A 72,089-nucleotide genomic window follows, 5' to 3' on the forward strand; every position below is an offset into this window, starting at 1 on the left:
CTACCAACTCAACTACCTGAGATCTTAACATCCGAGATTACAGATACGATTTGCCTACACTCCGCAGTTCTAGTGTTACTTTTAATTACTGTTTGCGCATCTTCTACTGGACGACAGTACACAGCACGAGCAAAAGTGGTGTTTTGACTGGTACTCTTCTCGGCACACAATGTTTGGTACCATTCTGAGTGTCCACGATCTGGAGTTTTGGGTGTTAGAAGTATCTGCCTATGGATGAAACTGGTAGTGTAATCTTACTCTCTCCTTCGAAATACCTGGTCATGGATTAAATGTTTAGTGTGTCGTATATTTATTAAATTATACGTATATGGTGTTGCTCACTTTATACCTTTACAGTTCACAATGAGACTTCTTAGCACTTTTTCTAAGTGCTTTGTCTAAAAGGTGCAGCTGAACGTTTGACTATGCTGCTATTCCGTTAAGCCCTTTGACGCTAACTACATCAATTCTTCCTTGCCAATTATTATTCTACGACTTAGCAGTATTTTAAATAGATGTCTGCATCGCTTTAGCGAAGGCTGTTCTCTACTTCATTATGGCACATGTTACTGAAGCACTGAACTGAAATTTTCACTGCATTTCCCAGTACAAGAGCGAACACACACTGCTACTTTTTATCTATTTCAGCTATTGGAAACTGGTTAAATGTCAAAATTACGATTAGAGGTGAATCGAGTAGAGGGAGAACAGTTTAAAATAGAGATTAGGTTCTTGAATTAACTTTTTTGGGCATCAGTAACTTATTCACGATTTATGCAGAGGGGATTTTTCATTTTTGGAAGGGTTAAATATTCTCAGACGCGTTCTTCATTCTTTGGAGTAGTAATAATCTTGTAACATTCATGCTGAGAGAAATATAACTTCAAATTCATTTCAGTTTCATATGTGCGTTATCACCAACGTAACTTCCAGTGTCATACTGAGAAAACGTAGTCTGCAAAACACGAGTGTCCTGCATATTGTGGATATTATATGTGAACAGTCAAAAATGTACAGAATCATGTGCCGATCGTAGGTGGACAGATGCATCAAGTTAATCTTCAGTCTGGTCATGTCGATTAGAGGCTGGGTGTAACTACACTCCTGGAAATGGAAAAAAGAACACATTGACACCGGTGTGTCAGACCCACCATACTTGCTCCGGACACTGCGAGAGGGCTGTACAAGCAATGATCACACGCACGGCACAGCGGACACACCAGGAACCGCGGTGTTGGCCGTCGAATGGCTCTAGCTGCGCAGCATTTGTGCACCGCCGCGGTCAGTGTCAGCCAGTTTGCCGTGGCATACGGAGCTCCATCGCAGTCTTTAACACTGGTAGCATGCCGCGACAGCGTGGACGTGAACCGTATGTGCAGTTGACGGACTTTGAGCGAGGGCGTATAGTGGGCATGCGGGAGGCCGGGTGGACGTACCGCCGAATTGCTCAACACGTGGGGCGTGAGGTCTCCACAGTACATCGATGTTGTCGCCAGTGGTCGGCGGAAGGTGCACGTGCCCGTCGACCTGGAACCGGACCGCAGCGACGCACGGATGCACGCCAAGACCGTAGGATCCTACGCAGTGCCGTAGGGGACCGCACCGCCACTTCCCAGCAAATTAGGGACACTGTTGCTCCTGGGGTATCGGCGGGGACCATTCGCAACCGTCTCCATCAAGCTGGGCTACGGTCCCGCACACCGTTAGGCCGTCTTCCGCTCACGCCCCAACATCGTGCAGCCCGCCTCCAGTGGTGTCGCGACAGGCGTGAATGGAGGGACGAATGGAGACGTGTCGTCTTCAGCGATGAGAGTCGCTTCTGCCTTGGTGCCAATGATGGTCGTATGCGTGTTCGGCGCCGTGCAGGTGAGCGCCACAATCAGGACTGCATACGACCGAGGCACACAGGGCCAACACCCGGCATCATGGTGTGGGGAGCGATCTCCTACACTGGCCGTACACCACTGGTGATCGTCGAGGGGACACTGAATAGTGCACGGTACATCCAAACCGTCATCGAACGCATCGTTCTACCATTCCTAGACCGGCAAGGGAACTTGCTGTTCCAACAGGACAATGCACGTCCGCATGTATCCCGTGCCACCCAACGTGCTCTAGAAGGTGTAAGTCAACTACCCTGGCCAGCAAGATCTCCGGATCTGTCGCCCATTGAGCATGTTTGGGACTGGATGAAGCGTCGTCTCACGCGGTCTGCACGTCCAGCACGAACGCTGGTCCAACTGAGGCGCCAGGTGGAAATGGCATGGCAAGCCGTTCCACAGGACTACATCCAGCATCTCAACGATCGTCTCCATGGGAGAATAGCAGCCTGCATTGCTGCGAAAGGTGGATATACACTGTACTAGTGCCGACATTGTGCATGTTCTGTTGCCTGTGTCTATGTGCCTGTGGTTCTGTCAGTGTGATCATGTGATGTATCTGACCCCAGGAATGTGTCAATAAAGTTTCCCTTTCCTGGGACAATGAATTCACGGTGTTCTTATTTCAATTTCCAGGAGTGTATTTACATGTGTGAGACAGACTGGATGTGTGCGTGTACGATCCATGAGTTATCTTGCATACTATGTGCGTGTGCGAGTTAGGTGCACTGTACCTTTGTCCGAATTTACTTTACAGGAGTAGATTCTCTCGTTCTCTTTTAGTGAGATGTGGTAGCACAACACACACATGTAAATGTACTGTTTCTGACTGCAGGATGCTTATGTTTGCAGCTGGTATGTTAGCAATGAAATTTGAACAATATTTCTTAAAATGCTTCGAAAATACTGAGTCCTTTAAGAAATTGTGTAGCTCAGACATGTATTTCCCACTTTGTAGTAGAAGTAGAGGCATGTACATTAAGATATAAAGTCATTTACTTTGGTCCTAAAAGGTTTTCGTTATTCAAGAACATTCATTTTATATAAACTGCTACCAGCCATAAAATCTTTAGCTACTATTGAGTGCAATTTGAGAAAAGCCTACATTTACTGACAACCAACAGTTTTTATTCTATGAATGAATTACTTAGTAGGACGACTTGATGTATATACGATTTATACTACTAAATATAGTGTTACATAAAATATGACTTCTGCACATGTTTAGTGCTTCAATGCTTTCTGTGTAATGAAACATAATGTTATGTTATATACTTCAGTTATTATAAATTTAAATGTCTCTGACAAGTTTAATATTCACTTTTAAATGAAAATTTGTCTCTGGTTTTTTTACTTGCTACATCGCCTTCCAAACCATCTTATCTAGCATCTGTGGAGTAACCTTGAGCGTAAAAAACAAAAGTCTTCCAGCACTCTCCGTACCATACAAACTGTGCGTTACCTAAATAGAGAAGACTCTAGGACCTCCAGGGAAAATAACTACTTGGTAAAACGTCCATCTTCTATCCAGTAGTAAATGCTTGAAACATTTTTCCATGTTTTGACACTTGGAACAAGCCTAACAACGTACAACAGGATACTGAGATCACAACAGCACTAAAAACACGTTTTGTGAAAAAATAATGCACTTAGATCGTTTGACATTTCCAGCCGTCATATATGTTTGATGGCGAGTTTTAGATACGGCACGTGTTCAGAAATATGAAATTTATATCTGTCTGTCGTAGTAATATTCATCCCTAACTGGTCAGAGTTCAGCCAGATTTTAGGAGATCATTTCTAGCTGGCATCAACTGGTGCTGGTCATCGGATTTCCAGAATTCTCAGAGTGCTGATACCTTCTCGCTAGGCAGTATGCTACACTATCTGCTAGCGCTATGAAGGCAGTTTTGAAGCTAAAAACTACACTAAACTTCTGCCAGAAGTAAAACTGTGAGGACCGGGCGTGAGTCATGCTTCGGTAGCTCAGTTGGTAGAGCACTTGCCCGCGAAAGGCAAAGGTCCCGAGTTCGAGTCTCGGTCGGGCACACAGTTTTAATCTGCCAGGAAGTTTCAACTACTAAAATGTTTTTAAAGCTACAGCTATGGACATTGGTATTTGGCTTCTCGATCACAAGTAAAAGAATATGTATTTCTGTGTTTTTGGATATTGAACCCTTAAGGAGGTGAGATAGAGGATGAGATTTTTTATGAAAATATTTCATCATGAAAGCATTTTTGAAGCTAAATATATAAAAAATTAAATTTGGCTTCTCAGTTAAAAAGAAAAAATGTGTGTTTTACTCTTTTAGGAAATTCAACCCCTATAGGAGTGAAATTGGTGTTGAAAGTTTTTATGGAAATATTTCAATGCGCAAGCGTTTTTGAATCTAAATCTACGAAAAATTGTATTTGGCTTCTCTGTTACAAGTGAAACACACACATCACTGTTTTTAGAAATGTAACCCCTAAGGGGTCGAAAAATGGGGTGAGACGTTTTATGAAAATATTTCACTGCGAAAACATTTTCAAAGGTAAATCTTAGAAAGGTGGTGTTTGGCCTCTTGGTTACAGTACTTGTTTCACTGTTTTTGGAAATTCAACCCCTAAGGGGGTGAAATAGGGTCAGACTGATTCACTGACTCGTCATCGTCCAGCCCAAATCGCTAAGGATAGAAACTTGAAGTTTGGAAAGGGTGTGTATTTTATTTTGTGGGCACGGTTTAATGAGGGATTGTTCGAAATTCCACTCAAAGGACATGAAATAGGGGGTAAAAGGCTTTCTCAAAGTATGTCGCTATTAAGGGAATTTTGAAGCTAAAAACACTCAGTAAATAAAAAAAGATTTCACGAAAAAAATACGTGTTTAAAAATTTTGGAAGTTCAACCAATGTGGAGGTAAAATAGTGGGTGAGAGTATTCTTGAAAATAAATTTGACCTCTTAGTTAGCAATAAAAAGAAATAGTGTTTTAGCGTATCTGGAAATTCTACACCTAAGGGAGTGCAACAGGGGATGAAAAATTTGAAGAAAGTATTTCGTTACAATAAAAAATTTTAAAGTGAAATTTATGAAAACTGTTATTTCACTTCTCGGATAGATGTAAAGAAATGTTTGTTAGGGTACAAAAGTTACTATGGAAATACCTCCATAAGGACGCAAAAGGCATCACTAAGAAAAACTTTGGGCTCCAGCTACCAGAATCGCTTCTTGGTTAGAAGTGCATTCGGAAAAGACAATGCTTATGTGGCATTACTTAGCGTGAAAAGCTTAGAACGTGTTGCAATTTGCGAACAACATAAATATTGGATTAAATAAAAACAAAAACATCTCTGCAGGCCATACAGTCTACGCGAGCGAAGCAGTGGCCGCTAAGATAATGTCTTGTATATGTCGAGAGACAGTTCTCGGAGAACGCAAAATTTCTTGTGCTCTCAGTGTCCCACACTTGCCACCAATATCAACGAGTTCTTGTGAAAGGCTAATAAACCATTCCTCTCTGACAATGTTGATCGGCCGTAGATCCAACGTGCACATTTGCACACGCTTGTTCCTCACTGTCTCTTTGTTGCAGTTCGAAACTGTTGTAGATGTCGAATGTGTGATACTTTTGCACGTATGTCTTTCATGCTCGTGGTGCTTCCTTTGTATAGGATTAACACTTAGCATCTCTCTTTTCGGCGTTGAACATAATCCGTGGGATCAAAAGAATCCCTTACAGTAACTTCCTGGAATTAGCTTCTAGAATAAGCTTCTGTTCCGTCGAATACAGCTCCCAGTGATTTTTTCTCTTTAACATTATGAAGTAATAAAGTAAAGCAAAGCGAAAATTTTATGGTTATTATTCCCACAATGCTCCATCCTAAAATCCGGAGGACAGTGCCGCTAATACGTTGAAGATATCATTCAAAACTCGATGAAGTCAAAGTAACACATTTTATAATCCGTTCGCAAAAGTATTGACCATTAATTTTATTTTATTATTTTTAACGGCGACTATCGTCTGTGACTGAGATTTCCAGCTTTATGTAGAACTGAGTTAACATGAATCAGACTATGAGCGAAAGAAACGCATCAGTTTTGATGGTTGTAATGTGCACTTTGATTTGTACCTGCCGTTCGCCTGAACGTCCCGGCAACCCGTCAGACACTAGAGCATCACGGGTTTGCATATGTACAGGGCGTTGCCACCCCGGAATGCTCGATCAGAACAAGGACGACAGAAGGCAGGATAAGCGCCACCAGAGGTCCTCTGTGCCAGGGACTTATTACCTGCGTTGTGTCACGTGTGCGGAACTGGATCTACTCGAATTCCTCCTCGTCCCGGCTATATAGGTCGGCGCAAGCCAACACGGCAGCCCCCCCACGTTTTTCCTCTCCTCCCTCCTTGTTTTCCCCCTCATCTGTCCAAGTCCACCCCCCCCTCCTCCCCATCTGCCCTAGGCTATGGTGTGTCCATTTGTGCCGACATTTTAGTGCAGTGTTTACAGTGAGTGTTCAGTGTTGTGTGTCTTTTCCGAAGTGTTGCGAACGGCCATCATACTGTCGCTGGGTGTGATTTTATATCTCTTGCGAACAGAAACCAGAATGTTGCCATGTTTTTTAATTGTCTGTCTACTATGTTAACTGTCTGCATCCTGTGTATTCTTATTCGCTTTGCCAATCCTTTGCTTTCTGTTTTAACTTTCCACAATTTTCCGCCGTTTTACAGTTTAAGTCCCCGTTTTATCGCCTGCTTTTATTGTTTCTTAACTTCTCCTTACATTTTAAAAAGTCTGTAGTCTGCAGAGCAGCGTAATAAGCTGCTGCCAGCACACTCGCTTCTGGGGGAATCGAAATACAATAAAGGAAAAAAAAGAAAACCACGACAGCAGTTCGCTCCACCGGAGTTTTCGGAGAGTTCATTTGCCGACTCTTAGCAGCTCATCAGTCAGAGCCTGGTTGGAAGACACTACAGCGGGATCTACGACTTTCCAGCGATATCCCAAGACGTACCTGTTTGACAACTACGACGAATGCTCAACCTCCGTCAATAGGAATTATCATGACATAGTATTCATGTCCCACTGCTTTTGTCACTGCCTTCCAGGCGTATGCCTGTGAGCGTCTGAGAAGTTGTATTATTTTTTATTAAGAAAAGTTTTCCTTTATTATTAAATCTCTCTACTGAATCGTAATAAACACTTGTTCTTGTTTACCCGTGTCTTATGGTTTTTATCAAGAATCCCTCCGTGGGAGCTATAGCACACGTCTAACATCTTGGCTATCTGTCGTTAATCGTGTTTTCTAAAGCTTTCAGTTAAATGTCAGTGAACTTGGTATCGGGCTCGTAAAAATACAGCGCAGGTTAAAAACTGTGTCGTTTTATAGTAATAAACACACAACAGGAAACGGATCGTTGCACTACACCCCCGTATATTATTAGTCCATCAGAGTAGAAGGCACTTTAGGAAATTTAGACCTTAATAGCCAGAGACTCTGCGACAAAATTTCATTTAATGGAGCTGAGGGCTTTTCAAAAAATTGCGCATTCAGTGAAGTGCACCACTAATTAATTCTACTTAAGTGATAATTTGATAATTAAAATCATACATTCAAAATACCTAGCACAGATTAATTTATTTCTACTATTAAATACAGATCGTACCTCGCTTTGGAAGTCTTAAACATACGAAGCGAACACCTGAAGTAGGTACGAGATCAAATGAAATTTAGTTTTAATAGCTTCTGCAGATAGCAAGTGGAAGCAGCGTTTCATACGAACGTTTTAACTCGACATAGCGTCTTTGGTTCACTTCCCCACAAAACATACCTGTTACGAGCGCGCAAAGTCCACATCCGTAGTAAAATTCGCAAAAAAACTGTATGCTGCAATAATATACTACAAGCTTTAACCTGTGACTATTACGAAGTGAAACAAATAAAAAAAAAAAATCTTTAGCACTCTTGTTTGACATGGGTGTAAGAGTAAACTTAGGGAACATAGGGTAAAATTATTGTGGCACATCGTTGATCTAAGACGAAATGATGAAAATTCATAACAAAATTAAACTCGTACATTGAACTCATACCAGTAGGAATTACGCCGGCTTGTTCCCGGTTTTCACCGCGCGGGATTAGCCGAGCGGTCTGAGGCGCTGCAGTCATGGACTGTGCGGCTGCTCCGGGCGGAGGTTCGAGTCCTCCCTCGGGCATGGGTGTGTGTGTTTGTCCTTAGGTTATTAAGTAGTGTGTAAGCTTAGGGACTGATGACCTTAGCAGTTAAGTCCCATAAGATTTCGCACACATTTGAACTTTTTTTTCCGAGCAGAACGTATGTCTCTCTGCTAACATTCGCACATTCGCAGAACTTGCTCTTTCTTCGTCATACCTCTGTAAGAGAAGACACTGGAGTGTCTACGAGCCTCACGAGCGCAGTGGGAAGCCGTAGCAGACGAGCTGCGGTAGGCTCGCCCGGCCCCACTGCACCTCGTGGCTGTGAGTACGACTCACAGCGGTAGCGAGCTACGAGTGAGCCTGAAGACTGAAGTGGCCGACTCTGATGCAGGAAGTGTATTTTAGTACTGTGTATAAAAGTCAAAAAGACTAGACGCTAGTGCAAGAAATGGTTGAAAATGAGGGATGAATATACCCATGAAAATCTGCTGAAATAAATATCACACACGGAACCTTATGATTACTTCAGTTTTGTGAGAATGTACAACCTTCTAAAAACTTGTTGCAATTACTTCACGGCCTCCTACTGGAAAAGGAGACACATTTACGGAAAAGTCTACTCCAGTTGTCAATGATTACCTAAAATTTTGATAAATCCCACAATTCTCGGAACTGACGGTTAACGAAATGAACTGCCACACAGTTTCGTTTTCGATCAAAATGTGCGACGAACTATGTACATGTCATCGGCACTAGTACAGTGTATATCCACCTTTCGCAGCAATGCAGGCTGCTATTCTCCCATGGAGACGATCGTAGAGATGCTGGATGTAGTCCTGTGGAACGGCTTGCCATGCCATTTCCACCTGGCGCCTCAGTTGGACCAGCGTTCGTGCTGGACGTGCAGACCGCGTGAGACGACGCTTCATCCAGTCCCAAACATGCTCAATGGGGGACAGATCCGGAGATCTTGCTGGCCAGGGTAGTTGACTTACACCTTCTAGAGCACGTTGGGTGGCACGGGATACATGCGGACGTGCATTGTCCTGTTGGAACAGCAAGTTCCCTTGCCGGTCTAGGAATGGTAGAACGATGGGTTCGATGACGGTTTGGATGTACCGTGCACTATTCAGTGTCCCCTCGACGATCACCAGTTGGTGTACGGCCAGTGTAGGAGATCGCTCCCCACACCATGATGCCGGGTGTTGGCCCTGTGTGCCTCGGTCGTATGCAGTCCTGATTGTGGCGCTCACCTGCACGGCGCCAAACACGCATACGACCATCATTGGCACCAAGGCAGAAGCGACTCTCATCGCTGAAGACGACACGTCTCCGTTCGTCCCTCCATTCACGCCTGTCGCGACACCACTGGAGGCGGGCTGCACGATGTTGGGGCGTGAGCGGAAGACGGCCTAACGGTGTGCGGGACCGTAGCCCAGCTTCATGGAGACGGTTGCGAATGGTCCTCGCCGATACCCCAGGAGCAACAGTGTCCCTAATTTGCTGGGAAGTGGCGGTGCGGTCCCCTACGGCACTGCGTAGGATCCTACGGTCTTGGCGTGCATCCGTGCGTCGCTGCGGTCCGGTCCCAGGTCGACGGGCACGTGCACCTTCCGCCGACCACTGGCGACAACATCGATGTACTGTGGAGACCTCACGCCCCACGTGTTGAGCAATTCGGCGGTACGTCCACCCGGCCTCCCGCATGCCCACTATACGCCCTCGCTCAAAGTCCGTCAACTGCACATACGGTTCACGTCCACGCTGTCGCGGCATGCTACCAGTGTTAAAGACTGCGATGGAGCTCTGTATGCCACGGCAAACTGGCTGACACTGACGGTGGCGGTGCACAAATGCTGCGCAGCTAGCGCCATTCGACGGCCAACACCGCGGTTCCTGGTGTGTCCGCTGTGCCGTGCGTGTGATCATTGCTTGTACAGCCCTCTCGCAGTGTCCGGAGCAAGTATGGTGGGTCTGACACACCGGTGTCAATGTGTTCTTTTTTCCATTTCCAGGAGTGTATAATCATCAGTGGCTATCGGAGTGAGGCCAGTAGACGTGGCCTCACTGCCTTTCTGAAGCTCTTATTCACACATTAGTTTTATCCTTCCAAAAAACTGTCACTGCATCAGACACAAGTTATTCTTCAAAACACTTAACACCAGTCAGTTTTATTTCGAAAAGGTTGCTTGAAGCACAAGTACAGACTTCACCTGGACCACTAGTTCATAATGATATTAGTAGGGGGCAATTATTACTTCAAAAAACACTACTATTTAATCAGAATTAATTTTAGCAGTCTCTTTACACATGTCGAACCTTTCTTCTACGTAAATCTGATGACACGTTCGCCAACGATTGTATGGCTTCGTAATCTGTATGGTATATTTTCTCTAGTTCATTACTCCTAATGAAACAGCGATGAAGCTCTGATTCCTTACAGTACGGGATACTCGCCGTCACACAGACGAAAAAAAAGAAACATTTGCTCTCATTTTCATTTGCCACATTTTTGTGAAGGGCCTACCACTCATAACACATTAGCAAATCACTTTGAAAATACTGTTCCCCTTTTACAATCTACGTCTTCGATTAAAAGTAAACAGATGTACCTGCACCTGAAGCTTTCTCTTTAATTAGTTTAATGAACTCTTCATATTTCCCTGTACATATTACGCAATATTAGGAGTTCTGTCTAAAAAATCGAATAAACTGCAGCCCACATTTATTTAGATTACTGGTTTATGGCGTTGTCAGATATAAAAATCACATTGTTGTTGTCTTAAAACGGTTTCAATCTGCATTTGACCACAGAAATGTTTGAAATACAGGTGGGGAGACACAACGATGTAACACAGGAATAATAATTTATAATCTAGTACAGCATTCTACTGCATAATCATTTACTTAAAGACTTAGTTGTCCTTCATTGTATGAACCAGAAAATGGAATTAGCCGTCCATGATGTGAATGATACGGCATTTGTGTACCATGTACAGTCTTCTTTGGACTCCCAGTATTGTGTTTTCTAAAAGTCTCAAATTTAGTGATTACTGCATGGTTGTTTCACGAGAATTATCCTCTTAACTATTAAAACTAAGCCATGTTTTTCACATACGATGAACTGCTTTGTGATTTAATGCTTTTCAGGCTGTTTTGCTGTCCATCTTTTTGAAAAACTGAGACATTATCCTTCCTGACCAACTCGTGAGAGATCTAAATCTGAAGGATTGCTACAACACCTTACAAAACGGTTGTTTATAGTGTAATTAGTGGTTGCTTGTAATAGAACAGGCCCTAGAAGTTCTGCAAGTATTATCGTTCTGTATGCAAAACAGAAATTGTTCAGTCCTTAAAGCAAAGAAAAAACTGACGTGGCAGAAAAAGCTTTATCAACGCGGGAAACACGTTACTTGACACGAGTTAGCATGACAGTGGAAGAGTTAGAGGAAAAGCGCACATTCGAAGAAATCTTAATTAAAGAACAAGCTTGTGATGAATATAACAAAAATTTCGGAATATATTTTTTCAGTTTTTGGTAGACAATAAAAAAACACTTTGACGACGTGTTTCTTTTCTGATGCAGCCGTATTAAATACATACAGGTGGTCCTCAGACGAATATGAATGTGTGTTTAATGCTGGCATGTCAATTCCTTGCTATGCAACAAAGTGGATTTTAAATTAGGTGAAAGACATTTGCGTCTGTGGATCGTCTCAGCACCATACCGTCCTTGAGAAAACATCTGGCAAACCATCGAATCATCAGGAGCAGTATCATTCACATCGTCTGTATAACTAAACTCTGTGACTGTAACTATGACAGAAACTTGAATAAATGACATAAACGTGAGTAAATAATAGCCCTGTAAGTAAAAATGATGAAGTATAAACTGTAGAATGATTTTGTAAACATTTGTGTAAAGTGTGCTTTTAAAATACAGCAAGAAGATAATGACAGATTACATAATGGTAATTAATAGGCAATTAACACAAGAAAAAGAGTGTAATATAATTATCATAAAGTTATGGCAATACCGATAGTAACATATGGTGCATAAGGTTGGGCATTAAAAATCAGAAGACTTAAGATAACTTGAATCATCTGATACGAACTTTCTTCGAACAGTGAAAGGCCGCATAAGAAAAGACGGAACAAGAAATGAAGGATTAAGGAAGGAACTGGGATTGAAGCCATTAACTGAAAAAGTAATCCAAAATATCAGGATTGTGAAAAGTATGTACTACACATGTCACCTTAGAGAATCACTCGGTAAATAATGGAATACAATCCTACTAGAATAAAAAGTGTGGAAAGGTCGAGGAGGAGATGTATATACATGTTATAGGGCATCCTCCAGCCCCTCCCCCTTAATCCCCCACAATGGTAAAATCACAACTCGCATACTGCTATAACCTAAAACCCTGACATCAACTGCTAACTGAAACCTTGGCCAAACGAAAAAGCGGAAGAAGAATTTGGTCTTTCAGTTGTCTGTACTTTCCGTAGATGATGTTTCAATAAGTATCAAAAAGTCACTCTGTAACTAGGTCTGGAATCTGGACAAATGTTAGTCTTTATCTCACAAGAAAATGATTGAAACATTGGCTGAAAAGGTTTCAAAAGCCTTCCCTAGTTTGTCTAAAATACCTTGAATGACAAATTTTCAAAAAACAGTGATCAAATGATGCTGTCGTATCGTTTGCGTCAGAAACGTACATCTGATAACACAAGTTTAGTGATATTACTGTCTAGTAGGTGTGACAAGAAATTATAGAGTAAAAATACATTGAATGTGGATGTGCAACAACATAAACTCTCTTACTGATCTACAGTCTCAGAGAAATTGTTGGATTTCCTTCAATTAATAGTTCTGCAAAACAAGCATTTCATTCTCGCGCGTGCATTGGTTACCTTGAAATACTCGTATTCCTCCAAAAATCTTCTCCATCCATACAGTCAAGAAAATATCTTCACAAACAGGTTTTCATCTCTATAATAAATATTCCAGGTAATTTCTCCACGATTCACAAATATCAGATCTACTTCTCTAAAATTCCACTGCTCGCTGCTATGCCTTTAATATGAACGCCCTAAAGCTGCACAATCCACAGGCGACCAGGCGCATCACAGATTACATTAAACACAGAGTCGAATCTGTTATCCTCTTCTCATGTAGAGCGCTCATGTATCATTGTTCCATTACAGTAAAGGTGCAACATTTACAGTGGCAGAAAACATACAAAACCTTACAAACTGCGTTCACTCTCACACACAACCTGTTCACGTATGATCCGTGATCTTGCACTGTGAACGTCGTCCAAATTCCGCCATAAGGATCACTCCTACGCAGTACCCTAAATGCTGTAATTCCCTGATAGCTCTCTCCCTGCAGCTGATATGCACTCATCACTTTCACTCCTCTATACATCTGTTTTCATAAAGCAACACAATGTTGTCATATAAAAGTGCAGAGTTTATGCGATCAATTAATTTTCGTTATTTATAAAATGCAATTTTATGGATATAAAATAAACCATGGACTAACACTGAATGTTGTGATATTGTTCTTATTATGTGAAAAACCAACAACCAAAGAAAAAAGAAACAAAGACAAATGTGTGCTCCATGTTTCTCTTTTACACAGTCATTTATGTTTCTTTCCCTGTCTGTGTTTTGGTAGGGGTCAACCCTGCTCAAGTGGATAGAGCGATCCACCCGCTAATCCACATAAAGAGACTGGAAAGTAACCTGACGCGTCACATGTGACAGCATCTGCCCGCCTAAGGGCGATTTGTGACTGTGAACTTTTCGTCGTAGAGATACCAACACTCCACGGTATGCAAACCATTCTTGTTCTGTAGACTACGTATTTTCGGCATGATAATGGAAGTTATCCTGATGTTAGCCCATGTATGAAACTGAAATCAGTTTCAAGTTACACTTTCCTCAACATGAATCTGACATGTAAGGTTATTGCTGCTCCAAAGAAAGAATAACACATCTGACAATATTTAACCGTTATATGAAATGAAACAACCCATCTGCGTGCACATCTGACTACCGCAAAGATTATACATCTTTTCATGAATGTAGTATATTTTTTAAACCGCTCTCGCTGCTCGATTCACCTTCAATCGTAACTGCGGCATTCGTATCACCATCCGATAGCTGAAAAAAAAGTGTAACGGTGTGTGTATGTACTGTTACGTGTAATGAAAACTTAGTTGAAGCAGTAGTAACATGCGCCATTATGAAGCAAATGCAAGCGTTTCCTAAAAGAAAGGCATACAGCTACTTAAAACGCCTCAAAAGGGTTGGCTGATGACGTCATTACAGACTTAACGTTCTAGCAATATGTTGAAAGGTTCAGCCTCAGGTTTTAGCCGAAGCAACTTGAAAAAAAAAAGCGTCTATGTGAACTGCACGTGTAGAAAGTGACCTTCAAACATATACCATTACTTTAATAAATATACCATACAAAAAAAATTTCACCCATAAGCAGGTGATTCGAAGCAGAGACACTAAGAGTATCTCTGATACTAAGCGAGTATTCCAGAGCCCGGTTTTGGTTACTTGTTGCCTATGTAACGGCTTCGAGGGATAACAAAAATTTGATTTTCACTATTTCACCTAATTACTGACCTAATTCAAAAATTCTTCATGATATCTAATCTACTCATTAAGAGGTATAATCTTATGTTAAAAATTTAACACAATAAGAAAAGTATTACAGTTCTAAACTGCATGTTCCTCTCGAGGCAGAGTAACTGATGGCGCGGAAATCCCCCGACTTTATTCCTGCAGTGTCTGAGGATGGGAGCACATAGCGACTTCCAACAAACTCCACGCAACATGACGAAAGGAAAAAAAGTTTACTGCTTGCAATATTCTCACTGTTCATGCGTTAAAAGTTCAGCGTAATACATGACATTTTAATTTATTGCTTCGCTACTACTACCTCTGTTTGCACCACAGTTTGCATACAGTCTCCCCATTAACCACGGAATGTACCTGCAATATTATAACACTGTAAGACACATAGGTCAGGGGATATGACATAACAGACATTTAAATCCGTGAAAAACTAGTTTCTACTTAAACTGGCGCGCAGCAGAACGTCAACATCAGCCATGGCGTTTTAACTTAATACTTCTTGATTGCTAACTCAACCATCAACACACTTTTGCAAAGATATATCTTTGACTGTATTTACAAAATTATACCACTGTATGACATATAATTTTTCAGGAGATATAACGTCATAAACATTTTGAGACGTGTGGGAAACTTGCTTTTGCTTAAAATGCGGCGCAAATTACCCAATCATCCAGTGTTTCGTAATGAGATCTCTCAGCGGCTTCCTACAAACTTTAAGCATAGCTTCTAATATTTTCTAAACTTTTCTCACTCACAGGCTTAACGTCAAATATTTAACACACTAACTCATTTGTAGAGAACTCAGAGGTTTGAAAATGTTTTATATGAGGGAGTTCGATGCTTTAAAGAATCTGCAGTTTTGTGGTACAATACAGCCTGAGAATAGCGGACTAGGAGGATATATATATATATATATATATATATATATATATATATATATATATATATATAACCTGCACATGGATAAAGCAACGGTTGTTACCACTATCAACAGTGCTGTATTTAAATTTAACATTCATTTCAAGCTTCCACTCACTGTGTTTCACGCCTTTTACATCGTCAACGAACGTCTGAAACGACTTCATTATTGTGGATTGAACGAAACACAAAATCGTGTGGCTGAAATGAGTGAGTCATACTCAAAGCCTCTTTAAAATGAAACTTCTGTGGAAAAGTACTGAGCCTGTTGAGACCAGAGTTAATCTTTTGAGTGTCACTCCTTCAACTAAACACATACAAGAATAAGATAACTGCTCGCTCCCCAAACAAAATACTTTATTCGCGATCTGACTTTAGACATGTAATATGGAGATGGCAAGGGGCGAAAGTTACTCAATCTGAATAGCAGGGAACCTGTAGTGAAAAATGTTACCAAACGAACTCGAAGAAGATGTCATAGACTCACCTAGCAGTCACTTCTCACAGCCTAACAAACTGTTCCTACTGATGAAAGTTATCAAACACAAATTTGTCTTCAGAGTGACGCATCGACATCGAACTTAATTCTTTTAATCACGTACTAAAATTAAATCCTGTAAAGGTAACTGGAAGACTGTAGCTTCGATTGCTACATTTGGCTGCCAAGCTACAGAATTGCCAGATCATAATTGCTCATTCATATAGCGTGTGACACGTCGTTTGTCATATGTTATTCAGTTGCTTTCTTTGAGCGAATGAGTACATTAGTATTAAAATCTTTGAGTTCAGTTGACATCACCTGTCAGTCACAACTTTTAGTTAATTCTAAAAGGACAGGTGAGAGCTAAGGCGTTAAACAGCAAGTGTTACAAGTGATCGATATTTAATATTTACGTCTGTGTTAATTGTGAGCTTCTGCATCCAAGCTAGAGCCCATATTATGCAAAAACATAAAAAGGACAACAGCAGCGCGAGCCCGAAGTGGTGTCCGCAGAGGCGGGCGACGCGGTGCAGTGACAGCCTGGCGCCCTGCAGCCGCCGCAGTCACCCTCCGCCACACACCGCTGCCCTCCGGAGGTCGCCGCCTCCTCCAGCTCCGCCTCCCTGTGCAGCGTCGGCCGCACACTCCTCAGCAGCTGTGTACAGACGACACCCATCGGGTCTCGCACCGTTGCCGCTATAGTGAGGAACTGTACTTGCCACTGACGAGAATATGGTATGAAGAAGAAGGTAAAATTTAGTGTCAGTCCCTCAGATAACTCAGTGATACTGGATGTGGCTACACAAAGCTTTCTCATTATAACGGCAGCAAGATGAAGAGTGGACATCTTTCTCGATGTCTTGAAACTTTGCATACTAATCTTAACGTATTGACCTGCAAGTAAAGTATACAATGTTTCTAACATAACCATAAGTTCACATGTGTTTTCTGCCTAGTAACAAGACATGTGATTAGCAGTGATGTGGGCTCCAGCCACATCAAAAGACTCATGACCTTTAACGTAAAATTTGCTGCTCCAAGAGTCAATATATGCTTATGTGGCTGAAAGTGCTGTAAAGAGCCAAAGCCAACTAACTGTACCCAAGCTGAAATCGCACTGAGAACTCGTCTGCTGCCACTCGTTATCGAACTGCGGCCACAGATCTGGTCCACTACATACAGTGGTTGATCGCAGTTTTGAAAGTGTGTCTCCATTACAAGCTACGTACACTTCAGAATCAGTATGAAGAAGTTCGTCAGTTAATCAGAAAATATACGCTGCAACCTAACTGCTCAAGATGTTCATCATGTTTTTTACACACATCCAACGTTAATAAAAGACATTATTATAGTTGTAAGACGTGTAAATTTCTATTGTCAAACCTTAATTTATGAAAGATATTTATATTTTATTAATGGGATTAAGTAGGAATAATTAATATTTGTCATGTTGGAAATAATTGTGGAAGCAGGGAATGTCTGCACTAAAGTATTGTTGGCAACAGAGACCGCAAATTGATATAATTTTAAAAAGGGCGGGAGAGACCGCGTAAGGATACATTTTAAGAAAAGAGCGGGAATGACCGCGCATTGATACATTTTGTAATGGTAGAAGGGACTGTCTGCACCAGAAAGCATTGTTGGCAGGAGAGACCGCATTTTAGCGTTCGTAGGAAGTCAGTAGTAAGCGAGATGTGAAGCAAGTTGGTAGCAGGTCTGAAGCGAGAGGTTTAGCGGAGTAGTCTACCTGCCAGCCACCAGCTATGATTTGCAAGAGATTACAAACGGATGTACAGAGACATCAACTAACTATTATCATAAGAGGAACTAATATTGTTGAATTATTTTCTTTGCTAAGCTGAAGACTACTGAAGGTATGTTTGCGGAATGCTAGTTGTAAGATTATTGTAAAAAGTAAGTCCCATTTGAACGTTTGTAAAATCATTTCATTACCAACAGTAAAATTTGAAGCTTTCCCAGAATATAATTAATTTTTGCCAGCAATGTTGCATTACTGATTATAATCCATCCCAAAAACCATCAACGTAAAACTTAGCAAAAATTTTATTGTTGAGAAGAAAAAGTGTAACTATCATTTACGTAACTTCAGTCAAACTAATTAAAGAATAACGCCAGCTTTGCTATTAAAGAATAACGTCAGCTTTAGTAATAAAGACAGCCACTTATTATGACAGCCCACCAGCAGTTAATAGAGTATAGTAAACCAGAGTAAGTATATTCATGTCGTAGTTCGATGTAGCAGTCAGATAGCGATCCAGTAACAGTAAAAAAGGTAAGGAACAGTTTCGGGTTATTGCAGATAAGGACTGAGGGCCACGACGACAACACATTCAATGTTTCGTCGAAATAATCAGAAAATCACTTTTAATAAGCAGCAATTAAATTTGTATGCGAAGATTGAGAAAGAGAACAAATTTTAAAGGGAAGATTTCATTTGTTTTTATTAAGCAAGAGATAGAAATCCTATGGAAAGGTTTCATAGGTTATTGTAGAAAGGAAGGTTGCGTAAAAAAGAAGAGATATAGAGGAGATGGGAAGGTTTCACAGTGCAACGCAGTTATCTTTCTGTTCGCATTTTAGGGAGCCGCAACTCAGGTTAATATAGGCAGACTGAAATATCGTATGGAGTATTTTGAACTTCTTCAGTGTTACTGTCGTAAGTAATAGCTTCTCAATAAATTTGTCGCGACATTGTGTTATGAAACGCAGTTCGTGACCACTAAAATTAATTGCTCGTAACGATCTTTACCTCATCGATCCATCGTACTTAATTATTTGCATACATGCCTTAGATCCTGTCAAGATTGTGTGGCATTGCTAACTGTAATTTGATGTACCTATCGTGTCAAAATTGTTAGCGGGTACGGCATTGCTAACTGAAGTTAGATTTGCCTAGTGGTGCAACTGACAGCATTGAGATACACACTTGTATTAACAATTATTTATTAACGTTACTGCTCTACGTACAGCTTCTGAGAACGAATGTCCACTCAACTTGATAATAGAAGTTTGAATCCCTTACAGAGCCCCTCAGGTGCAAACTAGAATGAAGTGCGTAGCTGCTAGAGTGGTGTGGAGCAGAAAGGATAATTAACGACACAATCCCACGACAATGGGAGATCGTAGGCAGAAGTGATTTCTGGCGTTCTCCAAAGGTAGTGGGAAACCCGCAAGGTACCAGCTGACTTTAAGAACTCCACAATTGTCACCATCTTCAAGAATGGCGACAGAAGCGTCTGTGGTAACTACCGGGGAATATCTCTACTCTCTGTCACTGGCAAAATTTTTGCGAGAATCCTTTTAAATCGCCTCCAGACACTTTCATAGATTTTTCTGTGCACGACAACAACAGGAGAAGTGCAGAGAACAGCAAAAGCCTTTACTACTTGTTTTCTACGATCTAGAAAAGGCCTTTGATACAGTTCCCAGAGAAGCCATGTGGATGGTCTTAAAACGCTTCGGCTGCCCTGAACATTTTGTTGACCTGATTGAAGCTCTCCACGATGATATGACTGGACAGGTCCCCTGCCAGAATGAAACGACTGGTGAATTCCCAATAACAAATGGGCTTAAACAAGGATGCGTTCTTGCACCAACATTATTTGAATTTTATCTGGCAGCTATGCTTTACGAGACAACCGTAAACAATGCAGGAATAGAACTAAAGTACAGGTTTGATGGAGGATTATTCAACCAGTCCAGAATCCATTCAAAAAGGTTCAGCAGTACCACTCGTGTGGCAGAGCTGCAGTACGCTGATGACAACGCTTCTCCAGCTCATTCACCTGCAGAGTTGCAGCTGTCAGTTGATTCCTTCAGCAGGGCGTACGAACGATTTGGTCTCTCCATCAATATTCCAAAGACAAAGGTGATGGCGCAACCAACTCCTGGCTCCTCCGTTCCTGACTTCAGCATATCCATTTATGATACACCCTTGGAACAAGTGAACCATTTCCTCTACCTGGGAAGCATACTGTCATCTAACTGCTCATCTGGAAAAGATGTGGAGAATAGATTACGTGCTGCCCATGTAGCATTTGGACGTCTTACAAAGCGTGTCTTCCTGAGTAAAGACCTAACACTGTACACCAAACTGATGGTGTACAAAGCTGTAGTCATTTCCACCCTGCTATATGGTTGCCAAACCTGGACGTTATATCGCTGTGATCTGAAGAAACTAGAACGCTTCAACCACCGGAAGCTAAGATATATCGTGAACCTGAAATGGGATGACTTCATATCCAACACGGCTGTTCTTGAGAAAGCAAAAATGTATAGCATGGAAGCTCTTATCATCGGGCATCAACTCAGATGGGTCGGACATGTCCAGCGGATGAAAAATGACAGACTTCCACGCCAAATGCTGTACAGCGAAGTGAGCACAGGTAAAAGGCCACGAGGTGCCCCACTCAAACGTTATAAGGATCAGTACAAGAAAAATCTGAAAAACTTGAACATCGATCCGAGTAACTGGTCAACAATAGCAGAAGATCGAAGTCGCTGGCGCTCAGTTACCTCAAATGCTCTTCAAAACTTTGAGCTGGAACGTCGAAGAATGGAGAATGACAAACGCCGGAGACGTAAACTCCTCCAGGCTCAGCCACGTCCTCCACCTTCCATCAGCTGTAATGTCCGTGGCCGCCTGTTGCACGCTAGGATTGGATTGCTAAGCCATCAACGACACTTCCATGCCTGAACCGTGACAAAGGAAATCTCAGGAGAGAAATGAAAACTCGGGTACGAGTATCAGCCGCCGCCAAAGGTAGTGTTCCTTATCTACACAACTGGAGATTAAAATTGCTACACCACGAAGATGACGCGAAATTTAACCGACAGGAAGAAGATGCTGTGATATGCAAATGATTAGCTTTTCAGAGCATTCATACAAGGTTGGCGCCGGTGGCGACTCCTACAACGTGCTGACATGAGCAAAGTTTGCAACCAATTTCTCATACACCAACAGCCGTTGACCGGCGTAGCCTGGTGAAACGCTGTTGTGATGCCTCGTGTAAGGAGGAGAAATGCGTACAATCACGTTTCCGACTTTGATAAAGGTCGGATTGCAGCCTGTCGCGATTGCGGTTTATCATATCGCGACATCGCTGCTTGCGTTGGTAGAGATCCAACGACTCTTAGCTGAATTGGAATCCGTGCGTTCCGGAGGGCAATACGGAACACCGTGCTGGATCCCAACGGCCTTGTATCACTAGCAGTTGAGATGAGAGGCATCTTATCCGCATGGCTGTAACGGATCGTGCAGCCATGTCTCGATCCCTGAGTCAACAGAAGGGGACGTTTGCAAGACAACAACCATCTGCACGAACAGTTCGACGGCGTTTGCAGCTCGGAGACCATGGCTGCTGCGATTACCTTGGACGCTGCATCACAGACAGGAGCGCCTGCGATGGTGTACTCGACGACGAACCTGGGTGCACGAATGGCAAAACGTCATTTTTTCGGATGAATCCAGGTCCTGTTTACAGCATCATGATGGTCGCATCCGTGTATGGCGACATCGCAGTGAACACACAAATGAAGCGTGTATTCGTCATTGCCATACTGGCGTACCACCTGGCGTGATGGTATGGGGTGCCATTGGTTACACGTCTCGGTCACCTCTTGTTTGCATTGACGGCACTTTGAACAGTGGACGTTACATTTCAGATGTGTTACGACCCTTGGCTCTACCCTTCATTCGATCCCTGCGAAACCCTACATTTGAGCAGGATAATCCACGACCGCGTATTTCAGGTCCTGTACGGGACTTCCTGGATACAGAAAGTTTTCGGCTGCTGCCCTGGCCAGCACATTGTCCTGATCTCTCACCAACTGAAAACGTCTGGTCATTGGTGGACGAGCAACTAGCTCGTCACAATACGCCAGTCACGCCGTTGGTGGGGAGGCTTGCGTGCCTCAGCGATACAGATAGCCGTACCGTAGGTGCAACCAGAACGGAGGGGTATCTGTTGAGAGGCCAGACAAACGTGTGGTTCCTGAAGAGGGGCAGCAGCCTTTTCAGTAGTTGCGAGGGCAACAGTCTGGATGATTGACTGATCTGGCCTTGTTACACTAACCAAAACGGCCTTGCTGTGCTGGTACTGCGAACGGCTGAAAGCAAGGGGAAACTACAGCTGTAATTTTTCCCGAGGACATGCAGCTTTACTGTATGATTAAATGATGATGGCGTCCTCTTGGGTAAAATATTCCGGAGGTAAAATAGTCCCCCATTCGGATCTCCGGGCGGGGACTACTCAAGAGGACGTCGTTATCAGGAGAATGAAAACTGGCATTCTACGGATCGGAGCTTGGAATGTCAGATCCCTTAATCGGGCAGGTAGGTTAGAAAATTTTAAAAGGGAAATGGATAGGTTAAAGTTAGATATAGTGGGAATTAGTGAAGTTCGGTGGAGGGAGGAACAAGACTTCTGGTCAGGGTACTACAGAGTTATAAACACAAAATCAAATAGGGGTAATGCAGGAGTAGGTTTAATAATGAATAGGAAAATAGGAATACGGGTAAGCTATTACAAACAGCATAGTGACCGCATTATTGTGGCCAAGATAGATACGAAGCCCACGCATACTACAGTAGTACAAGTTTATATGCCGACTAGCTCTGCAGGTGACGAAGAAATTGAAGAAATGTACGATGAAATAAAAGAAATTATTCAGATTGTGAAGGGAGACGAAATTTAATAGTCATGGGTGACTGGAATTCGGCAGTAGGAAAAGGGAGAGAAGGAAACGTAGTAGGTGAATATGGATTGGGGGTAAGAAATGAAAGAGGGAACTGCCTGGTACAATTTTGCACAGAGCACAACTTAATCATAGCTAACACTTGGTTCAAGAAGGTTGTATACATGGAAGGAGCCTGGAGATACTGAAAGGTTTCAGATAGATTATATAATGGGAAGACAGAGATTTAGGAACCAGGTTTTAAATTTTAAGACATTTCCATGGGCAGATGTGGATTCTGACCACAATCTATTGGTTATGACCTGTAAATTAAAACTGAAGAAACTTCAAAAAGGTGGGAATTTAAGGAGATGGGACCTGGATAAACTGAAACAATCAGAGGTTGTACATAATACCAGGGAGAGCATAAGGGAACAATTGACAGGAATGGGGGAAAGAAATACAGTAGAAGAAGAATGGGTAGCTCTGAGGGATGAAGTAGTGAAGGCAGCAGAGGATCATGTAGGTAAAAAGACGAGGGCTGGTAGAAATCCTTGGGTGACAGAAGAAATACTGAAGTTAATTGATGAAAGGAGAAAATATAAAAATGCAGTAAATGAAGCAGGCAAAAAGGAATACAAACGTCTCAAAAATGAGATCGACAGAAAGTGCAAAATGGCTAAGCTGGCATGGCTAGAGGACAAATATAAGGATGTAGAGGCTTATCTTACTAAGGGTAAGATAGATACAGCCTACAGGAAAATTAAAGAGACCTTTGGAGAAAAGAGAATGACTTGTATGAATATCAAGAGCTCAGATGGAAACCCAGTTCTAAGCAAAGAAGGTAAAGCAGAAAGGTGGAAGGAGTATATAGAGGGTCTATACAAGGGCGATGTACTTAAGGACAATATTATGGAAATGAAAGAGGATGTAGATGAAGATGAAATGGGAGATATAATACTGCGTGAAGAGTTTGACAGAGCACTGAAAGACCTGTGTCGAAACAAGGCCCTCGGAGTGGACAACATTCCATTAGAACTACTGACGGCCTTGGGAGAGCCAGTCCTGAGAAAACTCTACCATTTGGTGAGCAAGATGTATGAGACAGGCGAAATACCCTCAGACTTCAAGAAGAATATAATAATTCCAATCCCAAAGACAGCTGGTGTTCACAAATGTGAAAATTACCGAACTATCAGTCTAATAAGTCACAGCTGCAAAATACGAGGGCAGTTCAATAAGTAATGCAACACATTTTTTTTCTCGGACAATTTTGGTTGAAAAAACCGGAAATTTCTTGTGGAATATTGTCAAACATTTCCGCTTCGTCTCGTATAGTTTCATTGACTTCCGACAGGTGGCAGCGCTGTACGGAGCTGTTAAAATGGCGTCTGTAACGGATGTGCGTTGCAAACAACGGGCAGTGATCGAGTTTCTTTTGGCGGAAAACCAGGGCATCTCAGATATTCACAGGCGCTTGCAGAATGTCTACGGTGATCTGGCAGTGGACAAAAGCACGGTGAGTCGTTGGGCAAAGCGTGTGTCATCATCGCCACAAGGTCAAGCAAGACTGTCTGATCTCCCGCGTGCGGGCCGGCCGTGCACAGCTGTGACTCCTGCAATGGCGGAGCGTGCGAACACACTCGTTCGAGATGATCGACGGATCACCATCAAACAACTCAGTGCTCAACTTGACATCTCTGTTGGTAGTGCTGTCACAATTGTTCACCAGTTGGGATATTCAAAGGTTTGTTCCCGTTGGGTCACCATAAAGAGCAAAGGAGAACCATCTGTGCGGAATTGCTTGCTCGTCATGTGGCTGAGGGTGACAATTTCTTGTCAAAGATTGTTACAGGCGATGAAACATGGGTTCATCACTTCGAACCTGAAACAAAACGGCAATCAATGGAGTGGCGCCACACCCACTCCCCTACCAAGAAAAAGTTTAAAGCCATACCCTCAGCCGGTAAAGTCATGGTTACAGTCTTCTGGGACGCTGAAGGGGTTATTCTGTTCGATGTCCTTCCCCATGGTCAAACGATCAAGTGTATTGTGCTACTCTTCAGATATTGAAGAAACGACTTCAGCGTGTTCGTAGGCACAAAAATCAGAACGAACTTCTCCTTCTTCATGACAACGCAAGACCTCACACAAGTCTTCGCACCCGAGAGGAGCTCACAAAACTTCAGTGGACTGTTCTTCCTCATGCACCCTACAGCCCCGATCTCGCACCGTCGGATTTCCATATGTTTGGCCCAATGAAGGACGCAATCCGTGGGACGCACTACGCGGATGATGAAGAAGTTAGTGATGCAGTACGACGTTAGCTCCGACATCGACCAGTGGAATGGTACCGTGCAGGCATACAGGCCCTCATTTCAAGGTGGCGTAAGGCCGTAGCATTGAATGGAGATTACGTTGAAAAATAGCGTTGTGTAGCTAAAAGATTGGGGAATAACCTGGTGTATTTCAATGCTCAATAAAACAACCCCTGTTTCAGAAAAAAAATGTGTTGCATCACTTATTGAACTGCCCTCGTATTTCCAAGAGTCTAATAGTGGCCTCACCTCCTTAGTAATTTCTAACATATTACTGTTATCCATGAACAGCCACGCTCAAGGGGCCTCACTGAAACTGCTTCACCATTACATATTTTGGGTTCCCGCGCGACTTATCTCCATGAGAGGAACACTGAAATCACCTCATTAGTAGATAGTAAGCGATGCACTGTTCCATTTTTACTGTTATCTTTGAATTGTTACACACACAATGCGTTATTGAAAATCCTTTGCCATTGCATAGTATTGGTTCCCTAGCGACGTATCTACAAGAGAGGAATACTGACAGTAAATCATTAGTAGAGAGTAACCGCTTCACTGTTCCCATTTTACTGTTATCCTTGAACAGTCCCACTCACGATACATCACTGATATTCTTCTGCCATTGCATCATATTGGTACCTAGGCAACGTATCTCCAAGAGAGGAATACTGACTGACCTCATTAGTAGACGGTAAGCGATGCACTGTTCCCATTTTACGGATATCCTTGAACAGTTACATATGCCATACCTCATTTAAATTGCTTCCCCATTGCGTATTATTCGTTCCATGACGACGTATTTCTATGAGATTAATAATGGCCTCACCTCCTTAGTAGATAGTAACCGATACACTGTACCCATTCGACGTTTATCCTTGAACAGTTACACACACAATGCATCATGGGAATTCCTTCGCCAATGCATACTATTAGTTCTCTAGCGATGTATTTCCAAGAGATTAATAGTGGGCTGACCTCCTTAGTAGTTTGTAACCGATGCATTGTTCCCATTTTACTGTTACTCTTGAACAGTAACAGTCATGGAGCTTCAGTGAAATTGCTTCGCCATTGCATAGTAGTTGTTCCCTGGCAACATATCTTCAAGAGAGGAGTACTGACATCACCTCATTAAAAGATAGTAACCGATGCACTGGTCCCATTTTACTATTAGCCTTGTACAGTAACACACGCAATGCGTCATTGAAATTCCTTCGCAACTGTATAGTATTTGTTCCCTGACGACATATTTCCAAGAGACTAATTATGGCCTCACCTCGTTAGAAATTTGTTACCGATGCATTGTTCCCATTTTACTGTTATCCTTGAACATTCACATTTACAGTGCCTCTCTGAAACTGCATCGCCATTGCATTATGTTGGTTCCCTGGCGACGTATCTCAAAGAGACGAATACTGACATCACCTCATTAGTAGATACACTACTTCCCACTAAAACTGCTACACCAAGAGGAAATGCAGATGATAAACTGGTATTCATTGGACAAATATGTTATACTAGAACTGACGTGTGATTACATTTTCACGCATTTTGGGTGCATAGATCCCGACAAATTAGTACCCAGAACAACCACCTCTGGCCGTAATAACGGCCTTGATACGCCTGGGCATTGAGTCAAACAGAGCTTGGATAGCGAGTACAGGTACAGCTCCCCATGCAGCTAAAGCACAATACCACAGTTCATCAAGAGTATTGACTGACGTATTGTGATGAGCCAGTTGCTCGGCCACCATTGACCAGACGTTTTCAGTTGGTGAGAGATCTGGAGGATATGCTGGACAGGGCAGCAGTCGAACATTTTCTGTATCCAGAGTGGCCCGTACAGGACCGGCAAAATGAGGTCGTGCATTATCCTACTGAAATGTACTGTTTCGCAGGGATCGAATGAAAGGTAGAGCCACGGGTCGTAACACATCTGAAATGTAACGTCCACTGTTCAAAGTGCCGTCAATACGAACAAGAGGTGACCGAGACGTGTAACCAATGGTACCCGTACCATTACGCCGGGTGACACGCCAGTATGGCGATGACGTATACATGCTTCCAATCTGCGTTCACCGACGTGTCGCCAAACACAGAAATTGCTTCGCCGTTGCACAGTATTGGTTCCCTGGCAATGAATCTCCAAATGAGGAATACTGACATCACCTCACTAGTAGATCGTAACCAATGCATTGTTCCCTTGTTCCCATTTTACTGTTACCCTTCAACAGTTACACACACAATTCATCATTGAAAGTCCTTAGTCATTGCATTCTACTATTTCCCTTTAGACGTATTTATACGAGACTAATAGTGGCCTCACCAACTTAGTAGCTTGTAACCGGTTCATTGTTTCCATTTTACTGTTATCCTTGATCAGTCACACTCACGGTTCCTCAGTGAAACTGCTTCCCCATTGCATAGTATACGTTCCCTGTGGACGTATCTCCAAGAGAGGAATACTGACATCACCACATTAGTAGATAGTAACCAATGGACTCTTACCATTTTACTGTTATCCTTGAACAGTCACACTCACGCGGAGTCACTGAAATTGCTTCGCCACTTCATAGCATTTGTTCCCTGGTGACATGTCTCCAAGAAAGGAGTACTAACTTCACCTCATTAGTAGATAGTATCCGATGCGCTGTTCCCATTTTAGTTTTATCCTTGAACAGTTACAAACACAACGTATTGCTCAAATTCCTTCGCCATTGCATACTATCGGTCCTATGGTGACCTATTTCCAAGAGACTAATAATGGCCTCACGTCCTAGTAGTTTGTAACCGATGCATTGTTCCCATTTTACTGTTATCCTTGAACAGTTACACGCACTATGTGTCATTGAAATTCCTTCGACATTGCATACTATTTGTTCCCTGGCGACGTATTTCTATGAGACTAATAATGGCCTCACCTCCTTAGTTAATTGTAACCGTTGCATTGTTCCAATTTTACTGTTATCCTTGAACAGTCACACTCACCCTTCCTCACTGAAATTGCTCCACCATTGCATAGTATTGGTCCCAGGCCACGTATCTCCAGGAGAGGAATACTGACGTCACCTCATTAGTAGATACTAACGGATGCACTGTTCCCATTTTACTGTTATCCTCGCACCTCAATATCACGCTGCGACCCCGTCAATTGCTTCGTGATTGAACGTTGTAGGTTCCCTGTCGACGTATTTCCATGAGACTACTAATGACGTCAGCTCTCTAGAAGATTCTAACCGATGCACTCTTCCCAAAATGTTATTATCCTCGCATACTCAAACTCATGACGCAACGTTGTAACTGTTTTACGACTGAATCCTAATGATTCCCTACCGAAGTATCTCCAATAGACTAATACTTACCTCAGGTCTCTGAAGATTCTGACCGATTCACTTATGAACAGACACTTTAATTCCTTCGTGATTGCACACTATAGGTTGCCTGCTGACGTATAAAAAGAGATTAATGCTGACGTTAGCTCTTTAGTAGACGGTAACCGATGCACTGTTACCCTTTTAGTCTTGTCCTCACATCCTAACACTAACGATGCGGCACTGAAATTACTTCCCGATTGCATACTATAGTCTGACACTCACAATGCGAAACTGAATGAAGAGCGATTTATTTTCAAAAAATATTCTTAAGAATTTATTTTATTTACTAGCGATGCATCAAGAACATTAACACAGTTAAACACACTACGTAAGCATGGAAGTAGTTGCCAGAGAGTAACTGATGAAGGCTGTATACATGGAAGAACCCTGGAGATACTTAAAGGTATCAGATAGATTATATAATGGCAAGACAGAGATTTAGCAACCAGGTTTTAAATTGTAAGACATTTCCAGGGGCAGATGTAGACTCTGACCACAATCTATTGGTTATGAACTGTAGATTAAAACTGAAGAAACTGCAAAAAGGTGGGAATTTGAGGAGATGCGACCTGAATAAACTGAAAGAACCAGAGGTTGTAGAGAGTTTCAGGGAGAGCATAAGGGAACAATTGACAGGAATGGGGGAAAGAAATACAGTAGAAGAAGAATAGGTAGCTCTGAGGGATGAAGTAGTGAAGGCAGCAGACGATCAAGTAGGTAAAAGGACGAGGGCTGGTAGAGATCCTTGGGTAACAGAAGAAATATTGAATTTAATTGATGAAACGAGAAAATATAAAAATGCAGTAAATGAAGCAGGCAAAAAGGAATACAAACGTCTCAGAAATGAGATCGACAGGAAGTGCAAAACTGCTAAGCAGGGATGGCTAGAGGACAAATGCAAGGATGTAGAGGCTTATCTCACCAAAGGTAAGATAGATACTGCCTACAGGAAAATTAAAGAGACCTTTTGGAGAAAAGAGAACCACTCGTATGAATATCAAGAGCTCAGATGGAAACCCAGTTCGAAGCAAAGAAGGGAAATCAGAAAGGTAGAAGGAGTATATAGAGTGTCTATACAAGGGCGATGTATTTGAGGACTATATAATGGAAATGGAAGAGGATGTAGATGAAGATGAAATGGGAGATACGATACTGCGGGAAGAGTTGGACAGAGCACTGAAAGGCCTGAGCCGAAACAAGGCCCTCGGAGTAGACAACATTCCATTAGAACTACTGACGGCCTTAGGAGAGCCAGTCCTGACAAAACTCTACCATCTGGTTAGCAAGATGTATGAGACAGGCGAAATACCCTCAGACTTCAAGAAGAATGTAATAATTCCAATCCCAAAGAAATCAGGTGTTGACAGATGTGAAAATTACCGAACTATCAGTTTAATAAGTCACAGCTGCAAAATACTAACGCGAATTCTTTATAGACGAATGGAAAAACTGGTAGAAGTCGACCTCGGGAAAGATCAGTTTAGATTCCGTAGAAATGTTGGAACATGTGAGGCAATACTGACCCTACGACTTATCTTAGTAGAAAGATTAAGGAAAGGCAAACCTACGTTTCTAGCTTGACTTAGAGAAAGCTGTTGACAATATTGACTGGAATACTCTTTCAAATTCGAAAGGTGGCAGGGGTAAAATACAGGGAGCGAAAGGCTATTTACTATTTGTACAGAGAGAAGATGGCAGTTATAAGAGTCGAGGGTAATGAAAGGGAAGCAGTGGTTGGTAAGGGAGTGAGACAGGGTTGTAGCCTGTCCCCGATGTTATTCAATCTGTATATTGAGCAAGCAGTAGAGGAAACAAAAGAAAAATTCGGAGTAGGTATTAAAATCCATTGAGAAGAAATAAAAACTTTGAGGTTCGCCGACGACTTTGTAATTCTGTCAGAGACAGCAAAGGACTTGGAAGAGCAGTTAAACGGAATGGACAGTGTCTTGAAAGGAGGATAAAAGATGAACATCAACAAAAGCAAAACGAGGATAATGGAATGTAGTCGAATTAAGTCGGGTGATGCTGAGGGAGTTAGATTAGGAAATGAGACACTTAAAGTAGTAAAGGAATTTTGCTATTTGGGGAGCAAAATAACTGATGATGGTCGAAGTAGAGAGGATATAAAATGTAGACTGGCAATGGCAAGGAAAGCCTTTCTGAAGAAGAGAAATTTCTTAACATCGAGTATAGATTTAAGTGTCAGGAAGTCGTTTCTGAAAGTATTTGTTTGGAGTGTAGCCATGTATGGAAGTGAAACATGGACGATAAATAGTTTGGACAGGAAGAGAATAGAAGCTTTCGAAATGTGGTGCTACAGAACAACGCTGAAGATTATATGGGTAGATCACGTAACTAATGAGGAGGTATTGAATAGAATAGGGAAGAAGAGGAGTTTGTGGCACAACTTGACAAGAATAAGGGACCGGTTGCTAGGACATGTTCTGAGGCATCAAGGGATCACAAATTTAGCATTGGAGGGCAGCGTGGAGGGTAAAAATCGTGTAGGGGGACCAAGAGAAGAATACATTAAGCAGATTCAGAAGGATGTAGGTTGCAGTAAGTACTGGGAGATGAAGAAACTTGCACAGGATAGAGTAGCATGGAGAGCTGCATCAAACCAGTCTCAGGACTGTAGTCCACAACAACAACAACAACTGATGAAATCGTAACCAAATTCCTTTCAACAAATGGGAATTTTATTCACTTTAATAGTGCCTAAAAGCATTTTTTTAAACAAACAGATTTAAAAATTATAATCAGAAAACACCCTCTAAATAACAAAGTTACAATTTATTCAGATTTAGAATGAAACAAGTTTTGACTGTATGAGCTTTCGGGCAGAGAACATTGCCGCTCCCTTTTGACACAGCCGTAGTTACGACCGCTCACAACGGCGTCTGAAAGACTACACTGGTGCAAATCTGCAACACACCAGATAACTTTAAACTAAGAGTTTTAACAATTTATATAAGCACACAAAGTATGCGGCCCCCGTAGGAGGGATGGAAATGGTACAAAAAACTCAGAATTAAAATATTAACCTTGCCACTGAAGGTGCAACTTGATTTTAACTTCTAAAAAAAGTCTTACGGTGAAAGGGTGGCAACTTTATATACTAAAATGATCATTTAAATAAAAACCCATGAAATGAAATCTTATATAAAATTTTACCTGGTTGTCCCAACAACAGTTAAGATGCTCTACAGTACACAGATACTCTCAAGATCATAGGCAATAATATCAAAGTTTTCAAAGATCAAAACATATTTTGGGTATTAGGCCGTTACACTCCAAGCAATAAATTCGTTAACACACCAAATCCGACAAACATGACAGAGGCAGCTACTAACGTACGGTAGATTGATAGATAGTGTGGTGTCACCGCTAGACACCACACTTGCTAGGTGGTAACTTAAATCGGCCGCGGTCCTGTAGTACATGTCGGACCCGCGTGTCGCCACTGTGTAATCGCAATCCTAGCGCCACCACATGGCAGGTCACAATACACGGACTAGACCTCGCCCCAGTTGTACGGACGACATAGCTTGCGACCAGACCTACCAAGTCTTCCTCTCAATTGCCGAGAGACTGATAGAATAGCCTTCAGCTTATTCCATAGCTACTACCTAGCAAGGCGCCATTTGTATCAGTGCTTATAGCTTACTACTATTCAAGAGATGTATTCCAACAAGAGAATAAAGTTAAGTATCTTATTCCAGCTACGTACTTTTCTTCTTATTCATTAATAAGTCTCATGTTCCTGTACTTCACGCCCGTCTGCGTTAGTTTAGCGTGCACTTTCAGCCACTTCGATCTACAAGGTGTTGGCCCAGCTGCCGACACATCAGATAGACTACCGAACAACCCGAACCGCAGGTTGCTCTAACCCGCCCCTACTCCACAAGGGAAAAACGGACCACCCAATTTATAAACAACCACCTTCCCGCCGGTGGTCAAACGGAGAAGAATGGTTGGACGACCCCATAGCTAAATGACTGGTGACCTCACCAAGAAAACAAGTATAAATTAACAAGAGTAAATCAAACAAGACATCACCAATCACTTACTTTATAATAAACTGCGATTTCTCGAGAAGACCTGGCGCAGCAACCCCCAAATCGCTCTCCCGAACCGTCCGCTGTCAGCTGCTTCAACGGACGCGAGAAGGGGCGTCAGTCTCCCGTCTCACGGCGTCGCAGCTCGCACCGGCCAGACTGATGTCGTGGGTTGACTCCTGTTGCTCTCGTGTCGACCGCGAAGTCACTAGCCCTCGCTATACGCCGCGGCCCACTGGATGCACGTGATGACCTCACATGCGCCGACGCTCAAGACGGACAAGTCATCTTGTGTCTCAGTGCGCGACCGACCAGCCGATCGATGACCATTGCCTGAGCAAACTCGAGCAGACTGGCAGCCTAACGCGCAGACTCAGATGCAGGAACTAAGCCCCGACCGGGCGACCACTCGCTGAGTTCTCTTACTGGAGGAGTGGAAAGAGTCTCATTTTGCTGGATTTAAAGTTTGATCCGAACGACAGACATACTAGCACTCCGAACGACAGACAGACACTAACTGCCCAACAAATGCGGACGAGACACAGACTAGCAAGCTGGGGACGAGAGACTGACCCAGACTGACCGACTTGCGAGCTCATAGCGCCCCTTAAATGCACGTGAACAGGCAACCTTTCCCCTTTCCCGCCAGAGTGAGACACCAAAGCTGCGATTGCCACAGCGGCGCCACCGCCAGAAACAGAGGGCGACTGCTTCACACTACGCGCTGCGGCGCGCTCTTCAAAACAGCAACTTGTACCACAGCTCAACCTCCTCCCCTCAAACTAGAACAGGCGCGCGGACTCAGAGACTTCACCTGGCTCAAATGGACTCGATTTTCCCTACCGGTCTGATCGTGCCTGACTAACAGGTTAACCGGCCCCAACACACGGAGAACAGTGCATGGACCTATAAAGCGGGGTGTGAACTTCCCTGCTCGGCCCCCCATTCTTCCACCACCCTGAACATTCTTAATACAGACTTGATCCCCCGGTTTTCCCTGATAAGGATGCTTATTACGGTTGTACCGCACGGCTTGACGACCATGGGCAGCCGCTATATTGCGACGAGCCTGATTCCAGTTCATTCTAATTAACCCCGGGGATACCCGCTCAGGTAGTATGTCTTGGATGCGCCATAAGTTAGACAAAGGGGAATTGATAGGAGAGGTCAGTAAGAGAGAGCCTGAGTAGTCTTCAATGCCTCATGAACCGCAGTGTTGAACGCACAATTAATCCAGGGCAAGTTAGTATCCCACTTACTCGGTTTAACTTGATGGTATATTATTAAAGCTGATTTTAGGTTGCGATTCACACGTTCAGCAAAGGACCCCTGAGGGTAATACGGTGTTGTGTTTATGTGCTTGATGCCATTCCCGAAACAAAAGGCCTTAAACTTATCTGACACAAAAGTAGGGGCATTATCACTAACCAAGCTCTTAGGAAGCCCAAAGATCGAAAAGATGTTAGTAAGGTGAGAAATAGTTACGTTGGTAGTACTACTTCTACTGGGAATGAGCGAAGTAAAGTGAGAAAAGGCATCAATTACCACCAAAATATACACATTTCCTCTACTGGAACGTGGCAACGGACCCACATACTCGATATAAAGACGATCCATTGGATAATTTTCACATTCCGAAGACAACAGACCTTGCTGTAGGGCATTACTAGGTTTCGCGGCCCGACACAGATGACAACCGGCTATTAACTTCTTAATGTCGCGCTCCAGATGAGGCCAAGTCACATACTGCTTAATTTTGTGAATCATTTTATGTGTCCCTAAGTGACCTCCCACCGAAGTAATGAAAATACTGAAGTATTGGCTGGATTAATTTTCGTGGCAGGCAAATTCGAGGGTGGCACTCTCGGCCCACTGCTTTACATAGGATACCTTTCCTCAAGCTGTAATTTCCAATAACTTCACCTGACCTAATCCGCTGCTTGATGGGACCCAATTCCTCATCCTGTTCCCGGTTTTCTTCAAGATTACTAAACAACTGAGGTACCTCCCTCAAAACCAAAAGTTGACCCTGATGCTGCGCCTCCGAACCATCAGATGGTGGGTCAAACATACGGCTGAGAGCATCAGCCACCACATTCTCAGAATGTCTGATATGCTTAACCCTAAATTTAAGGGCTGAAATACTCACGGCCCAACGGGCGATTCGACAAGTCTTGCGTGACCTAGCCAAAACCCAACTTCAGGCTTGGTTATCCGTTTCCATCAAAAAAGGTTTGTGCTCAAGGTAAAACCTGACTTCTTCTAATGCAAATAGGACCACCAAGGCCTCACATTCGTAAACTGAGTATTTTGCTTCAGCATCATTCAAACGGCGCGAGGCATAGGCCAAAGGTTGCCGCTGACCTTGCCATTCTTGTAATAAGACGGCTGAGACACCTGCACTCGACGCGTCCGTCTGAACTATAAAAGGCTTATCAAAATCAGACACCCCAAGCACCGGTGGATTAGCGATACCGGTTTTGATCTGTTCGAAGGCAGCCTGCTGGGTGGGACCCAAGGAAATTTAACTCCTTTTTTACGAAGCTGATTCAAAGGGGCAGCGATACCGGTTTTGATCTGTTCGAAGGCAGCCTGCTGGGTGGGACCCAAGGAAATTTAACTCCTTTTTCACGAAGCTGATTCAAAGGGGCAGCTAAGGCCGCAAAATTCGGAACAAACCTCCTGAAATAATTAGCCATGCCAATAAACTTAGCGACTTCCCGTTTATCAGTAGGAGGTGAAAGTGCGCGCAAGACCTTAGTGCGCTCTTGATCGATCCGAACCTCATCGCCTGAAACAATATGGCCTAGAAAGGAAATCTGTATCCTCGCAAGTGTAACCTTCGAGAGTTTAACGGTTAAACCAGTCTGCTGACGCTTAGTAAATACTTGATATAAATGACTCAAATACTCTTCAAACGATTTACTATATATCATAAGGTCATCCAAATAGTTACAAACAAAACGCAATTTAAATTCATCCAGTGTACTATCTAATAAACGAGTCAACACAGCAGCTCCGGTAGCCAGCCCAAATGGGACACGGTTAAATTCGAATAGATTCCAATCGGTGCAAAACGCTGTAACATCTTTACACTCCTCGGTCAACGGAATCTGATAATAAGCTTGATTTAAGTCAAGAACGGTGAAACAAGACGCGCCTGAAAACCAAGTAAAGGAATTGTGTAAATCAGGCAACGGAACAGATTCCAGCACAACCTTCTCATTCAAGCGACGGTAATCAACCACCGCCCTGAAATCGCTACCTTGATCGTTCGGTACCAAGAATATCGAAGAGGCATATGGAGAAGTTGACGGACGGATAACCCCTTGATTTAACATCTTCTGTACCTTCTCCCGCAATACTTTCATCTTAGATGTTGAGAGACGATATGGGGACTGCCTAACCGGAATATTGTCAGTCAAACGAATATGACATTCTAATTTATCCGTTACTGCAAGTTTATCGCAAAATAAGTCAGGAAAAGCCTCCAGTAACTGATGTACCTGTTGAACCTGACTCGAGGAAAGATGATCTAGATTCACATTATCGATAGTAGTGACCGACAAGGAAGAAGGCATGGATGACACCGCCGCTCGACATTCACAAAATCGGAACATCTGACTTGGTGAAAATTAAAAATAAAACTTACCCCCTGAATAATCCAGAACAAGTTAAGTTTTAGGAATGAAATCACAACCCAGCACCATATTTACCGGCAGGTTAGCAACGATAGGAAAAGTCATTGGCCAGGAGAACCGTCCTACCGAGACACTGCCCTTAACCCACCCCGCCAGTGGCAACACCTGACCATTGGCCATATATCTCCGAAGCGGGATCTTTTCAGGTTTGAGCCTGGTAAGATTGCCAAATTCCAGAAAGCAAGCCTCATTAAGCAAGGAATAAATGCTACCCGTATTCAATAAGGCGCGGAGGGCTTCCTGATTCAAACTCAAACAAGCATAAGGTCGACGTAACCGGCAATCAGCAACTACGGCACGCCCCTCACTAAACAATAAGTTACTCGTGGAAACGTGCCGCCTGCCCTTATGTTGCTTAGTACTTCTTGCCCCACGTAAAACCGGACAACTCCTAACCAAATGCGTACTAGCCCCACATCGAAAATATTTCCTGTGTACGCCTTGATAATTACTACTTGGACGATCTCTCTCCACTTCAAAATTTTCTTTCGCTTGTCCCAACACACTAACACTCCTAGAGCCCTCGCTTACCTTTAGCGCAGAAGCAGAATTAACAACAACAATGAGTTCTTCCCAGGTATTCGGGGGTGGCTTGAAAATAAAATTTATTTTATAAGCAGCCGCCATCCCTTCCAAAACTACTGCAATTAATTGTTCTCTGACACATCACTTAGCAAGACCTGCGAAGCTACCCTTACCGTTTGCACATACATCAACAAATCTTCACTAGCGGCCTGCACTTTACAAATGTACCAACATTCTAGATGTTTCCTAAAACCCTCTGTGAGTCTCTCAGCGATTATTAGTTGTCTAAGTTGTCGTAACGAGAACCCCCTCCGAAAGAGCTCTAGAAATTAATTCGTTACACTTCCCCTTTGCTAAAGAGTACAGCAGAGCTAACAGGGTGGAGTGCGATATTCAAAAAGCAAAAGAATGCTGCTCAAAATAAACCAGTAACCACAGAATTTCCTGTATCTTCGCTAACGGTTCTACACTTAAATCTCCTACATCCTTTAACAAAAGTGCAATCGGGTTAGGTAGCTTTGCCAAAAGCTCCGAGTTAGGTTCAATTCCGCCGTTTGGGTTATTTAGTTCGCTTCCTGTTCGTGCCGGCTCGACTTGGACCTGCCCACTAGATTCTTCGGAGCTAGACTCTAACCCAGTTCCATCCGCAACGCAGCCACCTTTCGCCGCAACTCAACCACTTCCTTATGATCAGCCTCGTTTACAACAACTTGTTCTAGATCAGAAACCCGGTTAAACACGTGCACCAAATGTGCGCGTAGTTTAGCTAACTGCTTGCGACTCGGTTGATCAACACAAAACCAGTCTAAATGTTGTTGGAACTCACCGACTTCTCCTGCCGCCGCTGCCATGGCTGTCGGAAACGAACCAATAACTTCCGGTGAAATTTGGACCGGATTGAGCAAGACATCTTTTAAGTCCGCAAGCAACTCAGGACCAGTGCCTTGTTTGTTTATATTACGAATACGCAGCTCATTTAAGAGGCCTAATCCCGGACATTCTGTGGCCGCCATGACAACCTCAAACATGCAGCTAAACAGTCACTTGGCTAAAGCGAAATATTACAAAATTATAAAATAAGTACAACTACAATTCCATCAGTTACTCAAAGAGTAGTAGCAAGAACGCTAACCACGCTCTGTTACCAGTTACGATCCGTGATTTATTTTCAAAGAATTTTCTTAAGAATTTATTTTATTTACTAGCGATTCATCAAGAACATTAACACATTCAATCACACGATGTAAGCATGGAAGTAGTTGCCAGGGAATAACTGATGAAATCATAACCAAATTCCGTTTAACAAATGGGAATTTTATTCACTTTAATAGTGCCTAAAAGCATTTTTTTAAACAAACAGATATAAAATTATAATCAGAAAACACCCTCTAAATAACAAAGTTACAATTTATTCAGATATAGAATGAAACAAGTTTTGACTATATGATCTTTCGGCCAGAGAACCTTGCCGCTTCCTTTTGACACTGCCGTAGTTACGACCGCTCACAACAGCCTCTGAAAGACTACACTGGTGAAAATCTGCAATACACCAGATAACTTTAAACTAAGAGCTTTAATAATTTACACAAGCACACAAACTATGCACCCCCTGTAGGAGGGATGGAAATGGTACAAAACACTAACAATTGAAATATTAACCTTGCCACAGAAGGTGCAACTTGATTTTAACTTCTAAGAAAAGTCTTACGGTGAAAGGGTGGCAACTTTATATACTAAAATGATCATTTAAATAAAATCTCATCTTATATAAAATTTTACCTGGTTGTCCCAACAACAGTTAAGATGCTTTACAGTCCACAGATACCTCTTAAGATCATAGGCAATAATATCAAAGTTTCCAAAGATCAAAACATATTTCAGGTATTAGGCCGTTACACTCCAAGCAATAAATTCGTTAACACACCAAATCCGACAAACATGACAAAGGCAGCTACTAACGTACGGTAGATTGATAGAGAGATTACCGAACAACCCGAACTGCAGGCTGCTCTAACCCGCCCCTACACAAGGGAAAAACGGACCACCCAATTTATAAACAACCACCTTCCCGCGGGTGGGCAAACGGAGAAGAATGGTGGGACAACCCCAAAGCAAAACAGCTGGCTGGTGACCTCACCAAGAAAACAAGTATAATTTAACAAGAGTAAATCAAACAAGACATCACACTTCTAATAAACTGCGATTTCTCGAGAAGACCTGGCGCAGCACCCCCAAATCGCTCTCCCGAACCGTCCGCTGTCAGCAGCTTCAACGGACGCAGGAAGGCGCGCCGATCTCCCGTCTCACGGCGTCGCAGCTCGCACCGGCCAGACTGATGTCGTTGGTTGAGTCCTGTTGCTCTCGTGTCGACCGCGAAGTCACTACCCCTCGCTATACGCCGCGGCCCACTGGATGCACGTGATGATCTCACATGCACCGACGCTCAAGACGGACAAGTCATGTTGTGTGTCAGTGCACAACCGACCAACCGATCGATCCAGCCGACAATGACCATTGCCTGAGCAAACTCGACAACACTGGCGGCCTAACGCGCAGACTCAGATGCAGGAACTAAGCCCCGACCGGGCGACCACTCGCTGAGTTCTCTTACTGGCGGAGTGGAAAGACTCTCATTTTGCCGGCTTTAAAGGTTGATCCGAACGACAGACAGAGACTAACTGCCTAAGAAATGCGGACGAGAGACAGACTAGCAAGCTGGGGACGAGAGACTGAGCCAGACTGATCGACTGGCGAGCTCATAGCGCCCCTTAAATACACGTTAACAGGCAACCTTTCCCCTTTCCCATCAGAGGGAGACACCAAAGCTGAGATTGCCACAGCGGTGCCACCGCCAGAAACGGAGGGCGACTGCTTCACACTACGCGCTGCAGCGCGCTCTTCAAAACAGCCATTTTTACCACGGCTCACTGAAATTGCTTCAAGATTGCATACTGTTGGTTCCATGCCTACGTATCTCCAAGACTCCAATACTGACGTGAAATCTATAGAAGTTTGTGACCGATGCAATGTTCACATTTTACCGTTAACCTCGCACCCTCACACTCACGATCCAACACTGACATTGCTTCGCGATTGTACACTATATGTTCCCTGCCGACGTATCTTCTAGAGATTTATACTGACATCAGCTCTCTACTAGATTGTAACAGTTGCAATGTTCCCATTAGACTATTGTCCTCACACCCTTATACTCAGAATGTGACACTGAATTTGCTCGCGATTGCCAACAACAGTTTCCCTGCCGACGTATGTCCAAGAGACTAATACTGACTTCAGTTCTCTAAGACATTGCAACCGAAGCATTGTTACCATTTTACTGTTATCCTCGCATTCTCGCACTCGAGATGTGACACTCAGATTGCGTCAGGATTGCATACTGTAGGTTCCCTGCCGACGTATCTCCTAAAGACCAATATTGACATGAGCTCTCTAGTAGATTGTAACCAATGGAATGTTCACATTTCACTGTTAACCTGCACCCTCACACTCACGATACGATATTGGAACTCCTTCGTGATTGCATACTGTTGTGTACATAGTTCCACGTAGTCAGCGCATACACAACTTTCCCACTAGAGCGCGCCCCGCTAAGCACAACAGCGCAGGCGCAGTGCTCCTCCGTCTCCGCCCTGCGAGATGGCGCTGTCTTAGAGACGGACCAAATCCTGCTTCAGCCTATCTTTGTATTAATATGTAACGCAGCCCTGAGATTGCTGCTAACGTAGAACCTTTTCTCCTCGCCGATCACACTCGCGCAGTGATACCTGAACCGTCGAGGTATTATGATGAGTGCACAGACCGCCAATTAGCCAGTCTGCACCAGTCTGTACCAGTCTATAGTCAAGTTTCAGTCTGCGCCTAATAAGATTATCATATTCCTGTACACAGCCATGAAGAGAAATGAATAGACACTTTGTCAAGTATCAGAGTTATTGAGAATAAGATTAACGTACCAAGACCAAAGGAACTTCAGATTGTCAATTGTAAACAGCATCCAGAATCAAGTTACGTAATGTCTATACTTTTTATTATTTTAAGAAATGTGAGTGAAAATTAATCAAGTTCTGTTTAAAGTTGGTCACCGTCAATCTGCTACTCTAAGCATGCAAGTGGCATTTCTATCGTCTGACCTAACGGCAGAAGATAAACACGCCACGATAAGACCACGAGACATATTGCTGACACTCGCCTACTTCGTTAGAGCGACAAGTCAAATAATCTGATGGTGTGTGTACCGAAGGTCTTACAGTACGCACACCACACATACTATAGGTTCACTGCTCCAAGAGACTAATACTGACGTCAGCTCTCTAGGATTTGTTATTCGATTCACTGTTCCCATTTTACTGTTATCTTCGCACACTCACACTCGTGATTCGACGCTAAGGTATCGTCGTGATTGCATTCTGTAGGGAATCTGCCGACGTATTTCCAAGAGACTATTATTTACGTCAGTTCTATAGTAGATTGTAACCTATACACTGTTCCTGTTTTACTGCTATCCTCTAAACCTCACATTCACGATGCGACCCTGAACTTACTTCTTGTTTGCATACTATAGGATCCCTGCTGACGTATAAACAAGAGAATAATAATGACGTGAGCTATCTAGTAGTATGTAACTGATGCACTGTTCCCACTTTACTATTATCCTCGCATACTCCAACTCCTGATGCAACACTGAAATTGCTTTGCGGTTGTATATTATACATTCCCTGCCGACGTATCCTCAAGTCACAAATATTTAGGTCAGCTCTTTAATAGATTGTAACCGATGCATTGTCTCCTTTCTTCTGTTATCCTCGCACTCTCATACTCACGATGCGACACTGAGATTGCGTCGCGATTGCATATGTAGGGTCCCTGCCGACGTATCTCCAAGAGACTAATACTGACCCAGCTCTCAAGTAGATTGTAACCAATGCACTGTTCAAGTTTTACTGTGTACCTCGCACCCACACACTTACAATGCGACACTGAAATTCCTTCACGATTGCATACTATTGGTTCCTTGCTGACGTATAAACAAGATACAAATATAGACATCAGATCTCTAGTAGATTGTAACCGATGCACTCTTCACATTATATTGTTAACCTCGCACCCTCACACTCACAATTCGACACTGAAAATCCTTCATGATGCATGATATAAGTTCCCTGCTGAGCTATCAAGAAGAGACTGATATTGACGTCAGCTCCCTAACAGATTGTAACCGATGTACAATTCCCATTTCACTGTTACGTTCACACTTACGATGCGACATTGAGATTGCGTCGTGATTGTATACTGTAGGTCCCTGCCTAATTATCTCCAAGAGACTAATACTGACGTCAGCTCTCTAGTAGATTCTAACTGATGCATTGTTCAAGTTTTACTATTAACCTCGCACCCTCATATTAACGATGTGACACTGAGATTCCTTTGTGACTGCATACTATAGGTTCCATTCTGACGTATCAACAAGAGATTTATACTGACGTCAGCTCTCTAGTAGATTGTAACCAAAGCGCTGTTCCCATTTTACTAATATCCCCACACACTCCCACTCATGATGCGACACTGAAATTGCTTTGTGATAGCATAGTATAGGTTCCCTGCCGAAGTATCTCCTATCGACTAATACTGGCGTCCCTTCTCTAGTAGATTTTAACCGATGCACTGATCCAAATTTTACTGTTAAGAACGCATCATCACACTCACAATGCGACACTGAAATTGCCTCGCGATTGCATACTTTAGGTTCCCTTTTTACGTACCTCCAAGACACAAAAACTGATGGCAACTCTTTAATAGGTTGTAACCGATGCACTGACAACATTTTACTGTTAACCTCGCACCCTCACACTTACAATGCGACACTGAGATTCCTTCGTGATTGCATTATATAGGTTCACTTCCGAAGTATCAACAAGACACTAATACTGACGTCAGATCTCTAGTAGATTGTAACAGATGCACTATTCCCCTTTTACCCTTATGATTGCACGCTAACAATGACGTTGCCACACTGAAATTGATTCGTGATTGCACACTATAACTTCACCTCCGACTTATCATCAGGAGACTAATACTGACGTGAGCTTTCTATGAGTTTTTTACCGATGCCCTTTTCCCAAAATACCTTTATCGTCGACACTCAAACTCATGACTCGACTCTGAAATTGCTTTGCGATTGAATACTGTATGTACCCTGCCAGCGTATCTCCAAGAGACTTGCGCTGACGTCAGATTTCTAGTAGATTCTAACCGATACACTGTTCACATTTTAGCATTATCTTCGCACACTCACACCCACGATGCGACACTTGAAATTGCTCTGCGAGTTCACACTATAGGTTCCATGCTGACGTATCAACAAGAGATTTATACTGACGTCAGCTCTCTAGTAAATTGTAACCGATGCATTGTTCGCATTTTACTGTTACCCTCGCAATCTCACAGTCACGATGCGACACTGAGATTGCATCGCGATTGTGTATGTAGTTTCCCGGCCGACGTATCTTCAAGTGACTAATACTGATCTCAGCTCTCTAGTAGATTGTAGCCGATGCATGTTCCCCTTTTAGTCTTATCCTTGCACCCTAACGCTGACAATGCGACTCTGAACTTGCTTCGTGATAGCATACTATAGGTTCACTGCCGACGTATCTCCAAGAGACTTATACTGACCTCAGCTCTGTAGTAGATTGTAAACGTTGCATTTTTCCGATTTTAATGTTATCCCCGCACCCTCACACTCACGATGCGACACTGAAATTGCTTCGTGTTTGCTTACTACAGGCACCTTGCCGACATATATCCAAGACACTTATACCACTAACAGTTCTATAGCAGCCTTTAACTGATGCACCACGTCAGTTTCCTGTAGTCTCCGCATTGTCACACTGCGAAGCAGAAATAGCATCATGAATGAATTCTACAGGCTCCATTCCGACGTATCTCCAAGAGATTAATATAGCCCTCAGATCTGCAGTAGCTTGTAACTGATGAACCGCTGCCACTTTACTGTAGTCCCCCACCCCTAACGCTGATGATGAGATATAGTAATTTCGACACAATTATGTACTACAGCCTCCCTGCTGATGTATCTCCAAGAGACTAATACTAGTAGCTTGAAACTTATGCACTGCTGCCACTTTACTGTAGTCTCCACACCCTCACCCTGACAATAAGGCGCAGAAATTGCTTCACGATTGCATACGAGGTGCGGCTAGAAAAAAACCGGACTGATGATGGAAAAAACGTTTATTTACAATTATTTACAATTTCATGTTATCTCCTTCAATGTACTCTCCTCCTCGGTCTCTACACCGCTCCATACGAATTTTCCACTGTTCATAGCAATGCTGCAGATCATTTTCGGTAAGTCCATACATTACTTTCGTCGCTTTTTCTTTTACTGCTTCAACAGTCTCAAATCTAGTTCCTTTCAAAGCTGACTTGACTTTAGGGAAAAGAAAAAAGTCACAGGGAGCCAAATCAGGTGAGTAGGGTGGATGACCTAAGATGGGAATGTTGTGTTTTGCCAAAAACGTCTTCACTGACAACGCACTGTGAGCTGGGGCATTGTCTTGGTGAAGGATCCATGACTTTTTTCTCCACAAATCGTTCCGTTTTCTCCGTACTCGCTCACGTAGGGTAGCCAGGACCCTAATGTAGTAATGCTGATTCACTGTTTGTCCCTCTGGTACCCAATCAATGTGCACAATCCCTTTGATGTCAAAAAGAAACAATCATCATTGCCTTGAATTTCGATTTTGACATTCGTACTTTTTTTTGTCGTGGAGAACCAGGAGTTTTCTCTAGCGGACTGTTAAGGCAGCCAGTCCACAGGGAAGTAGCCGAAAGGGCACGCGTCAACTCACGCCGTCTGGCGTTAAGTCTGGAACAGGATTCGTAATGAATGTGATAAAGAAAAGAACGTAGCTACTAGAACACTTAACTTATATATTGTCCTTTGGTATACAGCATTCTGGATGATACAAGTGAGACTCTATCTTGAGGTACATGCAACGTTACAAATGGTTAATGGCGCCTTGCTAGGTCGTAGCCATTAACTTAGCTGAAGGCTATTCTAACTGTCTCTCGGCAAATGAGAGAAAGGCTTCGTCAGTCTAGTCGCTAGCAAAGTCGTCGTACAACTGGGGCGAGTGCTAGTCAGTCTCTCTAGACCTGCCGTGTGGTGGCGCTCGGTCTACGATCACACAGTGGCGACACGCGGGTCCGACATGTACTAATGGACCGCGGCCGATTTAAGCTACCACCTAGCAAGTGTGGTGTCTGGCGGTGACACCACATTTTCCAATGCATCGATTGGCGTTTAGTTTCGGGATCGTAAGTAAAAAACCACGATTCATCGCAAGTAATAACATTTTGTAAGAAGGTGGGATCACTTTCAATGTTTTCCAGGATGTCAGAACAAATCACTCTTCGGCGTTCCTTCTGTTCAATTGTGAGACACTTTGGAACCATTTTTGAACACACTTTGTTCATGTTGAAACTTTCATGAAGAATCTGCCTAACACTTTCCTTGTCAACTCCTGTTAACTCAGACACTGCTCTGATTGTTAAACGACGATCTTGTCGAACAAGTTTACCGATTTTTTCAATGTTTGCATCAGTTTTTGCTGAAAATGGTCTGCCAGTGCGAGTGTCATCACTGGTGTCTTCGCGGCCATCTTTAAATCGTTTAAACCACTCGAACACTTGTGTTCGCGATAAACAATCATCGCCGTACACTTGTTGTAACATTACAAACGTTTCACTTGCAGATTTTCCTAGTTTGAAACAAAATTTGATGTTAACACGCTGTTATTTCTGTACACTCACGCATTTTCCGACGCACAGACAAAACGTCAACTACTTAGACGCCACGGGCAGACTGAGTGCAGGAGGCAGATGAAACTCGAGCAGTAGGCGGAGCGAGAGTCACGTGACAGGCCACGCGACTTTCAGCCTTATTGCATTCGTTTTATTGTTTCACCAGTACTAGTCCGGTTTTTTTCTAGCCACACCTCGTACACCAGTTCCCTGCCGACGGATCTCCAAGGGGCTAATACCGCCCCCAAGCCTCTAGCAGCTTGTAACGGATGCACTGTTGCCACTTTACTGTAGTCCCCACACACTGACACAGAAGATGCGACACAGCAATTGCTTTGCTATTGCAAGCTACAGAGTCCCAGTCAACGTACCTCCAAGAGACTAATACCTCCCTCAGGTATCTAGTAGTTTGTACCTGATGCATTGCTGCCACTAATCTGTAGTCACCGCACCTTCACACCAACGAGGCGACACAGAAGTTGCTCGCGTTTGCATTCTACAGGCTCTCTGATGATCTCCAAGAGACAAGAACTACATTCTGGTCATAAGTAGCTTGTAGCTGATGGACCTCGGCCACTTCATTATACTCCACCTCCCTCACACTGCCAATGCGACACAGAAATTGCTTTGTGATTGCGTACTACTGGCTACCTGCAGACGTATCTCTAAGAAACTAATAATACCCTCAGGTCTCTAGTGGCTTGTAACAGATGCACCGTTGCAATTTACTGTAGTCCCCGCACCCTCACACAGACGACGTGACACAGAAATTGCTCCCTCTCTCTGACGATGCGATGCAGAAATTGCTTCGTATTTGAATACTGCAGGATCCCTGCCGACGTATCACCAAGAGGCTAATACCACCCTCAGGTCTCTAGTAGCTTGTAACTAATGCACCACGGCCACTTTACTGTAGTCCCTGGACCCTCACATTGACGATACGACACAGAAATTATTTCTTGATTGAATTCTACAGGCTTCCTGCCAACGTATTTCCAAGAGACTAATGGGTCCTTAGTAGCTTGTAACTTAAGCGGCCGCAGCTCGTGGTCGTGCGGTAGCGTTCTCGCTTCCCACGCCCGGGTTCCCGGCTTCGATTCCTGGCGGGGTCAGGGATTTTCTCTGCCTCGTGATGGCTGGGTGTTGTGTGATGTCCTTAGGTTAGTTAGGTTTAAGTAGTTCTAAGTTCTAGGGGACTGTTGACCATAGATGTTAAGTCCCATAGTGCTCAGAACCATTTGAACCATTTGTAACTTAAGCACCGCTGACGCATTCCTGTAGTCCGCACACCCATCTACTGACGACACAGATATAGCGTCGCGATTGCCTGCAAAAGCTCCCTCCCGACTTATCTCAAGGAGACTAATAGCAACCTCATGTCTCCAGTAGCTTGTAAATGATATACTGCTGCCATTTTATTGTAATCCCTGCACACTCACACTGACAATGCGACAGACAAATTGCTTCGTGATTTGAGACCTTAACTTGACTCTGCGGTTACTTGTTCTGTGTGTGGTATCTTCCTTGTTTCTCCTCTATGAACCGAGGTATTAAATTCCCTTGCACATTGCTTCATCCTTGCAGTTGTGCCTTGAGAATGGCAGGGTGTGCTCCTGTCGAAATATCGGCGGTGGCCGACGAATTAACCCGGCAGCAAACTCGTAAGTTATTTGAACATTCAATTCGCCGGGAAAAGTTAAGGTCTCACATTGTTTACCTCTACGGGGAGGAAATGTATCGTTGCTTGCTGAGGTTGGATGACATCGCAGCAGTAGAGTAAGGATGGAATGTGCATTATCGTTTTTATTGAAGTGTCGAAATCATAGTGTGGTTCCAACGTTTGCTAAGATTGCGCATCATATTAATTCTCCTACCGCCAATCTCATCAAGAAACGTGCTGGTTTGGCTCTTGTTCGTAAAAGGATCCACCATACTCGCCGTCAATTAGATTTTGTTTCTATTTCAGCTTCATTGAATGATGGCGTCTAATGTTTCCTCATTTTCTTGGCATTGGGTAGACCGTGCCTTTTGGTCGCAGTCTGACTGAGAATTTCAATCTGTAACTGCTCGTCATTCGGCGGAGTTTGAACGTTTCCTTGGCTCAGTGTCTAGTTCTAATTTTAATTCTCGACATTCTGTGATCAAACTCACTGAGAAAACGTTTGACGACGCAGCTTTGTCTGTGTTGAGGAAAGGTTTGAATTTCGCACCGACGCCTCAGAATTTGCTAGTCGTTGATTTTATTAGTTCTATCGAACAGGCTGTTTATAAACTATTTTCCGAGGCTGTGGAAGAAGTTAGGAGGGAAGCTTGTCGTGTGTTGACTGGGGCCCGTCCACCCAAGTGTAACATTACAGTAGCTGAGGCGGCTGCTTTACGTTCACTCAGAATGGATCCTGATATTGTTATTTTACCTGCGGACAAAGGACAAAGCAAATGCCACGGTTTTGTTGAACAAGCACGATTACATTCAAAAGATGCAGTGTCTACTTTCTGATTCGGCGTATCGCAAAATCGGTACTGACCCTACCAAGAGTGTTGGGAGAAAGACTAATAACCTCCTGAAGAAAAGTTCTTTGTCACAGGAGACTATCAAGAGTCTTAATTCTTACTGTGGTCTACCACCTAGATTATATGGCCTCCCTGAGGTCCATAAAAAGGCTGTCCCGTTGAGACCTATTGTTTCTAATATTGGTGCTCCGACATATCGTGTAGCTAAATATCTTGCTAGCTTGTTGAGCCCACTAGTAGGTAGGTGTGAGCACCACATTAAGAACTCTGCAGGTTTCTTACGTCGATTGCAGTGATTGAGTTTGAATGACTCTGATATTTTAGTCAGTTTTGATGTGGTTTCTCTCTCTGATTCGTTGCAGCTAATTGACGTTAAGTTTGGTGTGGAGTTAACAAATTTGTTTCGACATGTGCTGACTTCCACTTACTTTTTATTCAATGGTCAGTACTACCAACAGACTGACGGAGTTGCAATGGGTAGCCCGTTGTCGCCTATTGTGGCCAATTTGTTTATGGAGGACTCTGAGGAACGTGCATTGGAGTCAGCGACCTTGAAACCAGCGTGTTTTTTCAGATATGTAGACGATACTTTCGTTGTTTGGCCTCATGGTAGTGAGAATTTAAACCGGCTTTTGGAACACCTGAACTCAATGCACCCGAATATTCAGTTCACTATGGAGGTGGAAAAGAATGGATGCCTTCCCTTCCTTGATGTGTCGGTCAGAAGGAAGACTGATGGTACGTTGGGACATTCTTTTTATAGGAAGCCTACTCACACTGACTTGTATCTGCGAGCTGATAGTTGTCACCATCCAGCCCAGGGTGAAGGAGTACTTCGTACCTTGGTTCACAGGGCTCACGTTATCTCAGACCCTGAAAGTTTGGCAGCTGAGCTATCACATCTCGAAGTCACCTTTCGTCAGAATGGTTATAGTGAGAGGCAGATCAAACGCGCGTTCCGCTATCAGCCTTCTGTGCAACGGGTGAGTGACGATAGCAACCAAGTGACACCTAAGTCTACGGCCTTTTTGTCTTACGCAGGAAGCATTTCCAGCAGGATTGGCCGTATTTTGCGGAAATATGATGTGAAAAGTGTTTTTCGACCACCTTCTAATATTAAGACCCTGTTGGCTTCCGTAAAATATGATCTTGGTTTTGCGTAAGGCTGGTGTCTTATCATATTGCTTGCAGTTTGGCATGTCATATATTGATCAGACAATCAGGACTGTGGAAGACCGGTGTATTGAACATAAGCGTCACACACGCTTACAACAGCCGAGCAAATCCTCTATTGCAGAACATTGCCTTGACACCGGTCATCCTATGGAATACAGCAACACGGAGATTCTGGCTTGCAGGTCCAGCTATTGGGCTAGTGTTATTAAGGAAGCTATTGAAATCAAACTATCAAGCAACCTTATAAACAGAGATGGTGGTCTCTCATAAAAAAACAGAGGGACAGAATTAGTGCTACCTCACCTGCTGATTAATAGTCACTATCGATATTTCTGATGTTGGTTATCATTGGTTGTGTGTTGACTCTGTGGTTAATTGTTCTGTGTGTGGTATCTTCCTTGTTTCTCCTCTGTGAACCGAGGTATGAAATTCCCTTGCACATTGGTTCCTCCTTGCAGTTGTGCCTGGAGAATGGCAGGGTGTGCTCCTGTCGAATTATCGGCGGTGGTCGACGTCACCCGGCAGCAAACCCGTAAGTTATTTGCTTCGTGATTGCATACTATAAGCTCTATGACGACGAATCTGGAAGAGACTAATACAAACCTTGGGTCTCTAGTACCTCGTAACTGATGCACCACACCCTCACACTAACAATGTGGCACAGAAATTGCTTTACGATACCATACTATAGGTTACCTGCGGACGTATCTCCAAGAGACAAATACCGCCAAAAGGAATATAGTAGCTTGTAGCTGGTGCACCGCCGCCAGTTACTATAGCCGCCCCCCCCTCCCCCCCCCCCCCCCCCCACACACACACGGTCGATGCGTCAAAGAAACTGTTTCACGATTGTGTAGTACAGGCTCCCTGCCGTATCTCCAGAAGGCTAATACAGCTATCAGTACTTTATTAGCTTGTAATTGATGCACCGCTTCCACGTTACTCCAGTCGCCGCACCCTCACCCTTTGCGACTCAGTAATTGCTTCGCAACTGCGTACCACAGGCTCTTTCCCGACGTAACTCAAAGAGACTATAAACCCCCATAGGTCTCTAGTAGCTTGTAGCTGATGCACCGCTGCCACTTTACTGTAGTCCCAGTAACCTAACACCGATGATGCGTTACTGAAATTCCCTCGCGATGCATACATCAGGCTTATAGCCGACATATCTCAAAGAGATTAATACCTGCAATAGGTCTCTAGTAGCTTGTAACTGATGCTCCACTGCCACTTTACTGCATTCGTCGCACCCTCACACTAACAATGCGACACAGATATTGCTTCGCGATTGCATACTAAATGCTCCATTCCGACGTATCTCCAAGGATTAATACTGTCCTCAGCTTGTAACTGATGCACCACTGCTTCTTTACAGTACTTCCCGCACCATTACACTGACAGTGTACCACAGAACTTACTTCCTGATTGCAGGTTATAGTCCCTGTCACAGTACGTCGCAAACATACGTCGCAACCGCAATCGAAATGGGAGACAACAACGATGTTAGTCGCATGGCTAGTATAATGCCATGTGCAGTAAAAGACATTTCCTCTTCCACAATTCCAGTGAACCCCATGTTTGTCAAAATGATTTTAAGCGGGAGTAGAAGTAGTATCTTGGGGACAACACGATATTAACCACCAAGAAATTGTCAGTGCGAAGGTAAGCAGTAAAGTACCCTTCTTCGTCGTTCAAGTACCACTTGTCAGACAAAATTTTGCGGCCAGTGTTGTTGAAACATACGATTCTTCCTTTGTGAGTGAACCAGAGACGAATTTGTCAGCTCTATATTTCTCTTCCAGATTCTTTCGCACAGTTTCAACATGTAGACGAGAGTTTTCACGTACTGCTTCAAGTCCAAAGGAAAACTGGCACTCGTTGCTGTTCTCCTCTGGAAAGGTGAGGATAATTTCCATGGCCTGATGTATGTTGGGAATAGGTTGTGCCGTCCTTTTACAGAAATGTTCAGGCATCACTTTTGATGACATACCGCTTTACCTGTAATTAAATCACTTATTGAAACTTGTTTTCCAATCATATTTTTCATAAAAAAGATTTCAGTATAAATTTATATGATTTAAAAGATTGTAATAGAATCAAAAACGCTACGACAAAGTTTGTTTTGATGCAAGTTCTAAATAGTTGTTTCCCACCTTCAAGATCTGTTACTTTTTCACATAAACATAGCTGTTGCTTTGCTATCTTGCTGATTTTGCTCGAAAGTAACGTCACAGGTTTCCAGTAATTGATATAAATATTTACGTAAATTCGAAACTATAGATGGTAGCCTTTAGTACTTTCACAGTTTGCATCAGTCTTGTCACTAAGTGAAATGTCATTCTGACAAAATAAAAGTAACTTTCATTTCAGTAAAAGCTAAAATATTTGTGAAACGTTAAAGCTAATTGCTCCTTGAAAGCTGACGGCATAAATCTTCGTAGAACAACATTCTTTGCGGAGTGATTGTCATCCAAGCAATACCAGTTGTCCCCAGCCTACAAACGGCATGTTGCTGTGTTGAGGTTACAACCAAGTTGTAAGTAATAAGCGAAGGTAGGAAGTGCAGTAAAGTGTGATTTGTATGTGTTCCAAATTCCTGAATGTGACCCCTTACCCGCATCCAGTTTTCAGTCTTGGTAAAGAGGTCAGTGATAGTTTCTGATCGCCTTGCCGATAAAATAAATTTCGGTTGCGTTCCAGATGGTCAACAATAATTAAAAGCATGTAAGATAGGTGACGTGAAAATGTTTTTCTTTTCTTTAAGTACAGACCAAACACTGATATTGTACTGACAAATCACAAGCGTTGGTGGTACTGGAAACCGCGTATGTCACCAAAGTTCATTTTGTGACAGCATATAGGCCGTCCCAGCACAGAAACGGATGGACGAGTAGCCGAATCTGCTAGAAACAGTATTTAAACACTGCTGCAAGTAAGAGCAAGTTAACTTAAATCACATCATATGTGCTATTTTCGTAATTAAAAGTTTAGTCTCTGTTACTAAAAGTTATAGTTTCAGTTTGAAGCGATATGTTTCTTAAGAATTTAGCGGACAGGTCGAACGGGAATTGAGTGGGTTCGGTTATAAACATGTTTTGTGTGATGCGTTAAATAAAAGAAACCATATCAACGACAGATTTCGTTCTGGCCGATTATTTTCGCCAAAATTATAAATGGCTAAAAGGCCGACTAGGTACATGCAATAAACCATCGATTCTTTAAAGGATCGAATTCCCATGTATAAAACAACTTCAAACGTCTTATTACTTTATAAATGAGTTAACGTGTTAAATACTTGACTGTCAGCAAGCAGGAGAGGTAAAGTTTATGGAAGGTTTGCATTTAGGTTTAAAGTTTGCTGGAAGTCGCTAAGACCTCTCGTTATGAAACAATGGATAAACATAGTCTCGGTAATTTGCATTCAGTTTAAAACAGAAGCTAGTTTTTCACTCGTCTCAGTGTTTATGATGTTATGTCTCCTGGACTGTGGGTCGTACAACGATATAATGTTTCAGGTGCATTCAGTGCTATGTGTGGATAGCACACTGTCTGCAAACTGAGTTGTGAGCAGAGTTTTTGCTTCATCATTTCGTGTGGGAGGGGGGGGGTCAGGGTGTCACAAAGAAGATGTGTCGTAAAGATCTGAAATTATGTCTAAATTTTGTTGGCAGGGCCAAGTTCTCTCATTTATAAATACTTCGAGAAACATTCAGGGTATTTGCGTGCTGTCAGTTACACTACCTCAATACACACAGTTTCTGACTGTAAAACTTCCTTATTTTTTTAAAATTTTAACATAATATTCTATCTCTTAATGAGTAGATCATGGCATTTTAAATTGCTGAATTCGGTTAATAATCACATGAAGTATAGAATATCAAATTTGGTTTCGTCAGGAAATAGTTAGGTAGGTAACCAGCAACAGATATTGGGTTCTATGATAGAGTTTTAGTAATTTAGATATTTGGTAAGACCTTGTACTGTTGATAGTGACAGAACCTGCCTCCCTGCTCCGTAAATAACCATGAGATATATAGATTTGTTTTATTAATCTCTTTTTGAGGGGAACAATTTGTATAAAACAGGAAACATAAATACTTAAGAAAATGAGTATTGTGTGTATTGTTGCATAATGTTTTATGTTTGAGCTGCTGCTGTTCTTGTAGTGTCAAGTCTGAAGACTCATTTGCTGCAGCTCACCACACTCCTGAGCAAGTCGCCTCATCTGCGCATAATTACAACAGCCTGTTTCTCTGTGACACTGCGTACTTTATTCGAGTGTTGATTTCCATCTACAAATGTACTCACCTTTCTCCATCGCCAAACTGATCTTGGTGCATCTGGATGTAGACTATTAACCGCATCTTCCTGTTAGTCTGGTTGTGTCGCAGACTTTTTTTCCCCTTTTAGGTTCAGTATCTCCTCACTAGTTCTTCGATCTACTCACCCAACACTTAGCATTTTTCTGTATAATGGTATTTCAAAAGCTTCACTTCTTTTTTTCTTGCCTATAATGTTTATTGTCCACGTTTCAGTTCTATACAAGGCTGCATTCCAGACAAATACCTAAAGAAAACAGTTACTAACGTTTAAATTTATATTCGCTGTTAACAGTTTTCTCAGTTTCAGGAATGCTTTACTTACCATTGTCAGTCTACATTTTATATCCATTCTACTTTGGGCATGAACAGTTAAGTCTTATAGGTTGTCCAGTAAGCAACTGAAGCTATGTCAAAAGTTCAAGAGATACAGCGGTCCGGTACATGTAAGAAGACTACTGCATGCAAAATCTTCAACTTGATGTGCTTCGTTTCCCTGTGTTATTCCCCCATCTTCACTTTATTTCATTCGACCACATTACACTTATTTCTGTTGACATTGATCTTATAATCTCATTTCAAGACTCTGTTCATTGTTGTACACTTTCCAGTGATATTATGTAGCACATCAGCTGCATCTCATTTCCGTGCACCGCTTACATAAATGCTAAGTTTTATAAACAATTTAATTAGAAATATATTACTGTAGTTTAATTTCCAAATATGAATGTCTAGTATAAAAAGGTATTGTGCACACATGGTTATCCAAATGTGCATATGCTTTGCTTCAAAATTAGACATACAGAAGACATTTGAAAAAGTTTAGAGCCCGTATATGTCTTTACCAAACTTCAGAGTCACAGCAGTAGTCACATTTTATTACCTTTATGTACACACAGAATATCAACTTGAGAGATATTACGCTAGTAAAATTTACCTCAGAGCTTCTACTAATACAGAATAAAGAAAGAATTAATGAAAGAGTCCTAATGGCAATAACACTTGTTTTAATTCTTTGTCAACATTGTTAAACTAAATGTAATTAATTATTGCAGTTACAGTGGAAACAACAGAACATAATCTGTCTTTGACATATTACGAAAAAATGAATTAAATGAACATTTCACTACTATTACTACATAATCTGTCTTTGACATATTACGAAAAAAATGAATTAAATGAACATTTCACTACTATTACTACCATTTGAATTATTATTTATAACAATTTAATCATCATTATTATTATTATTTCTATTATTATCGCAAAATGGTTAGCATATAGTGATCATTTTACAAGGTAAACTGTGGCAAGTCAAATAATTGTACAGTAATGGTACTGATATAGGCAAAAGCAACGAATTAAAACTTGTATAACTGCCCGGATTTGAACCCAGGCCTCCTACATACTACGCAGATGTGCTATCCAATACGCCACAGTGGCACTAAAGATATCACAAGTGCATGGGCTACCCTAGTATTTCTGCCTCGCCGATACAAGTTCCATTTAATTGCTGTTTCCCTCCTAAACTCGCATCAGCATTGGCCAGGGTCTCCAATATTGGGCTAGCTCTTAGCAATGAGCAAAATGGGGTTAATCCTGCCTTTACCTCAGGCATAGGTGACATGTTAATCATATCCAACTCACTACTACTCCTCATTATGTTTCAGGAATACCAATTATATGCCGGCCGGAGTGGCCGAGCGGTTCTAGGCGCTACGGTCTGGAACAGTGCGACCGCTACGGTCGCAGGTTCGAAACCTGCCTCGGGCATGGATGTGTGTGATGTCCTTAGGTTTAAGTAGTTCTAAGTTCTAGGGGACTGATGACCTCAGCAGTTGAGTCCCATAGTGCTCAGAGCCATTTGAACCATTCAAACCAATTATATATTACCAATACATCGTCGGTGTCCCCAAAGTCTTGTACCTTTTGAAAAATTTTTCAACCGTAGCTCACTGGACTGCACTAAAGGTGCGCACCTCAGATAGATACTGTCCAGATTTTGTGTTGTTTGGACCACTGAAGACGTGTAGCTCTATGTATCGGTATGAGCAAAAGTGTTTTGGGAGATACTGGACTCCACAGGTACATTGGAAGCAGTTGTCTCGAAAACTGGTTGACATGTACCTGCATGCACTGCTAGAAACAATTATTGTCTTTGATGCGGTGTGTCATCTGCAGTCTCTGGTTGATAAGGTGTTTCCACAGTCCGTGTTCGTACACTGTGTAACAGAGCTATGAGTTGTACACCATTCATAGTAGACACGTTGAATAGTTGAGACTGATATACCAACAAACAGGGCTCTTTCATTTGAAGTGTTGTCACAGGCACGTCCAGACATGATAACTCCCTTCTGCCACCCAGTCACATCTCCAAGTCAACCCATATTATTACACTGATTCCATACAATCGAGTGATATACAGAGTGCAATGGGTATAAGTGCAGATATTTTTATATGAGGCATGTTAACATGTATACACATCAGTGTGTTGGTTCATTTATCTTGGCATCAAACAGTCTTCCTGCAAACACATCACATAGTTTACTACCTGTTGTTTACTGCACAGTTGTAACTGTACCACAAAGCGGACTATCCCTGCCAGTATAGACTAGCCATTTTGTGTCCATATGTGCACACTTCTACACCTGACTTACTGCCCAGAAGAAAATGAGGATTAGTGGCTTGCTCAACCTAAAAACATACGACTTGTAACAGTTGTAATAATTAGTCTGCAAATGACATAAATACCGATGTATTCTCGTTCAGTACACGGCCCCCTGATACCAATATACACTCCTGCAAATGGAAAAAAGAACACATTGACACCGGTGTGTCAGACCCACCATACTTGCTCCGGACACTGCGAGAGGGCTGTACAAGCAATGATCACACGCACGGCACAGCGGACACACCAGGAACCGCGGTGTTGGCCGTCGAATGGCGCTAGCTGCGCAGCATTTGTGCACCGCCGCCGTCAGTGTCAGCCAGTTTGCCGTGGCATACGGAGCTCCATCGCAGTCTTTAACACTGGTAGCATGCCGCGACAGCGTGGACGTGAACCGTATGTGCAGTTGACGGACTTTGAGCGAGGATGTATAGTGGGCATGCGGGAGGCCGGGTGGACGTACCGCCGAATTGCTCAACACGTGGGGCGTGAGGTCTCCACAGTACATCGATGTTGTCGCCAGTGGTCGGCGGAAGGTGCACGTGCCCGTCGACCTGGGACCGGACCGCAGCGACGCACGGATGCACGCCAAGACTGTAGGATCCTACGCAGTGCCGTAGGGGACCGCACCGCCACTTCCCAGCAAATTAGGGACACTGTTGCTCCTGGGGTATCGGCGAGGACCATTCGCAACCGTCTCCATGAAGCTGAGCTACGGGCTCGCACACCGTTAGGCCGTCTTCCGCTCACGCCCCAACATCGTGCAGCCCGCCTCCAGTGGTGTCGCGACAGGCGTGAATGGAGGGACGGATGGAGACGTGTCGTCTTCAGCGATGAGAGTCGCTTCTGCCTTGGTGCCAATGATGGTCTTATGCGTGTTTGGCGCCGTGCAGGTGAGCGCCACAATCAGGACTGCATACGACCGAGGCACACAGGGCCAACACCCGGCATCATGGTGTGGGGAGCGATCTCCTACACTGGCCGTACACCAACTGGTGATCGTCGAGGGGACACTGAATAGTGCACGGTACATCCAAACCGTCATCGAACCCATCGTTCTACCATTCCTAGACCGGCAAGGGAAGTTGCTGTTCCAACAGGACAATGCACGTCCGCATGTATCCCGTGCCACCCAACGTGCTCTAGAAGGTGTAAGTCAACTACCCTGGCCAGCAAGGTCTCCGGATCTGTCCCCCATTGAGCATGTTTGGGACTGGATGAAGCGTCGTCTCACGCGGTCTGCACGTCCAGCACGAACGCTGGTCCAACTGAGGCGCCAGGTGGAAATGGCATGGCAAGCCGTTCCACAGGACTACATCCAGCATCTCTACGATCGTCTCCATGGGAGAATAGCAGCCTGCATTGCTGCGAAAGGTGGATATACACTGTACGAGTGCCGACATTGTGCATGCTCTGTTGCCTGTGTCTATGTGCCTGTGGTTCTGTCAGTGTGATCATGTGATGTATCTGACCCCAGGAATGTGTCAATAAAGTTTCCCCTTCCTGGGACAATGAATTCACGGTGTTCTTATTTCAATTTCCAGGAGTGTAAATATTTCTGCATATACCCATTAAACGGTGAACACACACCACTTTTCTGTTTTAATCCCATGAGTTGAAGTGTTTCATATGAACGAATGGCAGCAGGCCTACATCATCTGCACGACTCCACAGCGACCAGTGTGTTCTCTTAAGGCTGTGAGTAGTATTTTGCGTGGTGAATATATCCAGATCTTTCTGCCATTCTGCTACATCTCCATGTCGTCCCATACTATTTCACTACTTGCATACAATGGACTGGACCATACAACTTCAGTGTCACGACTTGAGTGGTGAATAGAACGTCACAGGCCCATTTTTGCACCGTCTACACTCTGGAGTGGCCGAGCGGTTCTAGGCGCTACAGTCTGGAACCGCGCCACTGCTACGGTCGCAGGTTCGAAACCTTCCTCGGACATGGATGTGTGTGATGTCCTTAGGTCGGTTAGGTTTAAGTAGTTCTAAGTTAGATGACCTCAGAAGTTAAGTCCCATAGTGCTCAGAGCCGTTTGAACCATTTTTTACACTCGTCCACGTGACCAGCCTGCTCACTTGAGGGGATGACTAATATGGTGTCTAGTGAGCTTAGCTATGGATTTCATTTTGGAATTATAAGATGTCCTTTGGGGTTCAGAAAACTGTAGAAACACCACCATGTAGGCGACAGCAGCACTAACAGTAGATACAAAGAGGGGCAAATTGACGTCGAAGAAACCTGCAGCAGAGAAGTGTAGCGGGTCCATTTCCCGGCGGGAAGTGTCAGAAGCGCCACCCTGCCTTAAAAGTGTCTGGATCTTGCTAAATAACACAGCCACTCTGGTAGCGCGATTGGCCGCAGAAGAGCACGCCCAGCAGGTAAGGAGGAGATTCCCCAGCACGAACAGCAGCCAGATGGAGAGCCACGCCATGCTTGGACTGCTCTGCCTGCTGACTCGTACCATCACCAGCCAGTAGCTCAGAGAGACGATGCCGACGAAGTTGCCTGCGGCGGCAAGCAGCAGGGCTGGTGCGAAGTGGCGGCCACACAGCAGGCTGCAGCGGTGCAGCACCAGCCGGGCGCGCTGCAGTCGCCGCAGTTCACCGAACGTCGCCAGAGGCGCTGCAGACAGCCCCAGCCACGTCACCGCTTCGTCCACGTCGTTTTCTCCGCGGATCCGCGGCCACACGCTTCTCAGAAGGTGGACACTCACAGTGCGCAGACGGTCTCTTATTAGCAAAACGATGCAAGTGAACTGAGATCGCCAAACTATCGAATATGCTTGGAGATAGAAAATGATGCCCTGTGCCCCATCTTGAGCGAAAATATTGTATATGAAGAACACGAGAGGTACGAAAAGAAAACTCAGAATTGAAACCAGCGAGGCAGTTCCGATTAGCTTCGTTTTACAGTAATTTTTTCGGAAATAATGTCTCTCATTCTGGACAAACAAGTCGTCTACCAGTTCCAAAAGTCGAAAAATTTCTCTTATATATCTGTGTGCAGAAATTACACATGTCATCAACATCACAGTCGGCTCAACCCAACTGAGGAAGGAAATCAGTAAATTTATAACTTGGACCGCCGGTGGCGTTCTAATATGCTGCTGTAAACATTTCTGGCTGAAGGAGCAGTATGAGCCAGTGCCTACAATGAAGATTAGCCAGGCAGCTGCTATTCCTGCAGCAGGCAACCTACTCACTCGTGCGTTGAACGTATTAGATTCTGATCTCACTGGAGCCAGACCACTCAGTTGAGTCAGAAAATGTAGAGGCCTGACAGCATTTTTCAACCTGTAGTCATTCATTGCAAAATAAATACAACCAATATATAGTGACTCACTGCAAATGCTTGTAAAGACACTGAGAAAAACCAAAAAGCTTCACAGATGTATTTGTACCTTATCCCACCAGAAATAAAAAACCCTTCTTGACTTATCTTTCATTTCTTGTGGTGATGTTATGAAATGGTGAATTAATCACTATGTGTTTAGCGGTGGTGAAACAATCGTGGTAGAAGCTTGTTCTCGACACTTTAGTGCTAGTGGGCAGCTATCCGTCACTGAATCAGATGCAACAGTGACCAAACGTCTCACTGTGAATACCATATAAGAACATTGTTCTCTGCCTATCCTACTTAATGGAGATTAATTTCGACTTCCAGCTCATCAGCTATTATGAAATTGTGGTTGACAGGGCTGAGTGCCCTAGCACAAGACATATATTTTCAATGGAGAAGCGATCGAAGTTCAGTTGAGTTAATGTGATGAAAGAGATGACGTTAATCCCCAGATACAGACACATAGGAAAACCAGGTACTGAAGTATTAATTAATATATTATTTTAGAAACGGTAAGTTATGAAAACTCATATTTCTTACCAAACAATACGCGAAACTCAGCATTTAAGTTCCAGAAGTTTGTCCTTACAGGAAAGAGCAGACATTCTGCTATTTAAAATTACATGCCTAAGACAGCTGTCGCGTCGCGTAAGAAAGAGTCCAATTTTCTCCAGAAAGCTGTAACGTATTTGTTCCCATTCGCAAATTACGTTCAGACAATTTTCCCATGATCATTGCTCCATAACCGTCGGGAAAACTATATAAAACATGTACTTTCATTTCTTTGTGAGTGGAAACTTATTTTATGGCTATATGTATGTTGCTGTTTGCCGTATTCTGTGCATAGTAATCTTCCTGGTGTTCAAAGTTACGATCTTGTCCTCTTTCAGCACATATGACATATTTACCAAGTACTACACGGACATCATTCAGAATGTGGGAGTGTTTCTGTTAAAGTCTGTCAGGTATTCGTAATAGTGGAATTAACAGGTCTGTAATTTTATATCGTTGGCAAGGACGTATTTACGCACTTGACCGACTTTTTAATTATTAAGAGCATCATACTGGAGCAATTTAAAATATCGATATGAACTTTTCGGCAAGACATATGTCATACTGAACTAAATATGTGCTTTTATAATTGAAGGCTGTACGTTTCAATGGGAAATTTTAGTGCGGTCTTCAGTCCAAAGAAGGGTTTGATGCAGCTCTCCATGGCTTCTCTATCCTGTGCAAGCCTCTTCATCTCCAAATAACTACTGCAACCTACATCCTTCTGAATCGGATTACTGTATTCGTCTCTTAGTCTCGCTCTACCATCTTTACCCCGAAACCTCTGGCTACACTACCCTGTGCAAGCCTCTTCTTCTCCAAGTAACTACTACAACCTACATCCTTCTGAATCGGCTTATTGTATTTATCTCTTAGTCTCCCTCTACCATTTTTACCCCGAAACCTCCCTTCAGTATTAAATTGGTGATACCTTGACGTCTCAAAATGTGTCCTATCAATCGATGCCTTCTTCTAGTCAGGTTGTACCACAATTTCCTTTTCTCCCAAATTCTGTTTAGTACTTCACAATTAGCTATGTGATCTACCCATGTGATCTTCAGCATTCTTCTGCACCACCACATTTCAAAAAATTCTATTCTCTTCTTGTCTAAGTTGTTTATCACCCATGTTTCACTTTCATACATGGCTAAATTCCATACAAATACTTTCAGTGAAGACTTTATCACACTTATCTTTATTCAGTGTTATGACATGTCTTTTCTTTGCTGCCATTATCAGTCAACATTTTAGATCCTCTCAGTCACCATTAGTTAATTTACTGCAAAAATAGCAAAACTCATATACTACTTTACATGTCTCATTTCCGAATCTAATCCCCTCAGCAGTACCTGATTTAATTCTTCTACATTCCATTAGCGTTGTTTGCTTCTGTTGATGTTCATCTTGTACCCACCAGTCAACAAACTGCCCATTTCATTCAACTGCTTTTTAAGTCCTTTGTTGTCTCAAAAATAATGACAATGTCATTGGCCACACCTCAATTTTTTAATTTTTTCTTCCTGAAGTTTATTTCTTTCTCTAAATTTTTCTTTGTTGTCCTTTACTGCGTACTCAATGTACAGATTGAATAACATTAGGGATAGTCTACAATCCTGTCCACTCTCTTCTCAATCTACATCTACATTGATCTTCTGCAATCCACCTTACGCCTCGTAGCAGAGGGTGCTGCGTACCACTAATAGTCATTTCCTTTCCTGTTGCACTTGCAAATAGAACGAGGCAAAAACGGCTATTTATATGCCTCTGAATGGGTCCTAAATCATATCTTCGTGGAACGTATGCTCAATGTATGTTGGAGGCAACAGAATCGGTCTGCAGTGTGCTTAACATGCCAGCTCTCTAAATTATCTCAAAAGTGTTCCTTGAGAAGAACATCGCCTTCCCTCCAGGGATTCCTATTTGAGTTCCCAAAGCATCTCCGTAACACTGTGCCTAGTTGTAAGCTTCCGGTAACAAATCTGCCACGCTGCCTCCGACTTGCTTCGATGTCTTCCTTCAATCCGACGTGGCACGGATCCAAAAATTGTAACACCTGCACCTCAGACCAGTAGACCTAGGTGTTTTCCCCACCCTCCCTCTGCTCTCGCACTTCCCCTACCCTCTATCAGTTGTGAATAGGCAGGGAAAAGTCTCAATCAGTGCTGAGCTGATGGAGAAAAGGATGTAAGGTATTTATTTACTTCTTCTTTTTTAGAGTGTTATACTCCTATATTGTCCTACAGCTGCCTCCACACTCTGTCACCGCCACTACCGCTTTCCGACGCCTTATACCCGCCACTTTTTCTGATGCCCGAGTCTACAATACCACTCGAAATAGACGGACATCTGTTCTACAGCCGCCCATATTTTTTCCTGTGACCAAGCCCGCAGCTGTGGCGGTTCTCAGACAGGTTTGTGCTTGCAGGACCAAGATTCACAATGTAGGTGGTGCACTGCCGATTTGCTATTGACGATAACGATGTATGGGAGCCTCCCACAACACCTGCTGGTCCTTCCATTGCTTGCTCCAGAGGGCTCACTTTGGTACATTTAGCCCCATAGTGCATCACCTGCCTTCAGTGTTTGACATACTTTGGGAGTCTGACATACTATGCGAGCCTCCCACAACACCTGCTGGTCCTTCCATTGCTTGCTCCAGAGGGCTCACTTTGGTATATTTGGCTGCCTTCAGTGTCTGACATACTTTCTCCCTGCAATTTTCTCACTGAAACAGTATAGCGACAAACCTTCAGGCGATAAGACAACTACCTTGTACATCATAGAAAACACGATTCTTTGTAACACAGATAGGAATGTGGCATTAGTGTATGCACTAGACCACAATACCACTCGACAAACACCCTACTTTAGAGAGTGATAGCCTACAGCAGCCATACACTCTACCACATCACTCCATCCTCGCTGCTAGTCTTTCCAGACATGTATTAACCTACCACACATCTCCCGTACATGTCTACCGTGTATAAAATCTGATATAGTTCCCACAGGGAGTTGCTTGATAATAAGAAAAAAGAAGACACAGGTAAAAAAGAACAAGGGTTTATTACAACCACAGTAGAGAGATTTAACAACAAAGGAAAACTCTTCTCAATAATAAATCGTACAACTGTCATGGAGGACCTCTGGTGGCGCTTGTCCTGACGTCTGTCATCCTTGTTGTGATCGATGCAGTCTGGGGAGGCAACGCCTTACGTTTATGCAAGCGTGTGATGCTTCAGTGTCTGAGGGGCTGTCGGTCCGTTTAGGCAGACGGCAGGTACATGGCTAAATCGATAACATACGCTGAATGAATAGAGAACCACTGTTTTGATCTGAAAACTACCGATCACGGCAAAATGTACTTGTTATTTCTGAACATCCATCTACAGCAAAATGCATGATACAATGAAATCTAATGGGGAAATAGACAAATGCACAACAGCGGTGTTTGACAACGTAATTACACATCACGGTGCACTAACTCCACGGACCGAACACAGTCTCTTTCACACACGAAAACTTTAAGGCAGGTGTGTACAGAGGGTTTGCAGTACCTCACAGACCATTTGCAGTACCTCCACAGAAACCTGTAACTGACTTAGAAGCACTGCAGTTATGAATTTGAAGACTCGATTTTCTAAATCACGGTTGAGTGTTGGAGACCGCAGAGATCGAGGAAACACCTGAGTAGGTCAACAGGACTCTCGCACTCTGCCTGACCAGTTTGGGGGAGCTCAGTGGCGGCCTGCTCCTTAGTCCAGAAATGTTCATTTGTTCCGCTTGCGCCCAAGACCACGGGCTGCCGGCCGCACTACGCAACACCACGCTGCAAGTTGTGGCCAACGAGCCGGTCCGTTTCCCTCGCTATGTCTACTCATCTGGCTCTGTCGTCATATTCAAGGCAAGTGTTGATGACCATCATTCCACACTCACTTCGATAGTTCCACACTGACCATTGTTCAACCCCTCGGTCGTCACACCTTAAACAATTGTTCCGACCTCATATTATTATTACGATTCCAAATTCTGATACAATGTTCGATGCTATCAACTTGACTTATGATATGAATGGCTCACTCTAGGTGTACCTAAGTCCAAACGAAAACCAGGTAAAAAATATTACGATTCTTATTAGCTTGACGGCTGCAAGACGCAGCAGTCCTAGTAATAATTGTGTCCCCTCAACTTAGAAGGAAGTGTCTCACGAGCTCAGTAACACAATAGTGCCGCCACTGTCGCCGCGAAACGATCTCAAAGGACAATATGGAACAAGTGTGTATGTGAGTAACTGAATTTACCCGTTAAACCCTCGTGAATATAAACCATTACGGTTAAAACGACACACAAAACCTATGTAGTCATCTAACCTTATACAAGCTGTAGTGGCATAATTCACGAAGACCTGTCTCGATCTAACCACATCGCCTTACGTGAGGTGGAATTATGAGGGTTGTCCAGAAACTAAGTTCCGACCGGTCGCGAAATGGAAACCACAGTAAAAACCAGAAACGTTTTATTTGCAACAGTTAGGTACATCTTCCACCTACTTCTCTGCATAGCCGCCGCTCCAACCTCGAGCGTTGTCGTAGTGTTGTATCAACTTTCCAATATCCTCGTCATAGAGAGCAGCAGCCCGTTCTTTCGGCCAGTTTTCTGGACTGGTCTAACGCTCGTTATCTGTGGAAAAATTTTGTCATCATAACCAGCGGTTATTGTGAGCAGAGATGAGACTCAGGGGGAGCCAATTACGGACTATGTTGTGGGTGATCAAACACTTCTCATTGGATACGCTGCAGGAGTGTCTTCATTGCCCCTGCAGTGTGCAGCCGAGAATTGGCGTGAAGAAGGAAGTGCTCGACAGTTGTGTTATGTGGGCTGCATGACACAGGCGAAATCTCTAACCAGGCCCTCATACTTGGCGGGAGAGGCTATTCCTTACGCATCTTTACGTGCTCACTGTTCACTCAGAACGGAAAATAGCGACGCAACACGATCGACGGGCATACTAGAGACACTGTCCAACACATCTGTGCAAAGCTTCGCCGGATTTTCCCAGTGGTTTCCATTTCGTGACCGATCGGAACTTACTTTCTGGACAACCCTCGTACAATTCTGAGAGATACGTAGGTGGGGGGAGGGAGTAAAAATAAGTATCAATACAATCCCTATAACGTAAGACGAAAGCTCCCCATTAGTACTCTATAAGAAGGTACAGTAGGCCACAAGTCCCTTATACCAAAATACTCACAAAAAATCCCTGAACAGCCTCCGAAATTTTATCGATGGAGTTCTGATTCACCATCTACTCATTGAAGTTTACCAAACAAACCGCTTTACAGCTTCTAGATGCGCAATGTGCTCTTTATTGGATACAGTACAGAACCGTATTACACAGTCTAGTGAGAATAACTAGCAGCACCACCAAGAAGCTGCAAGTATCAGCTTAATACTACAGCATTCCTTAGTCTGAGCACTTTGTTGAGGTAGTATAAAGTCCAGAACATCTTCTATATTTTAAAAGCACAAACAACAGTTCAAGTTAACTACGATCTCTCTCTCTCTCTCTCTCTCTCTCTCTCTCTCTCTCTCTCTCTCTCTCTCTGTCTAACGCAACAACAACTGTCCAGAAAATGCATACATGCATAACATGTTTCGAAGGTCCTGCTACTGAACGATGATGTGCTTAATAGGTCTTAATCTCCGCAAAGGGCTGTTCCGTTGCTAGCTGCACAACCTCTAATCCATCACATTTACACACAATATCATCATTCTTTTTCAAGCAGATCCAGATGGAGCTATATGGACAGATTTTTCGTGTGTCCTTTAATGTGGTAAATATATTCGAGTGTATCATTTTCGGTAAGTACTCCAACGAATAACCGTCTGCAATTGCTGTTAATAATAAATGCTAATATCTTACAATCCCCAGCTGCAGCTAGGCTTCTCCATACAGCATGTTTAAAGTAATATGTGGACCTTGCTTGCATATCTGCAATAGGTTCTCCTTTTTCCAGTTATAGTTTTATATTCATCCTTTCGATCTCATCCATTTCCTGTTTTCTTTTGCGTTCACTTAAAAAGGATAAAATTTGTTTAATGCGGGATGGGTTAGATCTGTTCGACACATTGGTTCTTTTCCTAAGAATTGCTGTATAATACTGTTTGTGGGTACCATTCCAGATTCGGTGATATCTATATTACATAGAACAGTGGAGAACAACGCCCTAGAATGAGAAAATATGTTTCTCCTGATTTAATGTAACACTTATATCGTCTTTGTTGCAGTCAGTTCAGAATCTCCAAGTATTTTACAGGTAAAACGTTAAAACTGCATGCATACAGAACAAAGTTTATAAGGTTTTCTGACTCCGGTTTTTTTTAAAAAAAAAAGCTCAACAACATTCCCACTTACGTTTAAGAACAGATTTCTGACGTGATTAGAGACACTACAGGACCATACATGAAGTTCACATTCTCTTTACTTAAATTTTATAGCAGAGAGAGAATGTAAACAGCGCTGTAGTGACTCTATAGACAGCACGTAGTAGAAAGGGTGGCAACTTGGGAACTAAAACGAAACTTCCGAAATAATTTAAATTATAGTATAGGATCGATTGTTTGTCAGCAATCCAACACTCTGTTTCACGTCACGCACATCTTTCTGTGAATGTTAGACCACAAGTGGAATTATGACGGTACTACGAGTGAGCTAGTTCAAAATATTCCGTCCCAGAGAACGACGAAAATTCGGTGTATCTCACATTGTGATTGTCTAACTCAATTGCTCTCACCTGCACATACTACACGTCTTTCTATCTAGAGTGTAACATTTGTTAGCATTTTAGCGCCTTCAGTAATTGCGAGTAACGCCAAGAGTAATACGTATCTTCTCTTTTTCTTTTCACAAGTGCTTTACTAAACTGAATCATAGATTCGTCCACTCTAAATCATCAGCACACGTCTAAATTAGCAAGTTAGAGAAACGGCCATCGAGCGAAGCTTTTTTCAGGTAACTGCTTTTATTTCTGCATTTTCAATTTTTTTTCTGCTACGAGGGTTCTAACTTTAATAGTGGCAACTATTAATTTACAGCTCGTACAAAATAGATACGTGTTTCAAAGTTTTACTGACCTTCAAAGTAGTCATCAGCATTGTGTATTACCCGTTGCCAGTGATGTGTAAGTCTTAGGATACTCTTAGCAGTGCCAGTTGTGTTGACAGTTCGAGCGGCGAGGTCTATTGCCCGGCCAATTAGTAGAAGTTCCGAAGCGAATGCCGTGAAGTGTTTCCTTCAGTATAGAAATCGAGTTGAACTCACGAGGGCTTAAGTCAGTGGAGGGCAGTTGGTGGTGTAGCACTTAGCAGCCCCATCAGTCAAATAAATCAGTATGAGCTTGCATTGTATGTGCTTGAGTATTGTCCTGCAAAATGATACTCAGATCCTGCAGAAAGTGTCATCACCTCTGTTTCTAAGCTGGTCTTAGGTTGTGTTCCAAAAATGAACGGCATAGAGACAGAAGTGATGACACTTTCTGCAGAACCTGACCATCATTTTGCAGGACAATGCTCAAGCACGTACAGTGCAAGCTCTTACTGATTTGTTTGACTGATGGGGCTGCTAAGTGCTATACCACCCACTGATATCCCCTGACTTAATCCCTCTTGAGTTCAAATCGATTTATAAACTGAAGGAAACACTTCACGTCATTCGCTTCGGAACAGCTACAAATTCGTCGGGCAATAGACCGCACCGCTCGAACTATCAACACAACTGGCACTGCTAAGAGAATCCTATGACTTCCACATCGCTGGCAACGGGTTATACACAATGCTGGTGATTACTTTGAAGGTCAGTAAAACATTGAAACGCGTATCTATTTTGTACGAGATGTAAATAAATAGTTGCTACTATTAGAGTTCCAACCTTTCCGGTAATAATTTCTACAGAGACTCTGGGTGTAATACTCTACTTTGTAACAGAACCATAAGACTAATGGATAAATATGTCATGTGACAATTCTCTTCCTCTAAAGATGAGCAAATATGCCTGACTGCTTCAATCGTTAGTAATCTGAGCTAATTGTATAGAGCGCTTAATCACCCATGTTCTTTCTTCCGCAGGAGCGCTCTGGCCGCGAAAATCCAAATTCTCTGTGTACATCTATAACTGTATTCTGCAAAGTAACTGGTCGACGTTACTTCTTTTGGCATCAAGCAGACCAGTTATTTGCAGGACATAAAATGTTGGCCAGTGAGAGCGACACCATTGCCACGTTGCTCTTCAAGTGAGTACAGCTACCCGTTCCTACTTTAACCCTTTCTCATCACTGTACGTACAGCTTCTAACCTTGCTCTTGCGAGTTTTACTACACGCTCTAGTCGCCTAATTACACTGCTTTGGGCCTTCGTAGAAGATGTAGACCACATTATGTCTGTATTTTCACAGATAAATATGTACACATGTTATGTATCTACATAGCTGTGTGCTTTTATAAACTATGCTGCGTTTTTGTACATCGGTTATCGTATGTGTTGGATATGGTTCACGTAACTTCTCGTATACAATTCTCAGAGATTAATTCTTCTCTGCACCCATTCACCACGACAGCCTTCAGTCCTTCAGCTTTACATATTCCTATATTTAAAATTAGGAAGGATTAAGAAGCTAATTTACTGAATGTGCTTACGAGGCAATCATTATCGTGTATGTTTGGTTTTGACTATGCAGTCAGTGCAAATAATATTTCAGAACTCGGTTATTTTGTCTGGAATCAAATCAGTGAAATAACGACTACATCGACCAGAATTTCAGAAGTTGTTCTTTAAGAAATGCACAAACAGTAGCGAACAATACGTCTTATTTCAGTTATAGGATTGTGATAGTTAATCGTCCAATTGTAGTGAGCAAATGGTATTCGATGTCTTATAACACACATGGACACTGGCTTTTATTGCTCACAATCCATCTTCCAGATACTCATATAGACAGTCTGTTCGTAGTATGAATGGGGTCACATTGCGTCAAGAACGTACAAGAACTGTCATCTCCAAAGAGTTTCTTGCAAATTACCCTGAAATAATTCAAGAGGAAGGATGGTACGTTGACTTGTAAACGTATAGGAGTCCAGCTAGTTCCTCTAGAAGAATAAAAGGATATCTACAATCCTGTATGGCAGGAATGATGGCACAGACACAACTGAGTCCACGATATCTCACCTGCTGCCAACTTACGAGGATATCACCAACGGTCTAAACTGTTCATAGCGTTATGACACCTGTCCTGCAAACTGTACCGTCAAGAAGTTCATCCTTCGTTCATTATTATCTCTCTGCTTTGTGGTTTGGTCTTACGGGACATCCTCGCGAGGAACAAGTTTGTATCTACAGTTATTATCCTCCTGTATATACATTATTTGCTATGAAACTTCGCAACTTCAGAGCTGTAATTACCCTATTTGCATCTAGCCCTACATTTGTTCTATCCAAACCACTGTGAAGTGCACGGCACAGGTTATGTCCCATTGTATCCGTTGTTGTGGTTTTCACTCGTTCCATTCACGGATGGAGTGCGGGAATAATGATTGTTTAATGCCACCGCGCGTGCTGCATATAATCTAATCTTGTTCTCAAGATGCAGAAGCGATACGTAGCCGACAATTTGAAACTGGTGCTTGAAACTTTGTAAGTAGGCTTTACCGGGATAGTTTATGTCTTTCTTTACGAGGCTGATCGTTTAGTTTCTTCAGCACCTATGTGAGTCTCTTTCACATTCAAAACAAACCTCTGACCATTTGTGCTGCCCCTCACTGTATATGTTACATATCCCCTGTTAGTCCTACTTAGTATGGGTCCCACACACTTTAGATATATTCTAGGATGAGTCGTGCGAATGATCTGTAAGCAATATTTTTGTATACTAATTCCCTTTCCCCAGTATTCTAGCCGTAAACCTGTTTTACCCGTGACTGAGCCTATGTGATCATTCCATTCCATCTCCCTACAAAGTATTACAACAAAGTACTTGCATAAGTTGGCAGATTCCAACCGTCAGTCCTAACAGTCATATGACACTACGTTTCCTCGTTATGTGAAAAGCACAAATTTACACTTTTCAACATTTACAGCAAGTTGCCAACCTGTCAAGTAACTTAGACTATGGGTCCGAAGTTCTGTCAGCAATCAAACGTACTATCTCGTGCTGTGACCATCCATGCTTGATTGTTTCTGAGACCACAAGGAGATTTATGATGATACTACGAGTGTGACGACAGATCAAAATACGCTATCAAAGAAGACGACACTATTAAGCTCACTTCCACGTAGCTACTGTCTTTTAAGTTGCTGTCGCCTGCAAATACCACACTTCGTTCTATCTTAACATATGGATGCATCTAACATTTCATAGTATTTTATCGTATTTGGTAATAACAATAATAGTAAACAGTCATTTTTTCTCTTTACAGGTTATTTCTAAACTGAATTATGGATTCTTATCTTCTAAATTACCAGTGCAAACATAAATTTACAAGCTGAAGATGTGGCCATCAAGCGAAGATTTTTTCGTTAAGTATTTCTGTTTATTAATTTTCAACTTTTCTAAAAAAAATTAAAACTTGCTGTTTCACTCTGAGTTGAAATTAATTAAGCGCACTGGAATTAAATAAATGAAGAGCTAGAGGTGGAATTAAGGAAAACAGCAATGAAGTGATATGGTGTCAGTGCAAGCTCTTCAGGAATGTCGAAGCTAGATTATAGTGAATGCACTACGACAATTGATAATCTGTGGCACATTAGAACTCCAAACCAGTTCTCCTGCAACCAGTGGCAGAAGAAGCAACAGTTCACAACTATGTTGGTTCGTCAGTAGTGCTGTTTTTACACATCCCGTGAGATAACCTCTGGTTTTAGTGTCTGGATTATGAAGGTTGAACGAAAAGTTATGTTTAAAGTCTGAGTGAAAAAATTGAGACATAGCGTAAATCAAGATTGTCAAGCACAGCTCCGCATTATATTGTGGAAAAAAAATTGTTTATCCCTCTAGAGACGTGAGATATACATATTTCTTATTTCAATGGTACAAGTGATTATGGTGCTAAACATTTTTGCTGAATTAGTCTATCATTTTACTGTTACTGTGGTCGCCGGTTCGAAGACTAGTTTGATGCAGCTCTCCATGCTGCTCCATGCTGTGCAAGCCATTTCATCTCTACAAGCAACTTACATCGTAAAGAGCCTCTTGACTGTAGTCAAGACTTGGTTCTCTATACATCTTCTAATCCCTACATCTCCATCCATAGCCGAATTAACCATTCCTTGGGTACCAGTAACTCAGAACGTACCCTACCAACGTATTTCTTCTTCCAATCCAGTTAAGTAGGTGCTCAAATTAACTTAAGCAACGGGCTAGTACTCTGCACTGGCTTTGTACTAGCATCACCATCATACCAATGTGGCACTGGTACTTTCAAATTACCTGTACAGCATCCAATGCACACAGTACACGCTGCGACAGGGTGTTTGATGCCATTTGGAAACGATGACGCAGTAAGAGGGCCATTCATCCTAGTTGATGCAGGTCATGTCTTAAACAATCGGCTAGTAATCACTGAATATCACATGCTTTCAGTCTCGATTTTCATTTGGTATGATAAAAAAAGTCATACACTACTGGCCATTAAAATTGCTACACCAAGAAGAAATGCAGATGATAAACGGGTATTCATTGGACAAATATATTATACTACAACTGACATGTAATTACATTTTCACGCAATTTGGGTGCATAGATCCTGAGAATTCAGTACCCAGAACAACGACGTCAAGGGTAACCGCAGCCATGGTCTCCGAGCTGATAGTCCATGCTGCTGCAAACGCGTCGAACTGTTCGTGCAGACAGTT

The sequence above is a fragment of the Schistocerca nitens genome, chromosome 1, assembly GCF_023898315.1.
Source record: "Schistocerca nitens isolate TAMUIC-IGC-003100 chromosome 1, iqSchNite1.1, whole genome shotgun sequence".
NCBI lineage: Eukaryota > Metazoa > Arthropoda > Insecta > Orthoptera > Acrididae > Schistocerca > Schistocerca nitens.